Below are 72,089 nucleotides of genomic sequence, written 5' to 3'. Positions count from 1 at the left end.
TTTGTACCTCGTCAACACATTCCTGTAGCAAGTAAACAGGTAATATTTGCAGCATGGTGGGGTGGGGAACACTGCAGACTGCAGCTGTTGTGCAGGCAACTTTAGGAGCCGTGGAATGTTGTAAAGCAGAACAGCAGTCAGGGAAATGCATCACTCTTTCACCAAGCTTCTTACACTAGGTGTTGGTTACACTTTGAGGTGGAGAGCAAGCCAATAGAAGAGATGTTGCACGTGGTGTTTTAATGACAACTGGACAGGTGCAATAAGGTGTAAGCAGTGTTGTACTGTAACAAAGTATAAATACTTTGTTGCTGCGCTTAAGTACAACATATCTGTGCTTTACTTTGTTATTGATATGTCTTGCAACTGTAACTGCACTACGTTTCCTCTAACTGTCTTTGTGACTCGCTACCAAATAAAATCAAAAGAAGAAGAGTTGGTTATGGTCTGTATTTATATAGAGCTTTTCTAGTCTTGATGATCTGCTTTACACTACAGTTTTCACCCATTCACATGCTTCAACATGGGGTTAAGTGTCTTGCTCAAGGACACATATAGACTAGCAGAGCCAGGAATTGAACCCCCAACCTTCCAGTTGAAAGATAACTCACCCTGCCACTGGCTCAACCATTACTCATCACCTTTTTAATACTTTTAATTCTAAAAAATTAAATTTTTATCAGAAAATGAATGAGAAAAAAAAAGTGACTACAATTTCTACCAAAGTCATTTTCTGCTAAGATACTTGTACTTTTACTCAAGTATCCCTTTAAGGTACTGTAAACAAGACATGGTATAAATGTCTGCTTCATGTCACTGAAGATCCAAAAATGTGTTTAATATGACATAATACTAGACTAGGATGAATAATTCCCATATATATTATTGTTTTCATGTGGGGATACAAAAATTCAGTGCATGTTAATGATCAGTCGCTTTATTTCTGCACTTGTGTGTGATTATTACATTAAAATTGACAAAATATACTGAAAGGTTAGGTCCTATATGCTGACCGGATGACACTAGATACTTACAATTAAAATGTGCACATTTTGCAGCAACTTTTTTCTCAATTGCAAAACTGAATATTAAAATCATATAATATTTATTAATACTAACGGCCTAACTGCAGTACCGCCACGGTCCACTAGGGGTCGTGGCCCACACTTTGGGAATTGCTGGTTTAGATGAATGATTATATAAATCCTATCCTATCAAAGCAAACATAAGATAAGATAACTTTTTAACAATCTTAATAGTCGAATTCTTCTAAATTGTACATTCATAAATGTGACACTGCATGTTTATTATATATATATATTACCTTATTTAAAATGTACTGTATTTGCTGCTGTTGTGGGAGTAATAAAGGATTATCTTATCTTGTTTTATCTTATCTTAATGGTTTTAAAATGACTTAAACAATCGGATACAGGCACAAATGGGCCAAAACGACAATGAACGAAAGTCATCTAAACATAATATAAGTAATGTATTGTCAATTTGCAACCATGTGATTCACTTCATATCTGTGGTTTGTATACTTTTGTAAAGTTTTGCGCCCTCTGGCGCCACCTGGCGCACCGGAGGAGCCGAGAACGTGGTGCTGCCTTCATGTACTATCGGACATAGCAAATATTTGAGTAGAGCGTCCTCAACGGCCAAAGGGTAGTTGATGTATAAAGGTAGAACATTCTCAGTCTCCCTATATTAATTATCAGATAATTATTGAGAGACGTCGCTGCCTTTTTAATCGATTTCTGAGTTTATTTTCTGTAAAAACAAAAACAACATGCGTACACATAATGCATGTGTATTAATACCATACTGTTATAGTTATTCTTCATTGTGCTTTGCTTTTCATTATCAAACATATTCTTTATGTGTAACTTTAACAACTTTAAAGACTTTAGGAACAACATGATAACCTCGAGGGGGAAAAGGAAACTGGGGATTACGTGCAACACGTGAACTCGTCAGGAGATCCCATTTTTTGGGAGGGCTGATGTCACTTCAAAACTTACCTCACTCTCCTAAAGTCAACGCGGCGAGGACTCGCTCGCCTCTCATTTTCCCGTTAAGTCTTCGTTCTTGTTTTACGGACCGACAATAAGAATAAGAAACAACAACAGGAGGTGAATTTAAGTGAAGAGCAACACGAAGTTCTCCGCGAGAAGCAGCGCAGACGGATTTAAGAGCAGAACCCCGGCGGGACCTCAGACCCTTTCTCCCTCTTTGCGGGCAAAGGCGGCAGATTTTTTTCCCTTTAAAAAAAAAAACTATAATATAAATAAAAGACAAAATGAACCGGAGCTTTAATAAGTCGCAACCTCTGCGAAATGTAGATTGTAACGCAGTGGAAGTGAAAAGCAAGGTGAGTGTGGACCTTCGTATGTGTGTGTGTGTGTGTGTGTGTGTGGATTTGGGGAGAGAAAATATGAAAAGAGTTCACATTCACATGGTCGGAGCTGGAGCTGGAGCTGCTCAGACTCACTGTCTGCGTGTAACGGACACACGTTTTTATCTTTTCTCTGATAAAGTCGTTATCTGGTGCCTGGGACGGGACCTGAACGCACCACTCTGAGCATGTTTTCTGTAATTTGCACTGATTGTTTTCTTCTTGCTTCCGACAGAATGCAGATTGCACTGATTTGGCTCTTTTTTCCCCCCTCGGTCCAAAAACTGGCTTAGCATTATTTATGTACAATACAGTTTCTCTGGAATAGTTTTTAAAATGTGGTCAGAATCGTGCATTTGCATTCACTTTGTATTTTAGTTTCAGCCGACACATTGTTTTTAGGTCAATGTCGGTGTGTAGCAGCTGCATAAATCAAGCTAATAGCAAGTTGTTTTTTAGAATCATATTACCATATTTAATGTCTAATTTGTCAAGAGTTTAAATCTAAGACAAGTTGGGGTTTTTAATAGTTTCATTGTCTACTGTGTGTGTGTGTGTGTGTGCAATCCTGACAAACCCTGACAAACCCTGACCACAAAATAACACTGTACTATTCCCAGTCTCAGGGACTTTTCTGTAACCAGCATTTTTCTTCAGATTCAGTCAAACACAGTGACAACAACCCATTGTGTAGTTGTCATTTAAACACAGTACACAATGTTCACGTGTCTGCATGTACACAAATGTGTGTTTGCACATATATTGAATGAAAGTGCTCCTGACTCACAGGTGACATGTCATTATTGAGTGTCGCAAGAGGTGACTTCACAAGTTCTATGAGTTTTTTTTGGGCTGCCCCAGTTTCAGAGGAGTGGTGGGATGGTGACCTGGAGAGACCTTGGTTGGTGATTCCTGAAATGATTTGAATTTAAATGATCATCATTGTCTTTTAGGTGTTGAGACAGGGTCAGTTTTTATGTTTGTGGTCACTGTGACGTAGATCTGGTTTGTGGGTGAGAGCTGCGTGGTGAAAACGACCAGGTTGAGCAGCGTCCTCGCCTCATCACTGCTCAGCTGACTCACTGTCCCATCATAACATCACATGTTTCCATTTTTGGATCACACGTAATAACTTAAAACTGATAGTGATGTTATGTTGCTCTGTGTGCTTAGGTTTTGTTATGAGCAGACTATTGTGTGCTGAAGGCCGTGTCATACTCTACTTAAGTAAGAGAAAATAAGAAGTTTCACTTGACTAAGGGAGAAAATTCAGCCAAGGACATTTAAATAAGACAAACATCTGTGTCGCTCTTACAGTTTTTAGTCTCTTAGTGAAGGAAAACGTTCACACCCCACTTTAAATTGTGACTTTGTTCAGCTGCTGATGGTTTATTGAAATTCCAATGCAGCCAGAGAAAGCACTCAGAGATCATGGCAAACCTCAACTGAGGCAGCTAAGGATCACACAGTGTCAAGACACTCAAAGGTGATCTGGATCACCACTAAAATAACTTAAGTTCCTCCTTGGGTCATAACCTGGAATCTGAATGCATCCTCAACCTTTTTGGTGATCCTGCTCACAAACAAGCAGACAAAGACCAGTAAACATGGCGGAAGCAATAATACAAACATGCTAACACCAGATTACACAGCAGTTATTTCATTATTATGTATTAAAATCTTCATCATTCTTTCTAATTTTGGTTAAGAGATTTCCTCTTGGCAGCCATTTTTACTATTTAAACTGAACTAAACTGGAAACTGATTTGTTGTCGTCGTTCTCTTTGGTGTGCAGTAGCTTTCACAATCAGTCTTTCGTGGCCAATCAACACTCAAGCAACCAGATGTCAAGAGTTTGACATCATGTCCCAGTTAATAGCAGTAGTAATGTTAGGCATTCAAACCTGTTATTTCAGTCTAGTGTAGGGTTGTGTGTCTGGTTCTCACTGGTTCACATTTGGTTTTCTTCTTTGTGGAAACTGTTCCAGTGATAAGCTTATCGGGGGGGTAACACTGTAGGTGTGTGCCTGTCTGTCCTGGAGCCTCAGCCAGGAGCTGGTTTCACTCATGTTAAGCTCTTATCAGAGCTAGGGAGAGTGTGTGGGCCTGTTGGGGGTTGGGTGGGATTTTTTTTTCATCCTCTGACTCTTCTTTATACAGATTTTTACCAAACATTATTTATATTTTGTAACTTACTCTGTAGATCTTTTATACATCATGTTCCAAATTAAGCTTAATATGTAATTATTAGTCTTTAAATATGCCAGGAATCTGTGTTTATGTCTTTCAGGTGACTTGTCGCTGTTCTTTAGAGTATTAAACAGGGACAAAGCCAATACTGGTGAAATACAGAAGTCAGTTATCTTCCATTTTTCTCCACTGTGTCAGAGTTTAGTGTATCTCCCGACGTGTTTCGACCTGTTGACATCACTTTCCCCTGATAGGCCAGCAGGACAGGTGATGTCACAGTTGTAATAATGTATTCTTAGGTTCGCGTTTAGTTCTGAAGCTCGTGATTAATCGTTCCTTGTTGAGACTTGCTCGTACCCGAGGGCCATGTTCTGCTGGTGAAAACAGATTGTTCAGACCGAGCACTGTGCAGGAAAACATCCAGACTCCAGTAATGACGCAACACACTGATAATGCAGATGTGTATTAATGAGCTGATAAGTCAAACAAAGCATAATGAGGAAGAGCGCAATGTTAATGACACTTAATTCCGGTCTTGGTTTCCCTTTTTGAGGTGTTAAGTCAACCTGTTGAAAACAGACAAACCTGTTTGTCTGCTTCTTGTGTCGAAATGTTGGGTGCCACACTTTCAAAAAGCAAGTTTACACACAGTATGTGGCTCCACTGGCTACAGTAACTAAGCTTGGCATCCCCCTTGTTTCCCAGTATGCCCCCTCTTAAATTCATGTGTCATCTTCTAATTACAGCGCTGGTTAATGTATCCCCCGCTCTTCCACTCTCCTCCCAGAAAGTATACCGCGACTCTCCCCTGTGCTCCTCTGTCAGCAGTTTTCTGCTGCCTCCCTCTCTCTCCCTCCCCCCCAAACATCTCCTTTCCTCTCTTCTCCTCTGCCGTCAGCTTCCCTCCGCTGTGAGCTGATGATTACAGTCACAAGCAGCACCTTCTTAGTCGACAAATTACCACTGTGATTCCTACACGGCTGCTACAGCAATTGTGCGTTTGTGTGCTTTATTGAACTGTGCTTTTGTGCCTCGTTCGTATCGATCCTCCTCGACGCCTGTGCTTGACTATGACTCACAGACACACGGTGACCCTGGCGTGACCCTCAGCTCCGCTATCATTGGTGGTTTGCTGACCTCGTCGGGAAAGCTGTAGCACAATTGGTATAGTGTGTTGGGCTCTTGTGAGTAAATGAGAGGAAGTCAGATCAGGTTCAGATATCCTGCGACTGCTTACTCATCTACCTGTGCTCTTCTTTTGAAAGTTGTGTCCGACTAGTCAAAGTAACAAGTGATGCAAGTGACTTGCATTGATATAATCATGATGTGCACTCAGTTTACCTTCATAAAATACTGATGTACAGCTGATAACTTGATTAATCTCTAGTGACAACATTGACACAACTCTTGTGTACTTACCCTAAATATGAAATGAATGCTGCATACACACACTTGCAGAAAATGTCTTATTCTGACATAGGAGTGTTCACTTGTTATTTGATAAGTTCTAGTGAGTGCAGTGACCGCAGATAAACTGGGTTAAACAGCTACTTTTATCCTCTCAGCAGTTTGTTACTAAGTGAAACCAGATATAAGCAGTCAGTGCATATTGTTGCAACTGACTCATGTGCTGCATTAATATTATTGTGTGATCGTTTGTGCCAGACATTCTTGAAATCTCTGACCCTGATGTTTTTAAACTTTGTCACACAAATGTTGCTTACAAACGGCTTCCCTAGGGCCATTTTTATAAAAGGTCATGGCCAGAGTTGTGACGTAGCTCTGCGGATTTCCACCCTCTTCAGTTTACTTGTGCCAGTCAACTGTTTTAGATTAAAGCACGACGTTGTACGTGCCAGTTTCCTCTTCCTGTTTGACCGTTGTTGTCTCCACCACCGTCTCTCTTTTTTAAACGCGCCCGCTTGTCTTTTGATCTCTTTGTCTCCTCCAGTATGGGGCAGAGTTCCGCCGCTTCTCCGTCGATCGCATCAAGCCCGGCAAGTTTGAGGAGTTCTACAAACTTATTCTGCACATTCACCGTATTGCAAATATGGAGGTGATGATTGGCTACGCGGATGTCCACGGCGACCTGCTGCCGATTAACAACGATGACAACTTTTGCAAGGCTGTGTCGACGGCTCATCCCCTGCTCAGGATCTTCATACAGAGACAAGGTCAGTTATTTTGAGCTTTTCATCACTTCCTTTGTGAGTGTTTGGTCAGTGATGTGGGTCTCTCGGGGTGGGTCTAAACTAGTGGAGTATTCCACAGTACTAAAACTCATTAGTTTAATTAACATCGGATGGATACTTGTTTTCAAACATCCTGCAACTGACAAAGCCATAAAACAATCATCTATTGTATTAGCTGCATCATGGGCTGCAGTTATTTTGCTGACTCGAATCAAGTTTCCCCTCTGAATATTTCTTCTTCCAATTATCGGTCGGTCTTCCCACTCTGGGAACTTGAGGCTTTTTTTTGTTTACTTAATGTGAGGTTTTCTGTGTGTGTGTGTGTGTGTGTGTGTGTTGTGTTTCCTGCCCGCTTATTGGCTGAATCAGTCTCAGTCTGTGTCTTATCCAGCGGAAGGGCTCGCAGGCAGATGAACACAGATTTTTCCCGCATACGCACATGCACGCACATACACACAAGTCAGTGCCTCGGCAGCACCATAGAAATCAGGTCATTGAGCAAACCCTGTATCCCGGCATACCAGACATTACAGAGAGACAAAAGATCTGTATGAAAAGAGAGACTCCTTACTGAGCGCCCTCCACTTCTCTGCATGCGTTTGTATGCGCGTGCGTGCGAGCGTGTATTTGTTCAAAGACAACATCCAAGTATGCTGAATGGTAACCTAGTGCTACTGCCCTTCTGTCTCCCCGTCTCTCCCTCATTGATCCCGGCTCAACTCAACTCTGGAGTGGGTCTTGACTGTCTGCCAGCCTGCCAGCGAGCATACCAATGAATCTATCACCATTCACATCTATTCATACCCCCAATCCTTTATGGAATGTCCCTGGCTTGGTTGTGTAATGAACACGTACACTCCAGGGTATTGTTTAAAGCGTCTTCCAATGGTAAAGATACAAAAGCTTGTCAGGGTGCGGGAAATTATCTTGCTGCAGATTTCTAACGAGAAATAAGGTTTTAAGTGTTCGACTTGAATGAAACCATTGTATGTCGCACAATTTAGAATTTTTCTTCCACCTCGGCATATGCCTTTTTTTTTAAGAGATTGTCTTTGTTCCTTTATTTAAATTATTAACTACTCGTAGCAGCTTCACTTGAGGTGAAAAAACCTTGTACCTTTAATTACTTATTGTAGCTTTCTGTCTTCGAAAAGATAAACAACTTGCGTAAGCGACCAAGAGTGTGATATTTTATCAGTGTAATTAGTACTAAAACACCACTCTAATTAAACTGCTGCTTGAAATAATAAAAAAAGAAAAATCATGGCTTATGTAGGTCATTGTTTTATGCAAGGCAGCCCTGCTGCTGCTTTAAAACCCTACAGGAAACCTCTGTGTTTTAGCAGTTGTTAGCAGTTCTTCACTCATCTTTCTGTCCATATCCTGCTGGACATCATTAACACTCGCATAAAACGCCCCTGTTTGACGATGTAGTGTTTGCTCTCATTATGTCGTGTTCTCACTTTCTTCTGTGCTACCTTCCACTGTAAAAATCCTTTAAAACACCAGGGGTATTAAGGTGTAACGTGTTGAGTGACAGATTTGGTTCGGTCTTAAGATGAGGACTTATCTCGCGCTGTTGTGGTGTAAACACAGCGCTGATATGGTGATGTGGTTCAGGGGAATGTCCCGTGTTGTGTTGCGAGTGATGCTGCAGCAGTATGAGCATCTTGAGCCTCACTGCAGACTATTGTTAGCTGCGAGACAAAGAGGCGTGTGTGTGTGTGTGTGTGTGACAGTGGGGGCACCTCATGTCTCAGGAGATCTCACTCTCTCTCCCTACACAGTATGGTACATGTATGAGAAAGTGTCTGATAATGACTGTAACGGTCACTACCAGTCTATTGGCACAGGTCATCATCAGTGAGTGAGCAGACCACCCCCGATGAAAGAACAGGCTTCACACGCATATAAAGACACTATGACTCACCCCTCAGTCATAGCAAGGGTGTTCAGTGGTACGTTAACTGCCTTTCATATGGCTATGAGTGCAACAAGAAGACATTTAATTGGGCTGTTACCCTGACTGCTCAACTCAAGTTATTTTTCTTTCTGCCTCTTTCTTAAAGGCAAAAGATAACACTTTAATTTGGACACACAAGCTGTCACAATGTGTAAAACGTGACAGAACAAAATGTTCAGACCTTCGTGGGTACATCGTACAGATAAAGGCCTGTCTAATGGCTCCCAGTAGAGATGAGACAAAAAAGGACGACTGGAAGTAAGGCATCTCTAAAGCTGAGTATAAGTGGGATCAAGTTTTTGAGGAAGAGAGGGAAAAAATGGATTGACCAGCCCAGTGGTGTATCACAGGTTTGCTCTCACAGAGCAGAGTTTATCTCTGTTGGGCAGGCGGGCTAAAAGGCGACTTAGGTGTGTGTGTGTGTGTGTGTGTGTGTGAGCGCTTTTGCCTAGTTCAACTACACTAGGTATCATTGCACTTGTTTCTCTTTTATCTACCTGACACCCTCCTTCAGGCTTTACATAGCCTTTGTTGGTCAGATCGCTTGAGCATGTGCGGCAGTTGTGTGGTAATACAGTGATAATCCTACTGACAATACCTGAGGTTTACACCCTGTGGGCAAAGATGGCAGCCTCTTTAATGATGACCTGAACCTGTACTGGTTTATTCACCAGCTATACTCTATATAACAGCGTTTCTTACTCCTGGTCCTGGGGAGCCACTGTCCTGCATGGTTTAGACCAGGGGTGTCCAACTCATTTTCATTTAGGGCCACATCAGCATAATGGTAACCCTCAAAGGGCCAGTTGTAACTGTCATACAGAATAAAAAATAAAAAAAATAAAAATGTCACCAAATGTATGCAAATAATGCAAAATAAAGGTAACTACTCTGTAACATATTGCTAAATAACTTTCTGTATTTATTACTTATTCAATTTCACTCGTCGCATGATGCATATACAACGCTACACTGTAATCTAGTGGCGATGCTGTCACTTTGCGGGTAACACAATCGCCATGCATTGTGGGAAATGTAGTTTATGGTCAACGCACGCCTTAAAGCAGCATAGACCTATTTTAAACACAGATTTTTAAGACCAATAAATCACTTGCGGGCCACATAAAATGACGTGGCGGGCCACATCTGGCCCCCGCGCCTTGAGTTTGACACATGTGGTTTTGACGTTTTCCTGCTCAAACACACCTGATTCAACTGGTCAGCTTGTCGGTAAGCTCTGCTGAAGCCTGAACGACCAATTTATTTGAATCGTGTGTGGGGAAAAACCTAATACATGCAGGACAGTGAACAGGAGTGAGAAACCCTGCTCTATAAGCTCTCAGCATTGATGATTACACAGCACTCTTCAGTCAGCGTAAGGAGACTTAAAAGTATAACAACGATGGTATGTTGTTTTTATATGTAGCAGCAGGAAATCAGTTGATTTGCTGGGTTCGTTCTGTTTTTATTCTGTTGCTTCTATTGCTTTTATTGTATTTGAGGGCATGTTTATGCACAGCACGAGTCCCAAGACATATTTTCCTTTGGGAGAGAATATTGATTGATATTCAAAGTCAGAGCTACTCCAAAGTGAACAGAGGTCAGTATTGATGTTTTCATGGTACTGCAGCAAAAATGCTTATGTCTGATCCTGTAATAACTCTAATCTTATTTGTGTCCTGGTCATATTTGCAGATAGCTCCGCTACTACTGTCCTTGTGACAGCACTAGTGGAAAGTCTATTTATTTTTCAGGGCCAGCTTGAGTCCAACTTTGGTCCAAATGAAGATGTACATGCTGCAGTAATTCAAAATCCCAGTTGCATTATTATGTTAGTCAGACTTTGAGAAATTAGATTTTGTACATTGACCGTCAGACTTTCATGTTTACGTGTGTTTTTAAAGTCCTATTTTTGTCAGACTAAAACTAACTTTAGTTTTTTCCAATGTCATGTAAACGTAGTGACTCTGCTTTCTTCTCCTCTATGTTGTGTTTCCCAAGTGGCTCATTGGGTTCCTGTTTACTCGTATTTAAAAATTCCATACATACCGATTAGCTGATTTTGGTGCAAAACAAGTATGCAATGTTTTTCAAATCTCTCAGACTTTACACTTCCACCCGTTTCAAACCCAGTGACTTTTGCACATCAAGTTCCCACATTTAAAAACAACAGATCCAATCCTGATGGTCCATTCTGTGGTAATAACAATTTCTACTTCCAGGGGATTGTACCTTCAAAAAAACCTCAGTATAAGTATTTTATAGTTAATTTCTGCTAAATGGATCATTAAGAACCGGTTTAATGTTAAAATGTGTCTGTATTAGTAAGACCAAACCTATGATGGGACGTGTGAATTTGTAGTGGGAGAGGGGGAGGGGTCGTCTTTTCACAGAGGGAAGTTTTGTTACTTGAACATTTCTCATGCTTCCACACTTGCACACACACACACACACAGAGTTGGGTGGGGGAGGGGTGACTGAGCAAGTGATGGCAGGAGACTGACCTCATCAAAAGATGTGTGGAGAAAGAAGAGTTTGGGGCTAAAGCAGCGCTGAATGCTGAGGCATTGGACTCCTTGTCTGTTTGGTCTAATGCGTGGGTGTTTGTGAATGTAGGAGTTTGATCAGCTGATGCTGGATCTTAGATTGGTGTCAGTCTTAGACATTGTTGTGAGTACATTTGGTGACAGAATGTGCTCAGAGAACTGTATAGATTGACATTATCACAGGTTTATGGCAGGTTTATCTAGGAAAAGCCTTAACTGTTCAGTCCTGTGCAAAGCTATGCAAATCCCAATCAATGGTCCATGTACGTAGTAAAAACGTTAGAGAGAATGTAGCTTATCTTTTCCTGTGAATCCATTATTTTAATTGTAACTATGAATGGAGGTTGTTAAGATAGTAAAAGGCTTTTTGAGCTGGCAAACCTTGTCATATGATAACAAGCTTTGTAACTTCCCACACTACAGCAATGGTCTTAATGATAGTCTGTGTATAACGCTAAGGACATGTTATATTTAACGAAAGCATTACCTATAATTACATTAATGGCCAATTAATGAGTCCGCCTTATCCAAGTAAAACGCTGAACTGTTTTTGTTTGAACCTCAGTTTTGAGGGGGACGAGGCAGTTGTAGTCAGTGCCAGTGGCCTCCATACAGACTGAACTTTCAACAAAAAAGGAGAGACCCTTGTTTAGTGAAGGGTTAAAAGTTTAAGTAAATAGAGCAGATGAGGTGGGCCAAGGTCGAGTCTGTGCAGCTCAATATCCAGCATGCTGAGTGTCAGGGGCGTTTTAGCTCCGGCAGTCCCAATGCTCTCCACACCTGTGAAAACTAAAGGGCCAGTTATCAACAGCAGCCAAACTAAAGAGAGATGTGGCACTGCAGAATTTAAAGAAAAAAAAGAAGAATTGTAACTGCAGCTGAGCCAGTTAAAGCTAAAAAGTGCAGACGTCCAGACCGGTGCTGTTTCTCAACAACTTGGCCTGCACAGTTGCTTGGAGATCAAAGAACCGCTGGCGTTATTCCATGACTATGGCTGCTTTGACTGTCTGCACTGAACTCTCCACACTCGGTGCCTTAGCCTTAGCTTTTTTTCTTTTTGCATCAGTTGAATTGTAAATGTGTTGTAAACAGAACAGAGCTTGGCAGGCCGTGAATAAAGAAATGTCATTAACACTTGAAACTATTAACTGAGTTCAACAGTGAAATGAATGCAGCATGGTGGATTTGTTTCAGTGTATTAGTGATCACCTTTTTAAAGCTTGACATTTCTTCTCAGGATAAATGCACAAGATTGAAATAGTTTCTTAATTTCACTTTGCTGTTGCAGTTTGAATTCCATCACAAGCAAATAAACATGAAGAATAGCAGCATTTTCACAAGAGGGTGTATTTCTCTTCAGTGTTAAATGGGCCAGTTAGGTGTGTATAGCGATGTCAGAGGATATGGCAAAGGGTTGACCTTACCCAGACATGACCTGACCTAACCTTTCTATCTATGGAGTCACTCTGGCTCAGAGCAGGAGCTCTGCGCAGCCATCAGCCTCACTTAGTCCCCCACTTTATCCATTTTTCTTGCATGGAATCTGGTTCTTAATGGCTCAGTTTGTTGTTTATTGTCAAAAATAGAAACAGACAGACAGTTGTAAAGGAGATAAAATAGGGCCAAATGAAGAAATGCCACATGTGAAACAGAAACTCTACTGGCGTCACTATGGTCTAATTCCTAAAACAGTTACAGTCCAAATGTTGGAACAGAGAGGGCGTTTTTTAAAAATCTTTTTTTATTTTGTCTGGGTTTCTGGTTATACTAAGTTCACTTTCTGCATTTACCAAATTTTTCTTAAAATCTTATTTCCTCTCATAAGGGAAGTTGCTCGCAGACATGCAATTTCTTCAGTTCTCATGTTCCTCTGTGCTCTCGATGCTGCTCTCAATATTGCGGTCTTTCTCATAATTTTCAAATGCTGTGATATTTCATGATATTTGATAGCATAAACTCAAGTCACAGTTGCAATATATGTCAATAAAAAATTGTAATTGGATTTCTTTTTTCCGAAATTGCTCAACCCTAGTCCGTAAGTGGAAAAAGCTAGTATTAGCCAGCCAAACAATACATTCAGTAAACAGTAACAGTAAAAGTCATCGTCTGTAGCAGAACAGTGAAGTTAAGGTGCAGTTTTTTGTGATCTCTGCTTCAGTTTGCCTCTCCAGCTTGTTGTGAAGACTCTGGTCACGTGTTGCAAGATGATGGGTATGATATACGCAGTGAATCATTCCGTGCTGTCAAAATTCTAAATGATTTGTTGCGTTTGTTGCTGTGCTGTAAAAGCACTTGGGCCAATCCACTCTGATTTATTCCCTTCCCGGTCTCTGTGATGTTCTATTGGTCATTTGAACAAATCCTGTCAACACAGCTGGCAATTCACACCAATGCACTCAGGCTTTATGAGAAAAGAGGAGGTGTGTGTGTGTGTGTGTGTGTGAGAGAGAGAGAGTGCTTTAGTCCTCATGGCCTGTTCTCTGGATGGGATTGTGCTACAGATGTGCCAACATGTCAGCGCTCAGTCATGGTAGCTGTAGGTTAAAGCTGTGCCATTTGATCCACGTAAAAAAAGAAAAACAGCCTCTTGACTAATTAGCATTGGCTCTTTATCCCAGACAAATCACTCTAAGCTGATTTAGTCCTTGGACACCGGATTAAACCGGATTGTTTGATTGGTATAGATAAATCTGAATGTATCAATGCCAAGGTGCAGCTGTTGCTCGCTCGTGTTGCGGATGCTGCTTTGTAGATTCATGACAAAATCGTCCCAGCCACATGATGGGATCTGTTTTGATCACGTTACTATGAACTATGTTACTGCCTCACTGTAGCCTGTGTCTCTCTTCAGTCATTAGTAATGATTTGTGAGTGCCGTCTGTGGCTTCCACTACCTTTTGTGCTCCTTTGAGAGCAGCCTCAGGCTGTGCAACATGGACCTGGTTTAGTAAGAGGATTCACTACGGTACAACAGGACTACATGCTGCCTACTGCTCCTTGAAGGAGCCAGCAGCTGTGTATTTTTCTTTTAAAGCCCATGTCTGTTTTCCCCCCTCTCGTGTCCTTTTGTTTTCTTTGTTACATCTCCATTCTTCCGTGCGTTTACTTTTCCCCGCGAGCCGTGTTGAAAGTGCAGGATTCCTGTCAGCAAAATCCTGAAACCCTGTCCATTTTCTCATTTTGATCTGCCTTCAAGAATACTGGTTTCGGTGTAGCTGCATGGCTTTTTCACATTGGAGCTCATGCGTTGCTCACTTGTCGGGGGGAGGTGATAGAGAGAAAACCACGGCAGACAGTGAGGAGTCAGTCTGACGGTAAGAAAGACAGACAGGCATGGGAAGGGAAGAATGGTGAGAGGAGTGGGCAGGTTGAGTCCACCTCCATCCAGTGGTCTGGCTGTTTTCCTCCTCTTGCAATCTGAGTCAGCTGAAAATCAGGAACCGGGGAAGCCCGAACAAGCTGAGGTGCCACAAGCAAATGTCATGTACACCATGAGACAAAAAGCCTTTTATTGGAGCCCTCTTTTCTCAGCTTCAGACATAAACTTTGATGACACATCTCGAGGGCAGCAGCATGAGAAAATGCACCGCCTTTGAAAAATGCCTGATTTCCGACAAGTTCAGGGCCAGTTGGTGTAAGAAATCTGCCCCCGTTTCTACTTGGAGAAAAAGGGTCTCCGTGCCATAAAACCCTTTTTTTAAGGTGGTGTGTGTGGGCTTCTCAATAAAACCTGCGTGTGGCCTTTTCTCTGCGTGTCGTCAGACAATGCCAGCCACAGTTAAAGTGTGATGGAGATGCCAGGAGCAGGACAGAGGAGCAGCAGCCACGTCCGACGGGGAGCTTCCCTCCGACTGTGAAGACACGACAAAACCAGCTTGGATGATGCTGTAAATCATGTCAGCTGGCACAAAAGAAGGCTAACGTGAATGTGCACAATGTGCAGCCAGATACAGACACACACACAACGTCTGATCCACTGCATCCTTTTCATACTGCGTGTTTGGATGCAGGAATCTTCTATTTTAACCATAACACAGCATATTGTTAAAGAGGAAGCACAGAAAATTCCTTTTAGACTATGATTGTAGTGCATTTCAAATCACAACACAACAACACATACCGAGTTCCATCTCTTCTCGAGGCCTTGGAGGGGAGGTGCCCTTTGTTTTAATTAAACATGCGAGGGCGGTTGTGTTTGGTAAAACTTCATTGGTGTTTGTGTTTCCTAAGTCCCTGCTTTCATTTTGGTTTACGACCCCACTTTGAACTGACTCTCCGCTCCCCCGCAATGAAGTTTCCAGACATTGTGGGACAGGAGATTCTGGGAGAGTCTGTGTCAGGGCCACTCCTTCAATGTTTTGTCCCTTTTGATGAGTTTCCTACTACGGCTGCACAGTTAAGTCAACAAGATTGCGATATCTTCATCAAAAGATGACTGTATCTATTTTATTAAGATAAAATGTAATATACTTTAATTCTATAGCCCTTTACAACAACCCATAGGTGGACACAGGTGTACAGGCACACAGCATTAAAAACACTGTGTTAAAACAAATTCATTAAACATAAAATTATGAAAATACCAATTAAAAAAGTACAAAATAAAAAGTGAAATAAAGGAATTAAAAAAATATTGAATCATTATAAACCGTAAGACAGTTTAGATCCAAAAATCTTCTACCAATCGTGAATTCTATCACCATCACAATATCTGTTTAATGATCACAATCAGGTTTTAATTTTTACCATATGGCGGACCTCTTTTTCATACATCTACTATTTCTAAAAGTACACTTTGACAGTGTCCCCTTTGTGGTTTTCTGTGAGCAGAAAATGTCAAGTTCTGGGTTTGTAGAAAATCGATGAACAAAAACTGGTCAGTTATTTGACGTGCAAATTCCCCTGTCGTTGCTTTACAGTAAAAAAAATTTTTTTTTAAATGAACGTACACATCTGCTCTCAATTCAGAAACGCCTCAGCGTCTGGACAAAGTGTCTGTTGTGACTGCTCTCATTCTCAAAAATCCAGTGGCTTGGTTGAAGTTGACCTCACACTTGATCGAAATAAGCCCAGAGACGTAGTCCTCGGAAATTGTATGCTGGATGTGATGAATATAGCCAGTCCTTTGGGGACAAACAAACAACTTCCTAAAGTCACCACAGGAGCAGCACAGCCACTTCTCCGCAGTATGAACCTTCAAAGAGACAAACAAGATTAAAACATACTTCAAGGCCTCATTTCTCTTTGTTCATTTACAGACTCAAAGTGGATCAAGAATCCTATGACATGTGTGACCTAGAATTGTGTGTGTGTGTTTATTTTGGTCTTTGTTTATGCGTTTGTTTATGCTGTCATAAAAAATAAAAATACAGGGCTTGTTATGCTCCTGTTTTAACTTTGTTGGACAGCAGTCTGGATAAACACAGCTGCTTATCTACATAACAGAATTCCACGTTATTGTAGAACATTTCCAGAGCATTAGAGAAGATATTCCCATAGAAACTGAACTTAAAACAATAATGTTACAGAATGTTTTCTACTTTACTGTACTTTTTTAAACCCCAATGCCTTAAATACTTCTCCATAAACATCTGGTGTTATGTAGTCTAAATAGCTGATTTCTCTGTTTTAGTCTGGACAGATGATGAGAGCTTTGAAATTAGTTTACTCCCTCATTGGTTCAACATTTGTATTCAGTTTTTAAACAGAAATCCTTGCTCTTACTTTTCGCCATTGTCTTTTCTCATGAAGTCAATGAGAATGTAATACTGTGAATGTAGCATTAGCATGAAGTGTGTGTGTTTTTGCACACATTACACAAACAGAGGTGCTTATCGATGGATTTCTGTGTAAAGTCTCATTCGTCGTTTCCTTGAAGACGTTTCACCTCTCATCCAAGAGGCTACTTCACTTCGGATGTTGTTGTTACCCGTTTCCTGTTGTTTTTGAGCTTTATGCTGAGTTAATCTATGACTGTAGCTTTACACTGACAATGGAGATATTCAAAGCTGGTAATAATTTGATCATTTGACCAGAATGTTAGTAGATGTGTTTCCAAACTTTAAACTTTTCCTTTAAAAAATCAGTTTATTTTGTCAGTTGCTCAGAGTCAAAGACCAACAGAGAAAAGGCAGCGATGCCAGTTTTACTCTTTGTGGTCATGTGGTCACCCTTAAGGCAATCTGGCCTTCAGATTTGTCATGTCACAGTGGATATTTACTCTGTCCATCTCCGTGTAAATCTGCTCATGTTTTCCTTCAGCCTGCGCTGAGACAATACTGAAAATGGTCGAATAAGAGAATGCAGTGGAAAATTCCCAGGCCCAGTTTAGAACCGAGCCACGAGCAAAGTGAGGGAAGAGGGTGTATATTTGGGGTTAGAGGGAGCAGGGAGTATAGACGCTGGGTGGGTGTTGGTGGGGTTTTTTGAGGGAGGAGTTGCTGGTTTGTGCAGAGATGGATCGCTGTGAGACTGCTCACTGCAGTTCCTGTTTAATTACAGCTGTAGCGAAGGACAAGGCCAGGCATGCTAGCCCGTGCATCTGAGAACACACTAATTCACATTATGCTAATGTTATGAACACAGGTTTTTGTCCCACTGAGGAAGTCCTAGTTTACCTCACTTCATCCAGGCCTTAGAGGTTTGCTTAGAAAGAGTCACTGATGTGCACATCAGATCAGAATCCTCAATTTCACTCAATCATTTAGTAGATATTACTTTTTAAATACTCCATATCATTTCCAAATAATATTAATTTGAACTACACAGTGATGAGACATCTGCTTCTTCTGGCCTAAGAAACATCATGAGCAAGTTGAGCCATAAGACCTAGCTCGCACAACATCAACCTTGCCTCTGCAAAGGGTTATTTTTGGAGACCATAATTACAAAGGAGGGACTGACTTTGCTTCTCGAAAGCTCATCTGCAGCAAACGCACACTCACCACTGGCCCGGCTCGGCTCTCTTTGGGTCTGCTGCAGTCACGCTCATAATCACTGCTCATAATTCACCTTAAACTAAGTTCATAAAAGTCTCATCTCCTCTTTCTAATCAAAGTAAATCACAGAACTCCCCACTTTGCTTTGAAATGACGGGAGTCTCTCGTGCACTGTGCTGCTGCTGCTGCTGCCGGTGCACATGGCGGTCTCATGTGCTGCAAATCTGTACATTGCAAACATGCACAAACACAAACACACACCATCTGCCTCCTGAAACCAGGCAAATGTGTTTGGCCCCCATGTGAAGTCGTTTATTTTTCCCATTTGAAGTTTACTCTCCCTGAGGCGTGTACCATCCACAGCTAAAACCACTTAACTTAAAAGACTGAGGAAACATACAGACTGTGTTCAAGTGTACTCTTCAGTGTTTGCATGTATGGATAATGTAAGGAACAGGGTTTTCTTTCTCTCTCTGTTTTTATTTGGTGCAAGACATAAGTGATTTGTTCACAGTGAACAGACGATCATTCTTTCAACATTACAAAAAGGAATATTTATGTTGTCTATGACTCAACGAGTTTAGTATATGTTGGAGTCGTTTATACGTGCTGTTTTTTTTTTGCTGAGAGGGAGTCGACTGTTTCTGTAGTGTTGTTTACTTTTTTGATTTCCCCCTGTGGCTTAGCCACACTGACAAAATCTGAGGCCACTTTGGTGTTTGTTTTTTCTTTTAGGGGAAAAAAAAGAGAGACTGCATTTTAGAGTTATTTCTATGTTTTCTGACAGCAGCTGGCATTGAAAATCACAGAATTCAGCTGATGCTTTTTAAAACTCTAGATTATGGTGATGAAGTGGATTATACAACTGTGTGTGTGTGTGTCTGTGTGTGTCTGTGTGCGCGTGCTCTACAAATTAAAAGAACAATTACAGCTAGCTCCAAGTACAGCCGTATGTAGGTCACGAGTCTAAAACAATGAGACAAGCGGTCATGCCCCACACCAGTCTGGCAATTCTTCAGCCATAACATGATCTTCAGTGCTTTGATTGGCTATAAATGAAGCCAGAGGGTTTTTTTATGATTGGCCATCACATTATGTTATATTATTCAACATTAAAGTAAATGATAGAGGGTCGTCTTGTCCATGGTGAAATTGATTACTCTGGGAACTTCTAATTTGGCCATTGGTTATTTGTTTTAATGCTGTACTATATACTCTGTCTTTAATAATCAGTCCAATGACTCAACAACACAAGCTCCATTTTGTTTCGTACTTTTGATTAATATGTGCAGACTTTGTGATCGGCCAACTGTTGATGTTTAAGGAAATTGGGAAAGATGAAGCCTTGTGTGCCGTAAATGAAGTGAGATGATTGTCAAGTGAGTAATTCTGACTTTATTGTGCAAACAACCCCCCCTACATCGTGATGATGAATGCAGATGCACGGACATCAAACCTTAATAAAGTTTGAGAAATTGCATTTTTACTCAAAGCTCTCCTAAAATAGAGGCTCACCAGCTCCTGAGCTGACTCACACGTGTCTGGCAGGAATGGACAGACATTGTGAGAAGACGCAGCCCCTTCTCCCACACACACACCGTCCCCTCCTCCTCCCCCCGAGTTGTTGCTCGATTTAGGCCAACTCAGCAGTAGAGGATGGGAGAGGAAGGAAAACAATGGAGGAGGGGAGGAATGAGCCCTGACTCTTGTGCTGATATGAACTGTGTCCCAGAGACCCTCTGTAACAATGGTCACTGACAGCTCACGGGGGAGAGAGAGATACAGAAACCTGATGAGGTAAACTACAAATGGAGGCAGTGGAGCAAAGCAGGAGCAGGAAGAACCATGGATATGTGTCACCACACACAGGAAGTGTTTTGTTATGCTGTGTGGTTGTGTAAGACAGGGTGTTGGTGTGTTCAGGTGCAGGGGAGGATGGTAACGAGGCCTGCCCTGACTTGCAAAAGACTTGCCCTATCACAAACTGGGAATGGGGGGGCCCTCACCTGGAGGCCGAAAGCGGCATTTTCAGTGACCCTTGTTCTTGACTGAGAAGAGGTCAATGAGAGTTTTTCGTGGACTTAAAACGATTAAGAATGGTAGCATTATTCTTCTATCTGTAAGTGGACCAATTTGACTACAGCCTTTTTACATTAATATTAGTATTACCTAAGAGTTTTTAACGTGGGTGAACCTGTTCAATTGAGTTTTTCCTGCCCTGTGGTGCTTTTTCTATGAATTGTGATGTCACTAACACACCAGAAATGAAAGGAGTAGGTGGAAGCTCATTGACATTGTTACGGTGGTGACTCTTGTATGTTTTATTTTGGTCCCTCAGTCAGTTAATTGTTCAACTGATCTAATCTGAAAAAATTATTAGGTGCTGTCCCAAGTTGTAAACAGTAAAGTTCTCTTTAACGGCTTTAGCAACGGCTAGAAAGTGGATCATAGCATTGCACTGGAAATTATGCAGGACTTTGTCGCTGCCAGAAATTAGGCAGACAAAGTAGAAAATTAGCACGTTCACCCGTTTTTTGAGTTCCAACTAAATGCTAAAGCTTATAAAAATCTGGATGCATTTCAGAGTCATTTGACCTGGGAGTGAATGCCGATTTAACACAATCCCACTAAAAAAAACACACAAAAAAACATTGAAACCTGTGTTTAAATGTGTTAGCACATTTTTGTGTTTCTTACTTTATGAAATGCCTAAAGTGCTGTTTTAGGGTCAGGAGTATGGGCTTGTAGTTATGATGTTTGAGGTATGAGGGGCTAGGGAATGCATTATGTCACCAAGTGTCCTCTTGTATGTATGTGTGTGTGTGTGACTGTCTGCTTGGATAAGGATGAATAAAAAGTGATCTCATCTGCCTTTGAAGATAACGTTTTTTCTGGCCTCTTATAAGTCAAGTAGTAGCGTGAAGGATTATTTTTCTTGCTCGTGGTGTGAATGAGCTGAACGTCTCCAGAGGCAGCTTCATAACAAAGGATCACTTTTCCTGTGGGTTGATGTCAGACCCTCTCAGCAAGACATATTCTATGAAAAAGGACAGTCTCGCCCTTTCCTCATTCTCTTGCTGTCTGTTGTTCAGGCCACTTGTTTACTACTAAACAAATTGAAACTGGCTCTCAGGAAGGGTTATGAGTTGCTCATATTGTAGCTTGTTTACGTAAGGAAATGTGGCTATTTTTAGTTCTGTGTCTCATTTTCTACATGGGTTTTTTTGGAGTTTAGGGATGCAAGGATGAAGTTAAGAAAAGTCAAGATGTGTTGCATAATATAATGTATAATACTGGCATTATAATGTATAATACTGGAAGTATTTAACACTGATTTAATGAACACAGTAATGTTTCATGTCACAACTACTGTGTCCTCTTTTACACATGAGTTTATTATTTTTAGCTCTCCCTGCTTGTTTGAGCTGTTTTTAATACAAGTCATCTGTCCTGTTTGCGTATATTTAAGCAACCTGAATAAATTCAACACAACTCCAACCTTGGATTGGTGTATTAATTTTTTGCAAGGCAATAAAATAAGCAACATGCTCTGGAGCTCATTAAACAAGATTTTGTGGTTGAAGAGTCTTGTTGTGGTGGTTCTGTAGGAGAAGAGGATTCATGTAAAGGTTATTTAGGGAAATGTCTGTATTTTTCACACTCCTTATCACTAGCATTGACTCACACTAACAGAAGGCCAGGACAGGTGGTGGGACTCTTGTCCAAGTCTGCTGCTGTGACCTGTGTCGCCACTGCAGTGACGGAACGTATTTCCTCTTAACTTCTCTTTGCCAAAATGTCTGAAAATGTATTCTTTGTCATATGGCTGAGGGACATGTGTGTGTGTGTTTTGGAATGTTGAGTCACTCTCAGGCTTCATTGTTTGGTTTGAAATTAACAACCCGACTCTTCTCTTCAGGAAAGATTAAATTGTGACATTTTATTTATATCTTTGCATTGGTACGAAGCAGAGACGAGCTTGTGTACCTGTGGGCCAGATGGAGTGGAGCACCTTAGTGGAACTTAAATCAACAGCACGTGTTTGCCCAGTTGGATTCAAGCATATGACCGACAAAGAGGCAGCTGCATTAAAACCAGAAGCAGTAGTTTGGGGAGGGGGAAGAAGGCAAAATTGTAAACCCCCACCACCACTTTTTTTTCTTGAAGGAGGGGAGGGTACCTGATGGAGTGTAGATTTTTCCTTTTGAGGAATGCAAGACCTGTCTCCTCCATCGCTCTTCTCTTCCTCCTTCTTTGATGTTTCACCCTCCTCCGTCTATGTCAGCGCACACACAAACGCAGGTTAATCTCCTTACGTATGCACATGCTCAGTCCTACTCCCTTCTTTAAATACCATTCTCCTGTTCTTAACCTCTGTTACACTAATGATTTGGCCTCACATTTGTGTTGATGCTCATGTTGTGTGAGGTCCCATGTGAGTTAGGCAAATAGTGTTTACAATTAGGCTTAATTTACAGACAATAAGTCTATGTAAAAGTGCCTTATGCCTGTGTGTGTGTGTGTGTGTGTGTGTGTGTGTGTGTGTGTGTGTGTGTGTGTGTGTGTGTGTGTGTGTGTGTTGTGGGGGTGGTGATACCTGTAGCGAATCTTAAACCTGCGACTCTCTCTCTCCACCACACAGACCAAGTCAGAATAGAGCAGCAGACGAGGCAGCTCCATTTAACTTGTCCCAGATGTGCAGTAGTTCAGCCCCTGCAGAGTGCTGCAGTAACTAGTAGTGAAATGAGTGGAGGCAGTGTGCGTGCTAAGTGAAACCCTTGTATGCTACAGCTTTGTTGTATTGTCTTTAAAAATGGTTTCAATTGACTCGTTTTGTGCCTTTATTGTCTTTTGACTTCTGTGTCACTGTGGCCAAATGGAGGCGTTTTACATACTCGGGTGTCTGGCTGCCTGTTTTTGGGCAGATTTTGTTACTGCAGTAGCATCAGAACTGTGCAAGATGCAGCCACAAATCTTCACAGGTTTGGAAAGGATACTTCCTCCCTTAAGTACTAACTATAGTTCATATAAAAGTGATCGTAGCTGTGATGTTGACACATGTTGCACTGTCTCTGAAAACTGTAAATGTTAAAAACAGCCAGTAGTAACAACCACTGTGTACAATACCTTCTTAAAAGTACTGGAAATGTGATTAACTCATGAACCTCAATGTATAAGTATAAAGTAGCTTTACAAATGTATATACAAAAGTATTTAGTTCCTTTTAAGCATTTTAAGACCTTATGATCTCTTTTTTCTGTGCACCTAAAATAACAGAGCATGCACAAGATCATTAGTCTATTCCAGTAAGTTCCGACCCAGGCTTCCAGAGATGCCTTTCGATTTTTAAACACGTACGTTTATCGAGCTTCTCCAAATTTCCACCCGGGCCCTGCCTCAACCATCCCTGCAAGAATTTGAAATATGTTTGCATGTTTAAAAAAAGTCCATCTTTGTTCTGTCTGGATTCTTTATTTTTTTCCATGTTAGTACTAGCTGGATGTCTTGGCAGCAGTCTGTCCCCGAGCACACAGATAGACTTCCCAGGCGTCTCCAACACGGAAGAGAGGAGACGTGCAAGAATACTAACTTACTAATTGTTTTGGTTTATCTTGTACATTTCTCCATGTATGTCCCACTGGAAGGGGCTCCATGCATTCTGTTTGGTGAAAATTTGACATTTGACACAACTAAACAGAAGTGCATTTTTTTTGTATTATGCTAGAGTTTCATTTTATTGGAAGGATATGTAGACATTTGCTGTTCAGTTTTATTTTGTTGGATTGTGTTTGGATTTGCTGTATGAAACCACTGGAGAGTCGTGGAGAACAACTATTTCTGAACCCACGCTCGAGGAGATAGCAAAGCTCTCTGCATTTCATTTAATCATGTCCTTTCTAATGCAAACGGGTCAAAAAATGCAAATGCGCAAAGGGGAATAATGTGTCAGTGTGTGTGTATATTTATAGTGCATACATCACGCTGCCTCATTCTGTCCTGCATGGCTCTGTTCTGTCATGTGCTGTTTCACCCCGTTCTACTTGACACCATATTCCTGGTGGTTTTGAAAGTGAGGGGCTTCCAGCTGTGGGTGCGTGTGTATGTGTGTGTATGTGTGTGTCTGTGGGGGCCCAGGAATGAAGCCCACTGCCACAGCATCCAGTGACCTAATGCAAAAGGCAGCAGGGTTCATCACTATTCACTGTGTGTGTGTGTGCCTCGTCTCTTTCTCTCCCCAGTCTATGGTCTCTCCTGTCACTTAGCGCTTTGTCACGCTTGGCCGAGGATCATGATGGAAGCTTGGGGGGGGGGGGGGGACTGGAGCAGGATAGACACAACACCAAGCCTGAGGTTCTTGAGTTTGAGCACAGTCATGAACTGATGTTTTTTAACATCGTTCATGTTGAAAAGAACTTCCACTACAGTAAATTTAAAGCGCTAGGAAGATGGATTTTTATCAGCTTTAGTAACTGTGTACTTTTATACAGTTTATGGTGAAGGAAGTCCACCATTTTGGGGAAAGTTGTACTTTATTTGCCGAACAGAGCTTTCTATTAGATATGTGAAACTTCTGCAGTAAAATATCTAAAAACTAGACCAATGTAATGCGTGTTATACAGTTTGTTGAATGGTGTACTTTCTATCCCCCCACCCCCACGTATTTGTCACTAATGGATTACGACGACTCACTGCCATTTCCTGCAGATTATGTCGTGGAAGCTTTCCCCATACAGCACATGGAAACACAACATGACAATTCCCATATTTTTTAACATTTTTGTTATTCTGTTATTGTTCTGATTGAGAGACCCCTAGTGGCAGAAATTGCCCAGGCTACTGTTCATTTTAATTGGTCACAAAACACTCAGGTTTTCCTAATAAGATATTCAGAAACTTTTAAAATCACAAATCAAGATGCTAATTCTAGCATTTAGCGTTTAAATACAGGGTTCACCACAGCAGTCACTGCCTCTGTGAAGCCGGTTGAAAGGATTTTGTGTTTGCCCGGCCGAGCCGCTGGTGCTCGGGGTCACATCACCGAGTAAAAATATCATCACCAGTCGGGTCACACCCTCAAGGGGCCACCTCTGAAGCCATTAGCAGGGTGTTGACGTTGTCACCTCCACACCAAGTCTCACACGATTGCAATAAAAAGTATTTTCACTTAAACATTAATAAACTTGTGATCAAGTAAATGGCCTTTAAAAAGAAAAGTACAAATAGATTGCACCTGTTGTGAAGATTTAGTAAGGAAAATATAGAAATATAAATGTTACATTAAAAAGGAAGGGCACGATTGATTTGCTTTATATGAGTAAACGCAACTCACGACAAATAATATAATAATTGTGCACATTTAATAATATAAACATTTTAGCAGGCACTTTAAATAGCTACTGTAGTTATGCTATGCTGTAGTTACATCTGTGACCACTAATAAAGTAAATTATTGAAGATTTTCCTTCATTTACATCCCTCACAAATCGTTCATAAATGAATGTCGTTCAGCTTTTTAGTGCTGTTTCTCTTCATGATATTTCCACTGCCAACACAGTGAGTCCACTTTGTCCCGTGTGAAATATCACACTTGAAGTCGGCCCCAAAACACATTTCCAAACATCATTAGTCTGAAGGTCTGTGTTGTTATCGTGGTGTCGCTCACCAGTCATATCAGTCGTGTTGTGGTTGTAATGTGGCATTTTTTTCTTCTGTAAAACACGTGCGCTAACAGTCTGTAACAGTCCTCTCTTTCACACGCGCACAAAGACCCAGTTGATAAATACTATTTGCGTATTGCATCACACGTGAAATGAAGCGTAGACAAGATTTGGAATACTTTGTCTGAACGGATGTTTGTTTCTGTTTTGGTTAGCTTCCGTCGTCGTCTTTTGACTCTTGTGTTTACAGTCGTGTCTAATCGGTAGTGAGTGTAAGAAGACCTGCCAGGAACAAGTGTGTGTGAGCCTTAATGGCTGATCATAAAACCCTTTGGATCCCTGTCTTTTTATGGGAGATGGAAAGTAGTAGGACTTTAAAGGGCCCTTCTTTTCACAGCGTTGGTTTTAACTAGAGGTGGGCTGCAGTGGAACAAAGACTTTTTTTTCACACTTTTGCCCACACTTTGTAAGCTTGAAAACAGATTGGGACAACCAAGAGCTACCAGGGCCAACAAAGATACCAGTTTTATCCTCTTGAATGGACTAGTATCACACACAAAAAGGCTGCATAATACATTTCCTGCCTAATTCAAATATGACTGTCAGGTCTACTTTGCGTTATTCTGGTGATGGATCACATTACTTAAATAGTATGCCTGCAAATGTAATGCTCGCGTTTTGAATGACTCCAACCTAAACACACAAAGTAAGAAAGAGACTCCCACACACTGATGAAGAGTCCACAAGCCATGTTTTCACCTCTGACCCTCCTGCAGCCATGTTAGCCGGTGGTTAGCTGGTCCTCCTGAAGGAAACCTCTTCCCTTTATGTCGCCAATACCAGAAATAATTTAGATTCACTAGACTGGAATACATGGCAGTTTTGAAATCTCACCATCACTTTCTGACCTTCCTTCTTTATGCACAAAGCTGTGTTGGAGCGCTCGTTACCCTCGCTGATAGTCTTAACCACAGATGTTTAATGTTCTTTAAGTGAATGAATGTTTTTCCATCTCTGTCAGCATTTAGCATCATTATTAGCTGGATTTTTATCCCCCCTGACCTTAAGTTGAGAACAAACTGAAGTTGAGGATAAATGCAAACAGCTGGTGGGTGCATGCACAGTATGCATGCACCCACTATGCTCCTGGATTGTGTATCATCCAAACTGTTTTTGTTATATATTCTGTACAAGGATCAGTAAATTACAAGTCATGGTTAAATATCATTGTGGAAATACTGAGCAACACGTCATTGAAGCATGTTTTTCTAATAGGATTTGGGGTTCTGTGAGGTGCTGTTGAGCCGGCAGATGCCTGGCATTGACTCGCCACGGTTTGATCAACGGGTTCACGTTGGCTTACCCATCATGCTTCAGTCTAGCCGGGATTAGGGTTGTCAGGAGTTGTTAAGATGACCTTTGTGTGATCAGCCGGAACATGCTCACTTAGCCCAGCTCGGTCTGCACCACAGTGTGTGTAAGTTAAAGAAGTTCTGCCACTGTTCTTATTAAGCTTTATTGAAGTAATTAATCACTTTTTATATTGGAAATAGTAATCCTAAAAAAAAAAAAAAAACTAATTATATTGCATTTTGCTCGGATTTGTTCGTCACATGCGATTACAAAACTGTGTGCAATTTAACCACTGAAATTGTCTTGGTAACAGAGAACATAATGTGTGTAACTCTGTAATGGAAAACCCCTTTTTTTCAGTCTGATGAATGCTTTGGTCCAGATTATAAAATATGCCAGCCCTGCAGACAGACATAGACAGGCAGGGTTTTGCTACTGTAGTCTGGTTCTATGCCTCAACAATTTCATTTATTTGGCAATCACAACAACTGCAATTCCATGATGCTCCAGTGGTTTTACTTACTCTGGGAATACACGGTAGCTCCAGTTCTGGAAACTGATTCTCACATTTGGATGAAGTGAATTCTTAGCAATTTTGACTGAATCCCAGTCAAAACTCAACCATCAATATGTTACAAAAGCTGTTGTTGAGTATTTGTTGATTAAATGTTATACACTACTGTTCAAAGGTTTGGGGTCACCTATACAATGTTTTTGTGTTTTCCATTAAAAGTCTCACTTTTATTCATCAAAAGAGTTGCAAAATTAATAGAAAATATAGTCAAGACATTGACAAGATTAGAAATAATTATTTTGCCCTTCAAACTTTGCTTTCATCAAAGAACCAGCAAAACTGTTTTCAGCTGTGCTAAGACCATTGGACAAGGGTTTTCAAGGGTTTTCTAAACATCCAATAGTCTTCTAACGCCATTAGCAAACACAATGTACCATTAGAACACTGGTAATGGGCCTCTATACACCTATGCACATATTCCATTAAAAACCAGACATTTGCAGCTGGAATAGTCGTTTACCACATTAACAATGTATAGAGTGTATTTTTTGATTCATTTAATGTTATATTCAATGTACTTTTAATGTACTTTTCCTTGAATAATAAGGGCATTTCTAAGTGACCCCAAACTTTTGAACAATAGTATATGTGTGGTATGAAAAAATAAAAGTCTATATGTGTTGTGTTTTCAGCTTTCTTGAAACATAATGAGTGTCATTTTGCACTGGACCTGCTCCACCTGCAGCTGTTGTCATTGTTTAAAAGCTCCATCAAAATATACTTGGCTCACACTTGTATTCAAGCAGTGTAATTATGTAGATAAGCGAGGTCTTAAAATGACTTATCAGTGAGGTAAACCTCTGTCCTTATACGACATTAGCTATATGACGACGAATGTTATCTCTTGGTTACTTTTCCTTTTATAGTTTTAGAAAGATGGACACAGGGAAGGGAGACCTATGCATTTGTCATTGTTAATTACATTTCTGCAAACCAGAAATTAAAAAAAAAAATTAAATGCTGCTTCATTGAAAGAAAGTAACTAAAGCTCAGATTTCCTTCAGTCTTCACCAATTATTCTGTAGGATATATCAAACTCACGCCATGTCCTTGGATATGTAGTGTTATTTAAATAAATTGCACTAAAATGGGCTTCTTATGGGATTTAGCGAAACAGCTGTGTGACAGTACACGGAGGAAGTGTAATTATGGTTGTACACATAGGATTTGAAAGATCATCTGTCCCACTAAAAGCGCTGGTGATGTGGTGGAGTGTGCGGTGTGCCGTTGGGTTTCAGACTGAGGTGAGGGTGTGGAGAGAAGAGGGCGTTACACCATAGACCTGTAATGAGACTTTGCTGCAATCCCCTCCAATATGGTTCCCATCAGAGAAACTTGCACTTGTGGCTGAAATTCCAGTGCTGAAGCGAATGCCTTGTCTGGATTCAATCAAATCAGCATCTGCCGTAACATGCGCAGAAAACTGTGAGGGCAGTGCCGGAAAAGATCGGTGATACTCGGATGTCTTCAGGTGTTAGCTGTAGGCTGGCCGGATTTGCATGATTTGAGTCGAAGAGGTTTCACCTCTCATCCAAATGGCTTCTTGTGTTTCTGCTAACCCCACCCAAAAAGCGTCATTTTAGTACATACCGAAAAACACCACGTCCCCCAAAAACCTCAATACCATTTCCACTTGTTCTCCACAGCTGTAATTAAACAGGCTCCTGCTTGGTCAACATTTTGCTCAGAAACAAGCGAGAGGAAGCTGGCGAAGGAGGACGACATATTAAAGAATCAGCACTGCAGAGCGAGCTGCATGGCAGACATCTGAGTTCAGAGGGCCAGCTGGCTCTGCTCAGAGACTCCATATTTGATTCAGTGTGCTCCAAGAGGCTTCTTCAGTTGAGAAGAAGCCTCTTGGATGAGCGGTGAAACATCTTCTACTTAAGCAGATCCAGCTGCCAACAGCGAACCCCTGAAGATGACTATGACCCGAATGACTTAGAATCTTCCCAGACATAATAGTTGGAATGAAAAATGAAAAACTGATTTTTAATTAAGAGGCATTTATTTTCCAGGCCATTCTTTTTTTTTATCAGCATAATAAGTGCTGTTGGCAGGGCACCTTGGCTTCTGTCCTTATTTCAGGCTGTGCTGACATTAATGCACTATTTCAGTGTTTTTCTGTTATTTTGTCACAGCTCGTTCCCCATGTGCGCCATTGTCTGCGTTACCGCTAACCCCACCCAAAAAGCGGCGTCTTTTTCACCATGCACGCCAAGACATTAACCACATACCAAAAACACCATGTCCCCGAAAACCTCAATACAAATTCCACTTCCTCTCCAAAGCTGTAATTAAATGGGCTCCTTCTCGGTCAACATTTTCTTCAGACCGAGTGAGACGATGGCGGTGGTGGAGAAAGACGTATTAATGAATCAGAACTGCATAGCACGCTGCATGGCAAACATCCGCACCCCTCCAAGGTCGGAGGGACGACTGACCATCTGGCTCTGCTCAAAGACTCCATATTTGTTTAAGTGTGCTCTGAAGATGGGATCAAAAGTGACATTATGCTCATCTATGGACACTCATGATCATTTTATAAAGCAGGTGTCCGCACAGTAGGGCAAAAATGACTCATCGTTGTTGCCATGGCAGTGCAGGAGCTGATGCTCCCGCCTGGGGACCCTCACTTCCTGTCACATTAGGCTTTGCTGTGTCCAGATTTCCTGTCTGCCTGACGAGGAAAGATTAGAGCACTATGGAGTTGTTTTTTTAATCAAGCAGCGCACACATTTGACCAAATTTCTTTTATTGTTCAGTGTGACACCTTAGAAGATTCCTTTCATTCCTTTCTGTTTAGCCTCCACCCACCTTTCTTCATTTGATCCAAGCGAATGTGCGAGTTTGTTTTGCAGCTGGAATGTTGTTCTGAGGAAGTTGCTGTTTCATTATGGAGGATGATCTCGTCTTGTGTGAAGGTTTTCATTGTTTCACTCTAAATCTCTGGTTAGAAACGTCATGCTTATACTGAGATTGGTGCACTGATCTTCCCTTGCATCTCATTCTTTCCACACTGTTTTGTCTTTGTCTTCCTTTGAGTTCACGTTCTGGTTAAGCCACTGGAGAAACACTTTTAATTGTAGTAGGATCGAAGGAGCGATCTGTATTTTTCTACAGTTCAAAGTCTGTATGTTCTGAGTGAGGATAGTACATGTATGTGCCTGTGTGTCTCAAGGCATAAATACACATAGAATCTATAGCTGCAGCTTAGTGGAAGAAGGGTGGGTCACCTCTGTTAGCAAAGGCAGGGAAAGTGTGCACACAGCATTTTAGCTAAACATACACACACACACAGCTTCTCAGCAGTAGTGGTATGTGAATATAATTGACATGTTCACGTCATTTTTCATCCTAAGGTTTGACTTGTCATTCTTCCTCATCAGGACAAATCATTTATGTTGTCAGTTTGCTGCTACTCTCAGACTTTTTTATCTCCGAGTTATGAAAGCAAATTCCACACTGATTTCCACCTGTGTTGCTCACTTACAGCAATGACGCCCGAATACTCACTCTTTTCTCTTTTTCTGTCTTTTATTTTTGTTTTGCAGAAGAGGTCGACTACGCTAACTTTGGCACCAACACAATAACTCGCCGGAGGAAGGCGGTGGTCGCACTGCGCAACAACGACATCAACCGCAAGCGGCCACACATCCGCATCGGCATGCCCCAGGACTTCCGGCCCGTGTCTTCAATCATCGATGTGGACATCCTGCCCGAGTCTCACCGTCGTGTCCGACTGTATCGCCACGGCTCGGACAAACCACTGGGTTTTTACATCCGAGACGGAACCAGCGTGCGGGTGACACCACACGGGCTGGAGAAAGTCCCCGGCATCTTCATATCCCGGCTGGTGCCTGGAGGGTTGGCGGAAAGCACTGGTCTGCTGGCGGTTAATGACGAGGTGCTGGAGGTGAATGGCATTGAAGTGACTGGAAAGTCCTTGGATCAGGTGACGGATATGATGATCGCCAACAGCCACAACCTGATCGTGACGGTCAAGCCTGTGAACCAGCGCAACAATGTGGTCCGAAGCAGCAGGATATCGGGCAGCTCAGGCCAATCGTCTGATAGCGGCGGATCGACTGGTTATCCGAGTCTGTCAGTGGCCTCAGTGGGAGTGACGTCTTCGGGAGCACATGGCTACCAAGATGACCTGGAGAGCGACGAGGATGCCGACATCGTCATTGAGAGCAGCATCAAGCGGCCGTCTCAGAGATCGATTGCTTCCCTGGCGTCCACCACGTCTCGCACACAACAGCAGACGCCAACAACAGTGACGGGCCTCGCGGCACCTCCCAGCCCTCCCACTCGCCCTTCGTCGGTAGTCTCCACTGCCTCCTTTCGCTCTCAGCCGAGCCTCAACGGAGGATCCCACCACATTCACCACCACCACCAACAACAACACAGCAGCCTCAGCTACCAGCTCCACAGAGACCTGAACCTCCAGCACAGCATGCACCAACAGTCCCAGCACAGTCTCCACCACGTACAGCCCCCGCATCACAGTAGCAACCCAGCCCTCCGTCACAGCAATGGCAGCCTGCACAAAATCCTCAGCTCCCTGAAAACGGACCCACGGCACAGTCTCGCGCTGCCCAGGGGAGGGGTGGAGGAGGATGGCACCGTCATCACACTATAATACTCAGACCCACACACTCAGAGACTCCGACATCCCATACTGCTCAGAGACTTTAACTGGAACACCAGGCTGGATACACATGAGCACAAGTGGGTTTTTTTTCAGATATTAATTCAGTAACTTGTATTTGTTTTGTTTTTATAAGATCATTGATAAAAGGAAGTTTCAGGCCAGGAATCAAGGAACATGTATATATTCTGTCTTTTTAAGATTGTTTTGTCTTACATTGAAAAAAATGTGTACGTATGTATGTAATAAGCATCAGAACAAATAACAGTTTTTAGGCGAGTCCACTGTATCCTAGAGTTCTGAATGTGCCCACAGCACGGCGTCTCCTCTTTGTGACCACTTTTACAAAAACCTTTTCCTTCTTATTACTGGGACCAACTTTGGGTTGCTTATGGATGTTTTTAAAGAGTAAATTTATATTTCTTATATTCTGATAAATGCTGTGTAGAGTATGAATTTGTGTTCTTTTAATAGGTCTTTTATGCATTGATGATTTTTGATCAAATTCTTGTATCTGTTCCAATAAATTATTCTCTCTGACACTTTTGCAAACTAGTAATGTTTTGTCTGGTGTCATTTAAAAGCCAGTGATCCCGTATTTGCACAGCTATGTCTGGTTTAATGGTTCGGATCTCACGATAAATCTTCGTAATTTTAACTGTTTAAGTAGCCAAAACTATGCAAAATTGTAATGATGTAGATAATAGAACTCATTCTAGAGGACTGTGTGTAGTTGGTTTCAATATTTTTTACAGAAGATTGTTAGTAATGTATCAGGGACTGTGAATGACTCTTTAAATTGAGTGATTAGAAACACATTGGGAGAAGAAAGTTTGTGTGACTTTAATTCGTCATAAATTAACTCTCAATTCAAATCCCCACTTTCATAACTTGGTCACAGTGTGAGTGTGCGCAAATTTGCTGAAATGTAATTGGTTTCTAGTTGTTATGGCAAAGAAGCATGCAGTGGGTGCAGCTTCATTTGAAATGGATTTGCACAACTCGCCAAAACTGGGTTTGAGGGGTGAAAACTATCTGGGACGGCACATACTTTAGGATTCAACACCCTCGGAACCACTTTCACTTTTTAGTCTTAACTGCTGACAGTCAGCAGAATTAATAATCACAGCAGAGCATGACATCTCACTAATTCACCAACAGAGGCATCTGGAAACTGGGAATCAACAACTATAAAACATCTTAATCTGTTTGTCGTCTTCATCTTTAATAGGAGCGCAGTCGCCTCGTGATTTAACGGTTGTGACTTGAATACGCTGTTACCGTTCTTAACACACTATGTTTAAGCAACAGTGTAGTTATTCAAAGGTGATGAACAGATGAGACTAATTTAGTGCGCTGTTGGTATTGCTTATTGTTACTTTAACCTCACTCTCAACATGCAAATCGGTAGCTTGATGCATGTGGAAGTGGGTAAGACACAAAGGTCAAGTTTCAAACTCGCACAGTGATTTGCTCCAGATGTCACAAAGTGAAGACAAAATGTCTGAAAGTTTTTAGTTTCTGAGTTTTTTCAGACCCAATCTGTCTTTAACACCCTCCGACTGTTTGATACAGACAATCCGTCTGCCCTGCACGTGCACAAGGAATGCAGCTTTGTCTCGGGTCAGACGCCCACCAAGCAGCAGCAAACCCCTTTCACCTCCCTGCTAATGAATGTTGGTGTGCTGTGTTTACTAGGCATGCAACGCCACATCCCAAACATCCAGCTGGTTCTGGCTCTGGTTTGGGCTTTGATTGTAGTTTGTACACTGGGAGACCCCCAAACCCTGAGAGTCACACAGTTTGTCTTTACTCTCAGTGATTTAGCAGCGACTATCAATCACATGGATTAGAGAGGATGCTGAATCCTGGAATCCATCTCTACATCCCATTCTGTTGGATAGTTTGTGTATTCAAGGGTATAATAGTTATTTTTGTTTGCATTGTTCAAATGTTATGCTTCTGTATCGGGCCTTCATGTAGTGACTCTGGCTGCCATCTGCTGGTCAAGATTAAAAGGACACGCTGTGCAGCACAGGAAATCAACAACAGGTTTCTGAAATATTCACATTTGCATATTTTGATAAATGACAGGACACTCACATCTGTGGGGATTTTGGGAAAGCATAAAATTACTTAAAAAAGAAAAAACTTATCCCAAACTTTTTTGCCTGTATTTGCAAATCAACTCAAGACATGGTTTTATTGTTATATCTATTATATATCGATTATGTGTTTGTGATTATTTTTATTTTATTTCATTTTTTTCTGAAATAGCAGCACTAGACTTCTTCTCATAATAAATGCAGGCAGGCTGGAGTGTAGGTACAGGTATGTATCCGTATGATTTTGTATTATCATTAAACCTGTGGTGGGTTAAATATGTAAAAATATGTTTTCAACACTACATTATGCACTGTATTTGGGAAAGAAAGAAGTACATAATACAATAATATGGTTTGTTGGATATTCAAATAAATAAATAATACTTATTAATGTTATTATTATTATTATTGGTGGTGGTGGTGGTGGTGGTGGTAGTAGTAGTATACTCGGTAAGTAAATAACCAAAATTGAGTTTAAAATAGAGAACTATTGCTTTATTGTGCGTGTGCGTGTGTGTGTGTGTTTGCCGCACTGCTTTGACCTATACGAGCCACCGTCGGCCGCACAGCCCACACGTGATCTGTGGGGTCAGTTGATCGAGCAAAACACGGCAGTAGCTCAGGCAGAGAGGAGGAGACATGGAGCATCAGCAGGTTGATAGAGTGGGCCTCCTGTCTCCGCTGGAGGAGTCCAGTGCTGAGATCAGCCGAGACAGCGGCATCGTCTCCCAAAGTGCGAGCAGTTTGTCCATGGTGAGCGAAATCCTCAGCAGCGGCACCGTGTCGCAGAGCCCCAGCTTCGGGGCGAACGCAGCTAACGTAGTTATCCCCCGAAGCCTGAGCCTCGACGAGGCAGCAGAGCCCGGGACTGCAAGCCAACAAGACCCGGAGGAGCAGGACGACGAGCTCCTGCGACACACGGCGCTCAGCTACTCGTCCTACATCAGGGCAACAGCCGGAGAAGAGGTTTGTACTGCGGACTTTTCCAACTGCCGAAGCGCTGTACGCACTAATTAGCTACGTTAACGTTAGCCTTTTGTGACAATAAACATATTATAAAGGGTTCAAGTTGTAAGTCATAATTTGATAAATGGTTATTAACGTGCTAATTGTTTATTGATGAGCTGTAATCTAAATGTGGGTTGCCAGCTTATGAAAAATCCTCCTCTAGCGCAGAAGTTTGTTTGGCTGTCCTCTTGATGGAGAGGTTTTTTTGGGGATATTTGGCTCAATATCAACACAACAATATCAATTTAAACACATTTTCAAAAAGGATAAGAAGCACAAACAATGTGTCAGTGTCACTGTCATAGTGTCATTGATAGAGTTATGTGAAGCTATGGTAAGAGAGGCAGTACATGAGATTTTGAGATTGATTTTCTTAATTTTGATCTGGATTTCAACCAGACTATACACTAACACTGGCCTATATGTGGTAACATTACACAATATGTTTCAAAGCAGGGTTGTTTACATAGAATTAAAATCCCAAACTTTTTAAACTTAATTTAAGATTGCTGACTGACCAGCTCACTGTCACGTATGAGTTGACATTAACTGGATATGCATGACACCAGGCAGTGTATTGGGAGACCGAGTGTGTTTTCTGGCTCTGTAGGAAGACAAAGGCCCCTGTGTTTTGGCCTTGTGGTCCTTGCTGAAACAATTTAAGTGCATTTATTTTTTCATGTCCAGATTAAATTGTTGTGGGGAACTGATTTTGAAGTAATACAAGTCCCAAGATGGCTCATTGCAATCGCTGTGTAGTGTGTTGTTTTATTCCTACTTAGTTCACATGTGTATTTTTTTCTTCCAATGATTTCTCTCTTAGATCATGTGCCTGGAGAAGAGCCTGGAAGAAATGCTGACGAGAGTAGATGAATTTGTTGGAATGCTGGATATGGTAAGATACTGTAGGTCAGGCTGTGAAACAATATACTTATGAGAATAATTATTACGAGTGTACCCTATCTCATGCTTATTTGTCCCGTGCATACTTTGGTGTTTTTCCCCAGATCCGTAACGATACCTCCCAGATAGTGAACGAAAACCTACCTCAAATCCAGCAGAAGTCTGATGAAATGAGACAAATATACAGGAGAATTGATAAGTTAGAGGTGGGTCGTCGTTTTCTTTTTGCAAAGGCTTAAGGTGTTCATGCTGCTCTGTACAATATCTTTTCTAATTCATACTGAATGGGTTGTGAAAGTAATGTAACATGAGACGCAGGATGCGAGTGAAAGAAATTGGAAGTTGTGGGCAGTGTTTTATTTCAAGTCTCTTACAAGAATGGAAAGTGATTGCTTTCTTTTCTTCTTATATGATGATTTGGTTTTGAAATGTTTTCACGCACACTGAGAGAAATCATTGGTTATTGGTGGGCAGGTTATTCATCCCTATACTGCTGTCAGACTGTACAACACCTACAACTCATAATGTAGGACTGTGACTACCTTTACACTATCCTGTGCAATAGTTATAATATTTAATATTATAGTTATAGTATTTATATTCTTTACTGAGTCATTGACAATACACTATATTTATTTATGCATCTACCTGCAACGTGCAATATTCTCTAGTCTTTATTCATAATGTCCATAATTTTTCTTGTACATAATGCCTATAGTCCTTTTTTCTATTTGACCTTTCTTTAACCCTTGTTTGTTTGTCTTAACTGTTTTTTTTTGCTGCTGTAACAAGTGAATTTCCCAGATGAGGGATAAATAGTTTATCTTATCTTATGAACTTCTGAAAAACTACAACTACATAGTGATATTTGTCATCCTCACATTTCTTGTGTTAAAGGCCGAGACAGTGTTTATAACTACTTTTATGTTCTGTTTACTGTACATTTTTAATTGAAAGCTTAAAACATAGTTTGACACTGACTATTGGCACTATAAACAAATATCTGTATGCTCTTATTCATAACCTTTTGTTCTACATTTGTTTTAGATTTTTTTTTTTGTTAATTCCTGATGAAAAAAATTATTTTGCTGGACGGGACAAGGGCCTCTGTACATGGAGTTTGCATGTTCTCCCCATGTGTGTATGGGTTTTCTCTGAGTTCTCCGGTTTCTTCCCACAGTCCCAGAAAATGCATATTTGGAGATTAGACAAATGAACACTTGAAATTGACGAAGGTGTGAGTGCGATGGTTAACATGGTCTATGTCCAGGGTGTTTCACCCTCAGCTGAGATTAGCACCAGGAGGATAAATCGGTAGAAGATGGATGGATTTTGATTGTATCAGCTTTTTGACATGATATTCTGATGTGCCTACAGTCTTTCGTAAAGATGGTGGGCGCTAATGTCAACGCCATGGAGGAGCAAGTCATGCAGGCAGAGGGAGAACTCGGAACACTACCGAGTGCTTTCAAAAAGATCCTGCGCATCCCAGGCTTCTTGCATGTAAGAGCTCCTTCATGTACTTTTGAATTCTTAGTGTCACACTCACTGACAGTTTGCTTTAATATTATCTATGAATTTACTTCTACTTGTGTGAGATAAACTGTCTTTCCTACCACTGAGCTGAACATGCTTGAGACCCCCTAATGAGTTATTAACACATTTATAATAATTCTAAGCACAGTAGATGCTAATCAAACTACTCCACGGTCAAGCGAGATAAAATTGTGTGTGTTTATTGACAGAAACCAGCCAGCCCGAGGAGATCAACACCACATCAGCGTCAAGATATCCCCAGTGTGTTCCAGACGGATGATTACTTCACATCACAGCCAGAGCAATGACACACCTCGACACTGGACACAAAACTTGGTTCTTACCACAGAGGCCTGTGTGGGTGAAAGTATAGAGACAACTTTTACTGCCATCCGTTGCGAGAGGATCTGTTGATGCAGGGGCCTCCACAAAGCAATAGTAGCCTATCTGAACAAGTCACTGGAAGCGAGAGAGCGTGAAGACACTGCACTTTTGAGTGTTGTTTCCCTGGCAGCAGCAAGCACTGAACTGAGCAAAAATAGTTTGAAACGTGCCTCAATGGGTCTTATACCCTGTCGGTCCTTATTTCACTAATTGTGAAGAGAGCAATGTGTGTTGTTAAATGTGACAAGGCAAGAGGACAGAGTCATCCCACTGTAAAGAAGGTACAATAGGACATGTTGTAAAGATTTTAAGATATAATACATGAAGGATGAACCCAGCCTTTTTATAAATTACATTCCTATTACCAGTATTTGTAAAAAAAAAAAAAAAAATTGACATGCTCTGATGAATCAAGCCCTATTTTTAGCATCTTATCGCTTCCCCCCCCCAAGCAATATTTACTTTCACCAGTATTTGTCTTCCACTTTAAAATATTCACCCTATTGCTAGCCTGATACTCCTGATCTTTGATGACGGCCGTCCTGGTAATATAAAGTTACTTTTTTTTTTTAAAATGGCACCTTTCCTCAAAAAAGAAAAAGCACACGATTGATGCTGTATGTTAGATTAGCAAGCCAGACTATCTGATTACTCAAGGTTTGGGCTAGTGTCTCAGTTGAGATGGAGTGAGTTTTATACCAAAAACTGGAGGAAAGCTGGATCTCATCCTTCAAAGAAAACCACACCTTATGAGATGTGATATAGCCCTTTCACTTTCAACAAATCGGTAATGGTCAGAGCAGTGATGTATGATTTGATTCATGATTTGCCAAAACTTTGAAATAAATGTTTCATTTTAACCTTGTGTTTGTTTTTATTTTAATAATGTAAGACTTATTTGGGAGACTTTGTGCATTCCTTTGACAGTGTTTATTGTTCAAATAATTTATAGAGATTAAGCCCTGAATTTAGATTTGCAGGCAACCTCACAGTCCCTGCAGACAAAATAGAAGTCCCTGATGTTCAAAGAAGACTGTCAGCATGCGATACGTGACGTTGAATTTGTTGTTATCAGTACCAGACACTTTCTGAAATAATGTTGTGCAATGTGGTTCCCACGTGTCCTACGGGCTTTGGGGCATTAGCTCCTGTCAGGCTAAACTCAGGGCAGCACATTCTTGAACGTATTGTGTAGCCTCATTGGTCAGTTTGCAGGTGGCGTCATGTATTCGTCTTAATTTGGAGGAAGCGGGAACTCGCTGTTCTTCCTTTAACGGGACCGACTACCATTACCTCGACGCTGGTTATCCCACAGATTGTAAAAGTAAGTTAACGAAATGAAGTTCTCTTTTTGAGTACAGCGCTGTCAAAGATAACATATCTCCTTGACACAGTAACTCGGTTATATTCAGGCAAATCGGTCCCAAAGGGAAACCAGCTTGTATGCTAACGGAAAAGTGAAATGGCATAAAGGTAGTGTGTTGGTGAACTTGTTGTGGCGATGGTGTGTTTACAGATGTCCAGATTAGCACAGTTGCCACTTACTGGCCGACCTGGAGCTCCCGTTTACATCAAAATAAGTTGGCATAAATCGGGTTAAGTACAGTAAACAGTGTTGATAACATGTTGCTTGAGTGGCGTGTAGCGATGGATTCAATCCAGATAAATTCACACATGGATTCGTAGACTCTTAAATGCGTCCATTTTGTGGATTTTATGACTAAATTACCGTTAGCATTTCTCTCACACTTCGCCTGAGACAATTACCCACAATCCATAGCGCGTGCGGGACAAACCAATCGGCAGCCTACACTGTGACAACAACGTTATACGAGTAGAGAAACGTCACACGATGTTGACGTTACAAGACAACATTTTCATATTATTACAGGGTAATCGAGAATGTATTAATGTGCTATACATTTTAACAAGCAGCCTTTTGTATTTCTTATTGCCTAACGGTGACGTTTTAAAAATCTTAATCCATTCTCCAAGTCAACAGAAAGGAAATGATTAGGCCACGTGATTTTGTGTCGTCAAGGTAAATAGATATTTAATATTTATAATACCCCCCCCCCCATTCTCTCTCTGAAAACAATGTATTTATTTAGAAGTAATTTTTTTCACGCTTTGAATATTGTTTGCACTGTTTTAAACTGAATCAGTTCTGGAAATTTTGGAGCTTGTATTTTTATGAAGCGCTTTTTGTGTTTGTCTCCATGTCCTGCGTTATTTATTAATCTGATGGCCCTTTTCTGCATTATATGTGTATGTTGGTTGAATTATTGCTTTTGTACATGTTTCCCCACACCTATGTATGCAGTAACTCAAATATTGTGCAAGTAATGAACAATATAATCTATATAGTGCTTTCTGATTGAGAATATGCCTTGTTTTCCCCAGGATAGCAATAATAACTCAGTATGGAGCATAAAGTGTTGTCCCATTACTGTTTATGACATTTTGAGCTTGTGAAGCCTTTCACACAGATGTAGATTTAACCAGCATTTTTTTTGGTTTTTGATCACCTCAATGATTATTTCACTAAGCGTTGCAGCTGTAAACTACAGAAAGCAACCAATGAGTACTCCTCTTGACTAGGAGGGCTCAGTTTCTCCACCATGTTATTATACTGAACCAAGATCCGTATCATAACAAATCAAATGATTTCTTGGACTTTTTGCTAACATCCATAGAAAGTCATCAAAATCCATCCAAGTTAGGGTGGATCAGAAACTGAAATTCATTCGTATTGAATTGACCTGTTTGCTTTTTTGTCTGTGTGAATAATGCCTTTGAATTGGAGAAGCTTGACAAGACCAATGCACATTGTTATTGAGTTGTAATGTAATCCAGCCCTGCAGCTGCTGTACGTATTAATGATTAATTGTCAGAATGCTAAATGGAGAGATCTGAATGTTGGGTATTCAAGCGATTTACTCAATAATATAAGAATAGCATAGAACCTATTAGGTGGATAATTGTAGACATTATTTAGGTGCTTCTTTGTCACTATGCTCTTCTGTTTGTTTGTGGATTCCACTGTGTAAGAGTTGCTTGCCTTTCTGCCTGCGAGCCAATAACAAGACTTGACTTTGTTCTTTCAGGTCTAAGCTTCTCCCATGGCTTGTGAGAAAGAAATATGGCAGAGCATTGGAGAGGAATTTGTCAAAGTGTATTACAGCCAGTTTGACAACACTGACCGGAAGGGCCTCTGTGAACTTTATGTATGTTTGTTTCCATTTAATTATTGTCTGTTTTTGTTACATTTGAAGTGTGCTACAAACATCAGCACCAAATTCCATCCAGCTTAACATTCACTGAAGTTGCTGGTGTTTTCTCATAATTCAGGTGTGTGCATCTACCTGTGTTTTTTATTAGTCTCCTGATGCTTGTTTGACATGGGAAGGAACACCTTTTAGAGGGAAAGAAGCGATTGGAGGCAAACTAGCAGTAAGTAAAAAAAAAAAAAGTTTTAATTGTACACATTTGTTCACACATGCAACACGTCTTTTTTTTTTATCACTTTCTTTAACTAAACAAAATTCCTTTTTTTGTTTCTCCAATCCACAGAGTCTGCCTTTTCAGTTTATAAAACACATTATCACCGAACAAGACTTCCAACCCACAATAGATAGTTGTGTCCTAATTATGGTGTTTGGACAGTTAAAGGTAAGCTTTATTTGTGTACATGTGTTAAATTGATCAGCTGAAGAGGAGGATGAATTAATCATTTGTTTATCTGGTATTCCAATTTAAAATGTGAACATATCTAATAATCCAGAGAACACGATAGCAGAACCAGCGATGATACGGCATGTGTTTTGTCTGCCACAGTGATACTCGGAGCGGATTCACCGCTTTCTAGTTGGCAACAACACGAGAGCCAAAACCACTTTGTGGTTCTGCTAATGTAGGTTTTATGTATTGTGCACAAAGTCTTGCAGTCTCCACAACTCTGCTTTCTTAGCAAGGACTAAGTGTGGACATTTGGATTCATTCATTTTTTTTCAAATCCACTTCAGATTAAAACACATCCACGTCCATACATAGACCCTTAATGCTGCTCTGTTAATTAGAATTTCCTCTATGGAGGATTAAACAAACTACATCTTATCTCTGACTCAATACACCTGGCATTAAAACGTGTTTCTTGTTCTGCATTTACATTGTATGTGTTATTACCTTGTTACTTACAGTTATTAGACTGACAGGAGGACAACCATAAGATATCAGTGTAAATATCAATAGAAATACTGTGGAATACAAGTGTTGTTAAATGTATTATGATGACAATGCATCTGTAACAGAGCAGAGTAGAGTGTTATTGCTTATAAATTGTGTTTTAATGAATAATAGTAAGTACCAAAAATTTTATAATTTCAAATAAATTGTCAGCACTGAATTATTTTTTTTTGTTTCATGAGTGGTGTCATACTCCATCTTCTTCCTCTCAGTGACAGTGTTTTATTGTGAATATTGCTTGTAATCTAAAATGATTTTGAATAGTTTAAAATGCATTTCTGCTTCCTCCCCCCCCCCCCCCCCATCATGTGCTCACAAACAGGCAGATGATGATCCACCAATGGCCTTCCATCAAGTGTTTATGCTGAAGTGTGTGAACAACGGATGGGCCTGCACAAACGACGTATTCCGATTGGGGGTGCATAATATTGCAGTGTAACATCAGTATGTGACCCTGAAACTATGCCAAGATCAAAACATAAGCAACGGTCCTCCATGCTCACTATGTGTCAGTAGATTCATGTCTAATAAAAACATTTATTAGTATTGTTGATGTTTCCCCTTCATTTCTCTCTTTCTCTCTCTCTTCTTCTCTTTCCCTGTAGTTTTTATTCTATTATTTTTCTGGATTTTTTTGTGACTAACCTTTCTTATTAGTATTTATTTTTCATACCATACATAATATGGAACAAGCACATACAGTGATAGTTACTGAAAATGAGAATGGAAAGGAGAAGAAGAAAAAAAATGTATTTATTTGTATGCAATGTGACAAGGAAGCACTAGAGACGCTGCTCTGCTCTATGTGCGACAGTTTAAATGGTCCGACCAGTAGCAAAGCTTCATGTACACACGAGCCGAGGGGAAAGCAGCAGCTCTTTGAATGACACCGACGGTGAAAAGACCTCAGCAAGTGGATGTGATGAATGTTAGTCGTCAGACTGATGACCTTCAACAAACGGTAAAACTGCTTCAATATAAATGGACGCTTAAACCGATTCAAATGGGACAACGTAAAATTAGATATACGGACAAACATGTTAGCATGTCTCGTCTTGAAGGGCTAACACCGGGAATGTTGTGGATAATTAAAGTTACAAAAGACCTGCTCATTTTTTTAAGTCCGTGTTTGACGTGAAAGTCAAATTAGTTTTTGCTCATGTCAGCAGACTGCGACGGTGTGCCGTACTACGTAAGGTGCGCTAAAAATTAATTTAAGTGTTAAAAGACTGTTGACGGAAAGAGCCGTGATTGTTTTTTACGACGTAAAGACATTAGAATAAAACCTATGTCGAATATAAAATGTTAAATGTCCTTTGTTGTGGTTGTTACTTGATACTAAGGCGCATGCGCAGTGGTCCATTTGGTTATTAAAGGTGCAGTGCGAAAAAGGAATTAAAACTGTAAAGTATTAAATACGAAATAAGCAATTAAAAACAAACACAAAAATTCACCTATGAAACCTTTGAAATGCTAAGCATATAGGAATGTTGATATATTCTTTTGATTACTACTTCTGTTGTAGTGTTCGTTGTTTTGCAGTTTTCATGGCATATCAGATCGTATTTGACCTAGACTAATATTAATATACAGTTTATATATGTGTCATTACTTGTGGTCATTTTGGGGGAAAAAGAAAACCTGCATGTGGGTTTAAAACATGTATGTTTATGTGGTTACTGGACTCTGACTTTTATAGAATGGCTTCAAAGATGAAAATCCGGACTGCCAAAGAGGTGTAGAGACAGAGGATGAACCTTTGCTCCAAGAAAACCCCAGACGGTTTGTCGTCTTCCCCATCCAGTACCATGAAATCTGGAAGATGTACAAGCAGGCACAAGCCTCCTTCTGGACAGTAGAGGAGGTGGGTATTTGGTTAATTTGGATTTCCACTAACGACTTTAAGGAGAGAATGAAAACCACAGCCTGTCATTATTGGAAAAACCAGGGGAGTCTTTTAGTGACAAACCACTTCTCTCCTCATGTTGTGTCTTTTCAGGTTGATCTGTCCAAAGACCTGGCACATTGGGATGGTTTGAAACCTGAAGAGAAACACTTTATTTCGCACATTCTCGCCTTCTTTGCTGCAAGTGATGGAATCGTCAATGAGAACCTGGTAAGTCGAGTCACTCAGCTGTAACAAATGTTCTGGATAATGTATGCATCTTAAGAGAGCAGACCAACCACTTGTACATGGCACATACTGTAAATGTGCCAAAGTTAAGTCAAATAAAGTCAGAATTATTATATACATGTAAGTATATGATATTATATTTGTGTTTTATCCCACAGGTGCAGAGGTTCAGCCAGGAGGTGCAGGTCCCAGAAGCACGCTCTTTCTACAGCTTCCAGATCCTAATAGAGACTGTTCATTCAGAGATGTACAGCATGCTCATCAACACTTATATTAGAGACTCGAAGGAGAGGTCAGTTGTTCATAAGTTAAGTCATTTCATGAGGTGGCTCGGTGTTTCTGAGTCACTACATTTTCATTAAAAATGTAGCAACAAAAGTTCTGATTTGGTTAACAGTCCCACTTTTTATGAAACTTGTATGAATATTATTTACACTCTGGTACATCGTAAACATCATGCATCTCTTTGGTTAATAAAAAGCAAATGCATAACCATAAACGAATAAACTGTAAGACGTGCACCTGTTCATCACAGGATATGTTTACAAGACTTTGGTAATTTTCCGTTGCATTCCCAGCTGCAGCACCTTTGATGTACTAACAGACATTCATGAGCAGCTACTTACATTGGCAGTTAAAAACACATGAATTTGAAATACTATATCTGTTCTACAACGTTAATTTTAACCTCTAACTTCAGAGGTTCTGCAGTATTTTATATTTAACATGTTTGTTCATCAGGTTAAAAAGTGTAAAAAGCTGTCATTGGCAACTGTATTCAAGTAGGTTTTGAATTAAATAACTGTTTTTAATCCATTTTACATGTCTTAGGGACTATTTGTTTAACGCCATTCAGACCATGCCTTGTGTGAAACGAAAAGCAGACTGGGCCTTACAGTGGATCAATGACAGCAAATCCACATTTGGTAAGTAAGGCACGACATTAACATCATTGTATCAGGCATATAATATAATGTGCATGCTATTATGGGGGTTTAGTTGTCTTTTTTGACTCAGACACTTTTTGTCCTCAGCTGAGCGAATTGTGGCGTTTGCTGCTGTTGAGGGAATCTTCTTCTCCGGTTCATTCGCTGCCATCTATTGGCTCAAGAAGAGAGGCCTCATGCCCGGACTCACCTATTCCAATGAGCTGATTAGCAGGGATGAGGTGAGAGGAATCCACAAACCATCGTTGTTGTGTTAAAAATGTGGTCACAGTTTGGAAATGGAAACAGATGAACTTCTATGTTTCTTATATTGAGTATCCTGACATGCGTGTTGATGTGTCTTGCAGGGACTGCACTGTAACTTTGCTTGCCTGCTGTACAGCTACCTTGTGAAAAAGCCCTCTAACGACAGAGTGAAGGACATCATCACCAAAGCTGTTAGCATTGAGCAGGTCAGCTGATTGTACTTGGAGTGTATAAAACCACACTGTGAATTGTATTATACAGTTCAGTATCTATGCCTGTCTTTGCCACCCACTTAATCTTTGTGCAGAAGTTCATTCACTTGATCATTTATGATGATAAAAGTACACAACCTTGATAGGATAATGTACAGTATATTTAAATAAATAATTATATCCTGTTTTGCAGGAGTTTTTGACTGAGGCCATACCAGTGGATCTCATTGGAATCAACAGCAATCTGATGAAACAATACATTGAATTTGTGGCTGACCGGCTTCTCGTAGACTTGGGACTGGCTAAGGTAATTATGTTTCGGTTTTCATGAACCAAGAAGATTGTTTTGAGTCATTATTTAACTGTCATTTCCCTGTCTCTTTCAAGGTTTACAAAGTGGAGAATCCATTCGACTTCATGGAGTCCATTTCACTGGAAGGGAAAACCAACTTCTTTGAGAAAAGAGTAGCTGAGTACCAGAGGTTTGGAGTCATGTCATCAAGCATGGCAGACTGTGAATTCACACTGGATGCCGACTTCTGAAGCTGGGACTGTCCTCTGTTACATACCTGATACCTCTGACTTCTTATTTATTTATTTGTTTTATGCATAAACTGGCACACAACGGCTGCAACTAACTGTTCTTTTCACTGTCCATTAATCTGTTGATTAATCTGTTAGTCATTTGGTCCCTAAAATGCAAAAAGTGTGGTAAAACATTGATTGGTGTCTTCAAAACTTCAAATGAAAACGTCCAAAATGTATTTAATTTCTTTCTCACAAACCAAACATATTCAGTTTAATGTCATAGAGGAGCAAATAATCCAGAACCAATCATTTAAGGTGATATTAGATGCGTTTTTATGTTATTAAATAGAAATAGAACAGTTGAACATTTATTTAGTATAATTAATAATCAGTGAATTGTTGCAGCCCAAGCTGACAGTACATAATAATACAATACAGGAGCCCAGATTTATTCAAATGAATTGACAATATGTTCTTATTGACAATAATTTTATGTTGGAAGAGGGTAAATATGTAGATTATATTTTATCAGGTCTGCAAGTCTGTGCTGGTTTCTGTGGTGAAATGTTTTAACGGTATTTGTCATTTTTAATGAACAATAAATATGTTATGTTTTACAAAAAAAAGTATTTGTTGTCTTTTATGTCATTTTTAATATTATTATTGTACAGTTAATTTTAGTTGTACTGGGTTCTTCAACATCCAGATTAGATTAGCCACTCCTCCGTTAGCATACGGCTGCAGGAAATGATAGCTAACAGTTAGCTAGCGTTTTCGCAATTAGGAATGATGGCTGGGGTCTGGCAAGGTGTCGCGCTAGAAAAAGCCGAAATACTCTCCGGTCGTCTGAAGGAGCTCCTGACTTCGGGACAGGATTATGTTCAGGCTCAGTTCGGGGTGGATTTGGGTTTGAAACCCGAGCTTTACCCGACGTGGGTTATCCTGTCCTCGGCCGCGGCGGGTCTACTGCTGCTGCTAGCTCTGTCCTGGGCCGCCGTCTGTGGCGGCGTTAATGTGGGGAAAAAGCGAGGATGCCCGATGACCCAGGGCAGCGGTGAGCCCGTCAAGGCCACTTTAGCGAAAACTGCGAAACCAGAAGAACAGAAGAAGAGGAACAGAAAGAAAACGGCCGAAAAGGCTCCGCAGGTGGCGGTGACGAGCTGTCGAATTACGGTTGGTCCAAATGAAAACAAGTACTCCTGTTCCACTTCTCTGTCTCACATTGTTAGACTAGGTCATACAATAATACCACTGACATTTTAGCACAAAGAACCTCCAGGTTGAACGTTAGGTAGCTGGCTAACTTATCTGACACTAAAAACTCATACAGGGAATGACGTTTACATATTAGTTATACATTCTGTGAACAATTAAATGACCTATACAAACAAAAACAATAATAGAAACAAATTTCTTGATTTGACAGGGATGCTAACTAGCTAATGCCCTGTCCACTATTGCTAGTTTTATTATGCTAGCTATGCTAGTGTTATAGTATTCTACAGTAGGCCTTCAGTGTAGTATTATATAGCATAAATACATTGTATGAAATATAATATTGATTAGAATTGTATTGTAAAGTATAGTATGAGATAAACGCATTACTCCAACAGATTTAATACTGTTCTCCATCGTTTAGTACGCTTGTATGATAACACTGTATAGTATAGTACGGTGTAGTAGGTATTTCTTACAGTATACTCTAGTATAGTATTGTTGGCCTGCATTTAGTCAGGAGCAAAGGTCTTGTTTCATAGTGGTCCACTTCCTCCTAATTTAACACGTTTGATTAATAAATTGAAGTGTGCTTTCCTGCAAACAGAGATAGTGTAAGCATTCATTTTTATGTGAACAGCTAGCATTATTACTGTATTATCATGATCATGTTGTTTTCTGTTATCTGACTTATCTTTCTCCCCCAGAAGAATCAGTCTAATGGACAGCCAGTGACTATAGTTCAAGAGGAAGCGAAAGTGACTGGGATGGTTCCCAAGGTGTCTCCACACGTCAAGACTGAGAAGGTGCATTTGACAAAATTAAAGGTTCGAAAGAGTAGCATGTTTTACCTCCTTCCTATCTTCTGCAATATCATAAGAATGTTAATATGACATGATTGTCATTAAGTATATATATTTTTTTGACCGCAGTTAATTTCTTATTTTTTGTGTTCCATAGGTCCATGAGGTACAGGCTCCTGTGCAGGTGAAAAAGAACAAGAAGAAAACCAAGGTAGATGTGAAACCAGTCAAGCTGGTGCCCACAAGTGAAGCAAAGGAACCTGATGATGGTGAGATTCAATTGTTGTTGGGGACATTTCACAACTTCTCATTTTTAAACTGACTTCTTAGTCATTATGTGTTTTCTGTAGTTACTTCCTTCACCTCAGGTTTTGTTAAGCCTTGTGTTTTTCTTGTTGTAATCAACTCCATATTTAACAATCAACCAAAGTGCATTTCACGACACAGCCAAAAAGTATGGATTTGTCATACCTTACACAAGCAAAGACACCTAACCATTTGTTGTTTTTGTGTCTACCAGGTGCATGGGAGACCAAAGTTAGTAACCGAGAGAAGAGGCAGCAGCGCAGGAAGGACAAGGGCCCTGAGGACTCTGGTAGCTCAGGAGGTGTGGAGGCCCCCAAAGACCACGTGATAGCAGCTGCAGCAGCCACAGCACCCGTCAACACCAAGAAGAAGAGAGGAAACCAGGGTATTTGTCTAGAAAATCACTAACTGTGTTTAGTTACAATTAGAGAGCGAGGGTTATATTCAAGAGGCAATGCTCAAGAGGCAAAAAAGTCTTGGTCCTGTCATAGAATGTAATGGGGTTTAATTTAAAGTCCTGAAACACCCTATTTATTTACTTCTTTTAGACAAACTATACAGTCCAGTGCTCTCTCAATTAAGATTTTGCTCAAGCATAATTATTTTCCACACTTTATTTCAGAGTCACTACCATCAAAAACTACAGGAAAGGTGGATGGAGCCAGTGGGGCTGCGAAAGGTACTTTTTCCTAATTTTCCTGATTGGAAATAAGTCTAAGAAATAAGCTATTTTTAAAGCAGTAATATGTGTCCGTTGCTGGCTGAAGTGCAGTCTTTTCTTCCTCAGCATCCAAAAGGAGAGAGGAGCCTTCAGTTAATGGTGTAGGATGGACTGACGTTTCTGCTAAACATTCGGGTCAGATGGCATCTATGGACAAAGCCAAGTGGAGGAACATGGCCACAGCTCCACAGTTCAAGGGCCCAGCTGAGACTCAGTGCTGGTCTCAGGAGACACAAGGTACCACATGGGTAAACCTTTGAACAACATAGTAACAGCTGAAAGTTCTGCAACACAGCATTTCATTCTTCTGACTTAACTTCAATTCATCAGTTATTTCAGCACCTTAAATTTTTAAATAACAACAATAAACAAGAAAAAATAAAATTATAATAGGATTCTTCCTGCGTGAACTTAAAATCATGTTCCATTGAGCCACCTACTGGAATAAAGTGGTATTGCTGAAATTTCACCCATTCTTTTTTAACAGGGATAACCTCATATACTGTATAAATTCATTCATTCATTCATTCATTCATTCATTCATTCATTCATTGACCAGTAAAACAGCCAAACAGACAGGGATTTAAAGCTGATTCAAACAATTTTTGAAGTGTAATTCGTCAGTGTGATGTTTCATTCACATTGTTCCCTATTTCTGTTTCCACAGCATGGAATGAAATGGATGGTCGGGTAAACACTGACCGTGTGTCCTTCTCCATGCAGAGACTTAACACCTCAGGTTATTATTGTTATTGTAATTAAGATATATAATCACATTAGTATTTTATATTCTGTTCACATTTGGAGGTGGTTTCATATTTTTACCTTCCGTCTTTCTCTCTCAGACCCCTCTTCAATTGAGCTGCAGTGGAAGAGCAACCTAGATGCTGATGATGAATGGTCTCCCTATAGTAAGTGTTATTACCCTCCTCAACACATTTCCTAGCTCTTACTGACATCTTATTAATCATAGAATTCCAACAATAATATAATTGTGAAATGCTTCAGATGGATCAGCAGCAGCGGACCCGACCTCTGACTGGAATGCCCCAGCAGAGCACTGGGGAAACTATGAAGAGCCTCCTGTGTTGGTGACACATGCCCCTCCTCTGAAGGAGCAGCCTGTCCACAACAAGGTCTTTATCTTCGTGGCCTCCATGTCACTTTATACCTGTATAATCCTACTTTCGTGAATCAGAGCCTTCAAAGCTTGATGACATGTAAAGTAATTTTAGATTCTCAGTGTTAATCCCCAAAGCGTCCCCTCTTCTTTGCTTGATTAATCTGTACTTCCGCTTAGTGGAGCTTATTTTTCAGCTGAAACAATTTGAAATTCTGTTTTTGTTATAACAGGTATCAGAGGATGAGAAGGACGCAGAGGATCCCTCTGGAGGTGCAGCCAAATCCAAGAAAAAGAGGAGAAAGAAGAAGAAAACTGAAGAGGAAGCTGCATCCGAGGTTCAGGCAAGAAAACAGAACATACATTTGTGAGAAAAATGTCCTGTACTGTGGACACTTACCCCCGTTTGGCTGTCATTTGTTTGGTTATGCTGTAGGTGGTGAGCACAGCACCAGTGTTTACAGCGGCCAAACCTCAAGAGCCTCCTGTAAAGGGTTCCAAAAAGCAGAATCCCAGCATATCCTCCTCTCAACGTAGGTTCTTAAATGTGTTTTCAGTCACAGAATGAGACACAAGGAAGTCGTGTTAAATACTGTATCGTAACTACTCGTAACTTTTGTCTCTGTGCAGAGGTGTCTGGGAAGTCTGTGGAGCCTCCAAAACCTTCCCAGAAGAAAAAGATCAGAAGAGAAACATGAAGTCACACCACAGGTCCAAACTAAGCATATGCAAACAATTGTTAAATATGTCACATGCAATAATTACTTGGTACAGAGTTTATTTCTCAGCTACATTAACAATTTATCAGTTACAAAAAAAATAATCAAGCAGTGGATAACATCACCTGCTTGGCTCGATATAGAGATGAAAATTGGTCCTGTGGACTTAAGTAATTTGCACTACTTGCTACACTGCAGTCAGAGTGGAGTGTGGGCGAAAGGTGGACTTTCAGTGGAGGTACATGTTTATGATTTTTTTGATCATTCATCATTATTATTAAACCCCAAAAACATGAATTACTGTCTTAATTAATATTGTTTGTAGGAATAATTCGTTTTAAATGGAACCATACATTCTTAATCTGTGTTCACACCAAATGCGAAGCAAATTTTTGTGCAGGATTATTTTCCGCCACTTCCATCCCAATTCCGGCACTGATTGACTTTCACAATTTCCACTTGATGAAGTGAAACACCAGTGCCTTTTGCGCTTGGTATTTTCTCAATGCACAGAATTTAGCTTTGCAATTAGTTTGAATGCACCAATACTGTAATGTAATGTTGCACTTTGTTAAGTTTGTCATGCTGCTGCCCGTCTATCAATGACTGAAATGTGTGAGCACAAGGCGTATGTCAGTGTTTGTCTCAAATCAGTCTTAAATGTTTGGTTTGGAATTTTCTAAGGGTTAATTGTTATACAACACTCACATGCTGTATATAAATTGATAGTTAAGAGGTCACTGTAATCATCCCTTCTCTTCATTCTGGCCATGAACAGTACATGAACTTTAGCCAAAGCTGACATAAGGCTTCAGCTAAGTGACTTCCCTGCAGAGCTGTGGCACAGCAATAGTTCCTTGTTGTTGCCAAGACAAAATACAGGTAATAAAATGTGGTCAGGCTATTTTTGGACTGCTGAAGCTGACATGTTGGATTGTTGCGCGGCCAGTATGAAGAGGAGTCATTTTCACAGTGATCCCTAACATATTTACTCTACAGATTAAGTAAGACTTGAAAACACAATTCCAAGCTTGAGCTTGTGATAAACTTTAGTGTAAATCCATCCGTTGAGTGTATCTCATTGACTGTGAGTTTTTCAAAGCTTCTTTATGAAGAATGGCAGCTGTGGATGTGTTAAATTTAAAGTCGTTTACACTTGGGGGAGGTTGTATAGTGTAATTTGTCCAAGGTTTTGCCAAAATATGGTTAAATGCACCTCTTATTGAAGAGGGATATCAGCACATTGACTTTCTATGTAGCCATATTTTTGTTTTGAAGCAAACTCATAGCTGAAAAGTCACTAATTAGTCAAGTTGTGTATCCCACCAGAACTGTTTTGCTAAAGTCGATGCTAAAATGTGGGTGTTAACTGATATTGGACTGACGTTTCTGCTCGTAAGTAAATGGCTCTGTGTCTGATATCAACCACCAGGAGGCAGTGCAATGTAAATTGAAGGAGTAATGGGGATTATCCCATAAAGCAGTAGCACTATTGAGTGTTGTCCCTTTTACTTTTATCATTCTGAGCTTGTCTGTCTTCAGCCGACTACATTGTGTGTGTTTTTAAAGGACATTTTCCTCCTGGTTCTGTGCTTGAAAAAGCCATGCCATATGTACAGATAGTAAGGGCTTTTTCTAGTTCTGTGTCTGCACTGTGCAAAAGGCCGCATTGATTTCCTTTTGATGTCAATGAATTGTTTTTTACTACCTTTTTGTCGAATGTGAAATTGGCAACTTTTTGTGGCTTGATCTTCGAAGGGGGGGGGGGATTGTTTCTTGATGTAAATTGACAACAATACAACAACATACAGTAGATGGGTGATATGGAACAGCTTTAATTCCACATCAAACTTGGATTTGAACAACTTACACATTTATAAAAGGAATTTAATTCCATTGCCTTAATATGTTGATGTATAGCATTGGCATCTTTTTTTTTTTAATATATATATAGTTTCAATCTAATTGCAAGTTTTGATGTCAGAAATAAATTCCTCTTGCATGACTTTGATAATGGTACATGAAATTAAATGAATGATCTCTTGCTTTAACTGTTAGTACTTTGTCCTGGAGTAGCCTACCACTCAGTGTATACAGTATATTGTAATAGCTTTTTCAATAGTCAAATTGCAGGAATTCAAATTAGATGTTAACAGGAGTCTGTTGTTGGTAGGTGAAAAAGCCGCAGCTCGTGCTGGTTATAACTGTAGACCTGATAGTACAAGTCCATATTTTGCTGTGGCTTCAGGCATCTTTTTTTTTTGGTTAATTTTTTTTTACTGATGATTAAGGTGATCAAATTAATGTATTTATATACTTGTGTCTAGAAAAGTTTTTTGCTTTTTTTGTGAATGATTTTGTTTATTATAGAGAAACAGATATTTCTATGTTTGTTTGGTAAAGATAATAAAATAAATCAGAAATGCTTGATTTCACTTTGTTGTGGGATTGTGTTTTTTTTTTTGCTGGTTCTCAAGGAAATAATTATATTTAAAAATGGGTTGGGAACCTTTTTTAAGTATGAAAATTTAAAAGAAAGGTTTTCCTGGGGGATTTGAAATGTAGCTTATCCAGTGGTGCCATTTCACTTCAGATTGTTAGATGATTGTATACTTGTTATTGCCATAAAACAAGAAGGTCACCAGTTCGACAGAGAGGGCCTTTCTGTGTGGAGTTCTCATGTGTATATGTGTGGGCTATCGCTGGGTAATCCAACTTCCTCCCACAGCTCAAAAACATGCAGATTAAGTTTTTGGTTAAGTTTAAAGTTAAGATTACTGGCTCTGCTAGTCTACATGCCAATGTGCACTTGGGCAAGACACTCAAAGCAGCTTTGAGTGGTCATCAAGACCAGTGCTGTATGTGTGGCCCTGCAATGAACTGGTGACCTGTCTAGGGTGTACCCCACCTTTCACCCTATGTCATTTAGAATTGGCTCCAGCCCCCCCACAAACCTCATGTTAAGGATACAGTGTTAGAAAATGGATGGATAGACATTCATGTTATTATGTCAGCTGACTGACACTAAAATCTTAAATTAGAGTCTTCTTTTATAAAACCCCTCTACCAATACACTGATGTCTGCTGGCATGTTGTTTTCATGTTGTGCTGTTAAACGTATGTTTAATCTGTAACCACTACTGCATGATGATTTGCTCCACTTTATGCTAAAGTGCAAATCTGTGTCAGCAGTCAGCAGCCTGTGTGAAGCCCCAGCTCCACTGACCCTCCTGGAGCCAAACCATTACCCCGCCCGGTCAATGTGGTGGTACAGTCGTGTGGCATGCTTATAGTGACTGACCTCCTTTGCCTCATCTCTCTCTCTCTCTCCATCCCTCATCTCTGTGTTTATTTCGGATTTACCAGCTTTTAATCTCCCACAATCTCTGGCTCGCTCTCCATTCACCCTTACTTAGAAGGGATGCCACATTTTGTTTTCATTTTTTTCCCCCCCATTCTTCATTGCTATCCGATTACTGCGCACATTATTTTGTTCTTACTGGTGTGAAAGAATAATGAAGGTCACTCTGTAATGGAAGGCACTTTGTTTAATCGAAGCCACGCTATTAACATCACTTGCTAATGCAGTTTCTTTCAGTACCTGAAACCCACGTTATCCCACACAGTCATGTGTCATTCAACCAAACCCTGGTTGTGGGATTTGTTATTCTCCAGGAGATATGAGAAAAAAGGATTATAAGGCTTTGTTACCTCCGGTCATTATGTCAGAGCCTCTTGTTTGTTTGCCCAAATACTGTCTGTTTGATAATCACAGCAGTCAGTGTGATGTATGGAAAAAAAAGTGTTGAATAACAAACAAGAGATTGAATAACAGCATGTAAAGGGGTAGCATGTTTGGTTATTAAGTCATGGCTGTGGAGGAAAATCTCCTAATGTGGTGATGATGTGGTCCACCCACCACAGCTTAGAGCTGCGCTCGAAGCCCATCTGTCAGGTTTGTACAAACACAGAGAGTGAGAGTGTTTCTTTCACCTAACAGTGCTTGTCCCCCCCTCCAAAGAAAACACACAACAACATAGTTTCTAGTTAAATGATGCCTGTTTGTTAAGTGTCTTGTTTTGGCTTGTGACAGGTGGAGGTGGATGTTATTGTTGTTTAACAAAAACAACGTCAGAGCAAACAGCTGACAGCCAGAGTAATGAGAAATGTATAATGGATAATTGATTTTCCTAACACTGGTGTTGAGATAATGAAACTGTCACGTAACATAAGCGTCAGTACTAGAGCACAGCGGTGGCCGTGCACGACTAGAGCAGCTCATCTTCTATTGACTTTTTAGGCAGAAAACACAAGGGAATGCAGAATATGATTCTACAGTTTGATGGACAAAACAATTATAACACCTGGGTAGTGGACAATCAGCAGTAGTCAATTAAAATCCAAAGAGGTTATACTTACTAAGTATAACCTCAGCACCTGCAGTGCGACTGTTTGCACACTGGTTGTCTGTTTTTTGTGACACTTCTTGACGTGAAAACATTTTAGACACGTTAGGTAAGACATTAACCTTGCATGACATCCACTGTTGTATTTGTGAAGCTTTTATTTTATTTGTGAAAAATTCTAAAGGGGAGATTTCACCGTTTTTGTTTTATACTCAGACCTCATTAGAACAGGTCCTGATCCAAAACCACTGTACCTAGACTTCTCAAATCTGGACTAGATTAATCTACAGACCCTGAAGATTCATAAAAACACACTCTCGGATTTGTGAAATCTTTATTCTATTTGTGAAAACTAAAACTACTATTTGTGAGACTAAATGACCTCTGCAGTTGGGCACAGAGACACAAGTTTGTACTTGCTGTCACAAGAATGAACACATTGGTAAATTGTGTCACTGGCAGTGTTTTGGTAATAACTCAAAATTCCTTGGGAAAGTTACACACTGGAGCTTTAAAAGGATGATACCAATACCAATATCACATTACTACTGATATATATATCTACAGTCATTTAAGACCATTTATGTGAACTGTGAAGCTGTTAACAACCCATTTGTGCTGAGTCATTTCAAATACACAATTCTCCAACTGTGCAACAAATATTGTTGTCCCAAAAAAAAGAAATAAACATCCCAAACATGACTCAGCTAATGTTATTTACTCTTTCTTTTTTTTTACAGTCTGTGCATTAAGTATGTGATATACAGGCTTTTTGGATTGTATTTTTGGATTGTATGATTTTGAGTATTTTCAGTATCAGATTCAAACTGATCCTTCTACTAAGTTTAATCTGACCCTGAACAGATTTACTTTGTCAGTCATGAAGAAAACTTCACATTTAAAGAGTCAGTGAACATAATAGTAAAGAAAGAAGCGTCATTTCATGTGTTGTTGTGTGACTAATAAACATGTTTTTTTTTACCTCCATCACCATCCTCCTGCCCTCGATGGCTGGTCAAAATCCCTCTCGGTGGTCACGTGACTCTGGGATGAGCCAGATTAACGGCTGGCACTGTGTTCGCTTTGAGTCCACTCACACAAACAGAGGCGTTCTGACATCGGTTAGAACACAGCACTCTGGATGTGGGGCTCCTAACACGGAAGGAAGGACGCCAGCTGTATTCCGTCTGAAGAATCGTGATTTATCGACAGTATTGATGAAATAGCGTGGGAAGTCTTTTGCAGGGTAAAATATGATTTCGCCGTGGGACCGGTGGTACTCGACGAGCTGCTGCCTTTGCTGCCATGTACGGACGGGCACCATTATTCTGGGAGTGTGGTACATGGTGAGTAACATTTATCACTCCGTGTCAGTCCCAAATATCCTCTAATATGTGACTAAAAATGTGAATAAACGCAATGTCAAGTACCACTGAGTTTTTACACCCTAAAGCTAAGTTAGCTTGCTGCTACTGCTGTTTTCGTTTGTTTTTCAAGCTAATTTTGAATTTGCCATTTTGAGCAATATCCTCATATTAAGCAACCAAATGCTCCCTTTATTATTATTTTTCGTACATGTTTTTAATTCATGTAATAATTATAATTCAGTCTAAATGTGAAACTTAATGAGTTTCTTTTAAGTAATGTGTGTTGTGATGATGAAATAATGATGATAACTTTATTGATACACTTTATTGATACAACACTTATTCACATTTATGTTAACGAAATATAAATCCTGTAACTTTATAATACTCACAATGTGTGGCCATGGTATTAATTTTCCTAGAAAATAATACTATTAATAGTATTAGTACACATATTTAAATTTTTCAAAAGAAAGTCACTGTACAGAACAGTCGTAGAGCTAGAGGAAAGACTAAGTGGTCAAAGGAGTGTACAACATTAAGACAACAATGATATAAAAAATAATCATTAATCTGATCATAACTGACACACATTAATCAGACACTTAAAAGAACATGTCTTCATAAAACATAGGCAGGGTGTTCTACAAAACGAGGTCCTGTCCTCAAAGAGCCTGGTTCTCCTTCAGTCTTGGTTAGTTGGTTAGTAAGCCTTTAGATGAGGACCTGAAGTTAGGATCAGCCTCACATGGTGAGAGGAGACTGGCGATGTAGACCTTAACCTTAGAGATTGCACATAACACTTTTTTTATGTCATCAAATAAATAAATCCATCTACCGATGGATGGAGCTGTTAACATCACATGTGTACGATTTCAAGCTATATCAGAGACATAATTCCCTAACTGTGTAATAAATATTCTTCTCCCATTATGAAAAGAAATAAACATCCCACATCAGCTCGCCTCTACCTAACATGCTTTAAAATGATCATTAAAATCCTAACATCATTTCTAAAATGAACTGGGAGCCAATTAAGAAAATAGTATAACCTCAGCAGCCTCTATGAGTGTTACATTTGTACTGTTTATAAATAGAGATTTTGCTGCTGTTTATACCCGTGGGATAATCTAAAGTTTTAAAAATAGTTCACTGATCTTTGTTAATCCCTTAACCTTTCATCAGCATTAGTCCTCCCTGTCTTTTTTGACCCTTCTTTATGAAGTATGTGTTGTATCACTCAAAAAGCTGCCAACCTCTGCAAATAGGTTAAACACTAATAAATAGTAGGGCAGAACGATTTTTAATGAATGTCTAGTTGCGATTATTTTGACAGGAATTGCGATACGATTCGCGATATCAGAGGGAATGGTAACCTCATTATTCTCATTTGAAAAACATATGTAAAATGATTACTGTCTGATATTTGTGCAGATGTGTGAGAAACAAAGATGTTCTCTTCAGTCGGCTCTAACAAATACTGTGTCTTGCAGTAGGCTGTATTGCGATTTTCATAATGTTTTGATGAATTGTTCAGCCCTAATCAATAGACATAACATGGTGCATCATTGCAGTTGTTAAAGTCCTGAAATTTTGATACAATGGAGCATTACTTTGTTTCAGTTCTGGCTGTAATTGTTATATGAATTCTTATCAAATGACTACAAAGCGTTTCCAAAAGGACAACAAGCTAAGTGCTTGATTAACCTCAGTTAATATTGATTTTTTCCCCCCACACAGCTCATCAATGCAGTGGTTCTAGTCATCTTGTTGTCCGCTCTCAATGACCCAGTTCAGTACCGTTACCACCTCACCAGCTCTGAGCTGGGGACTGACATTGATGTCATGGACGATGCCAGTGAGTACAGCTGATCCCGTCATTGTTACATGTCCACACCTTGTGTAAATTATCCACCGGTAAACAGTCTGTCGTCTTACATGTTTGATGACTTAAGAAACTAGAGCTGCCAATCAAAGGTCAGTCGATTGAATAAGTGGCAGGAGATTACTCTGAATCCATTTTAGATGATCTATTTATAGATTTGGTTTGACTTTGCAAGCAAAAGGGTTCTTGCTGCAGCGTCTCGACTGTGAAGATCTCTGCGTAATGTCGCTGTAAAGGGATTATTTTTGGGAGGTGGAGTGTTAGTGAAACACAAGACATGTCCTTGGGCTCTTGGAAAGTGTGATGGCCGTTTTAAGATTTTTAAAAGAAGTTACAGATCGTCAACTAGAACGTTATAAGTTGTAGATTAAAATTAGTATTTTTTTACATGTTTCTATACAATGTTTGCTTCATTTCTGAATGATCATGATTTCAAAGTGATCTCTTTGTAAAGTCACATAACTCAGAGATCGAGGGTGAAATGAGTGGAAAGATGTACAGTTACATTATGTATTGATAAAACCCACTGATGATGTTTTTGGCTGAGAGACCTCATTAAAATCAGCAGCATCCATTTCCATGGAGCTCTCGTGTTCACTCTTATGTAAAATCACCTCTCCTTTCTGCCCACCGCTTCCTTTCCCCGACACAGCTGAGTTGGCACCAGAGAGAGCAAATCAGAGTCCATGTGTATTTCTAGTGTTTCTCCCTCCAGCAGCTATCATCATCATCATCACAGTCGCCTCTGGAATGCCACTGACTGTGTCACTGGCTATTCTGGTGATTAAGAACGACTGCTCTAATTCTCCATTGGATTAAAACGGCCATCTTGACTGATTCTCCTTCAGTTGGCGTCGTCGCTTGTGCAAAAGATTGTGAAACAGTGGGACAGGATGGAGACAAGCTGCTGTCCTAGTTTTGTAGTTGGCAGTTTTTAAAAGTGCAAATGTCACTGGGATAATATATACGGAGAAACCCTGAAATTAAAACTCAGATGTGTGGGGAAGTGTTATTTAAGTGCATTTCTGCATGCAAGGGTTAGTTATATATAGTATGTGTCATCATGTGTCTGTGTCTCAGGTGAGTGCTAAGGGATTAAGATTGAAGCGTGTCATTATTTTCTGAGTCTTAACACAGTATTAGCGCTGTAATAATAGCTGTTGCTGAGTGAAAGGGGAAACCCATGTTCAGAAACTGCCAAATATTCTGATTTTATAGCAGGCATGTCTGATTTGGGATCATTTTCGACAAACCGTACAAGAGAGCTACAAATATCCTTTCCCCAGTGCTGCAAACTTCTCATTAGTCATCTTTCACAGCTGTAATGTGACTGTGAAATTTGTCAGATTCAGCACTGCTTGCCAAACAATTACCCAAGTGTTGGACATGTTTTGTCCAAATCAGATTGGATGTTAAAAATAGTGAGCTTACTGAGTTTTTTGTTTTGTACAAATCTCTGAGTGGATTTTCAAGGTTCCCGTGAAATTAATGACTTTTTGACAAGGTTGCGTTTATTTGTGCTTTCTCTCTCTGCAGATATCTGCATAGCTACTGCAATATCCTTACTCATGATTCTTATATGTGGCATGGCAACGTACGGCGCTTACAAGGTAAATAAATAAAACAGCAGAAATGAGAACTGAAACTGTTGCCCTGACATTGCCAATAACAGATTTATGAACTTGAGTTTTTTCTCTCTCTCCTCTGAAGCAACATGCTGCTTGGATCATTCCATTCTTCTGCTACCAAATCTTCGACTTTGCCCTTAACACACTGGTGGCCATTAGCGTCTTGGTTTATCCCAACACAGTGCAGGACTACCTCCAGCAGCTGGTGAGCACAATTTGATAGTACATCAAAAACACCTGTACACACAAATGTATGCATCAATCATGTAGGGTTGAAACAACTCCATTAATTGATTACTAAAGTCATCATCAACTATTTTGATAATTGGTATGAGTTTTATTTGCTCCATATAATGATGAAATCATTAAAATTGTATTAATTTGGTAACATTTTCTGACATTTAATGGACCAAATGATTACTCGATTAATCAAGAGAATAATCAACAGAGTAATTTATTATGAAAATAGTGATTATTTGCAGCTCAACAATCATGATACATACAAAGACAACTTTTCAGTCAATAAAAGCATAAGAAGAACACAAGACAAAAAAAAGACAAAATGTTGTTAAAATATTCTACATATTTTAAATCTAGACATGAGGTAAGTGTTATAAAACAGGTGATTCATTAGCAGTAGAAGAAGTATGAGCACAGATTGTAGTTGGAACAAATTTATTTTCTATTTTAGACTCTTTGTTTAGGATTTAAAGGTCATGTTTTTTTCAGTAGGATTTAAAAAGTCTGCTCTCTGTCTCATTTAAATCTGTTTAAATGTATCTTTCCCTCTCTTCCTGTAGCCGGGGACATTCCCTTACAAAGAGGACATCATGTCCACCAACAACATGTGCCTAGTGTTTGCAGTCCTCCTCTTCATCGGCTGCATCCTCTCCTTCAAGGTAAGCAGACGCAGAACGGTCTGTGCATCACTGCATGTAGTCCTGTTCTGCAGAGCGTTGGCCTCTTAATGGCTCTGCAGCGCTGACGGCTGTGGTGTTATGTCTTTAGGTCGCCTGTGCAAATTGATTCAAAACTTTAAAAAACCCACACAAGCCTGTAATAATAGTGCAAGCCTGTAATAATAGTGCTTTATCAGGTCATCCCCAAATATGATTATACCATATCCAGTACCTGTTATTAAAGTCCTTGAAAGTATTCACTACATAATGAAATCTGGGACACAGGGATATGACATTCAAGGTGATATTTTATATCCGTCAACAGCCGTATGACTGATGTCTAAACCTGCAGATATAAAGATAAAATTATAGATTTTAATATCCAACACATTACCACAACGTACAAACACTCAATTTTACCACCTAGAACTGATTATTTTTATAGATTTGCTCATCATATTCCAATGTGATTAAAGCAATTAATTTTCACACTGTGACATCTCGTAGCATTATGAGCCATATGGCATGTGTAATGAATCTGCCAGTGTGAACATTTCCATTATCAATGTTTTTCATGACATTATCACACAGCCAGAGAGCACTGGGTCAGGGACAATAGGAAACCCAGTCCTGTCAAGCTAATTCCCCTTTAATGCATGGATGGCTCTGCAGGCGCAGCCATGCTCAGGGGCTCCGGGACGAGATAAGATAGGAAGTTGCAGTCATCTGTACAATCAAATCAAGTTGTTTCCCCTCTAAGCTCGGACTGGAAAATGTTCTTGGCAGATATCCAAAGCTAGAGCTGGGGCGTTATGATAGGAAGCAGCAACTGGAAGGCACACTGATGGACTCATAGAGAGGAGAGTTATACATGTCATGACTCAGACAGCTGTGTTTCACAGAGTGTGTGGGCTAATTCAACTGCAGATTGCTCCAAAATTCAATATTAAAGATTTAATATAGGAATGTTCTCACTCAATGCATAATCTTGCCATTTGCCAAGCAAAAATCAATAGAACCTAATACTTATCGACGGGCTGCACATATAATATATATATATTGGCAACTTATCCTTTTTGTGATGATAGTTGAGTCAGTTCCTTAGGAAAGGACCAGATGGGACACATCAGCTCTCAGCACAGAGGCTGCACTTGCTGAATTTCTTTCTAAAGCCAACATCCTCCACTTACTGGCCCTTAGCATAAAGGACCGATTCAGATGTACAGGAAGAAATAGAGCTGGGGAAGGAGAAGAGAAAGACTGCAGATTCACATTAGAAGCACTCGAAGGAAGCCTGGGTGAATACAAAGTGAGACGGCGTCACATACTGTAGGATGTAAAAGAAACAAAAAAGTGCTAAGTTTAATTGATTCTTCAATGCTGTTAGGTGGTAATTGTGCGTACACATACTGTGGTGTGTAGTCTTAAAGCTGACCTTAGTTAAGAGTAGATATCGTAGGTGAAAACACCACTCACGGCTATGCAGGTCAGCAGATGGTGAATTGATTTGCGAGCAGTTCGCTGAGCTTCCTGGTTTGTTGGTCGCTCTTAAAGCTGGCAGAGGCACCGACTCAGCAGGCTAATCACACATCCACACAATGACCTTCCTGTTTCTTTGCCAAGTCAGACAAACCTTAACCTCAGTGCAGGCAAAGCCCTGCACAGGAAAGAGATGCCAGTTGTTAAAATGTGGAAAATCTGCACCTAAAACTGTGTTATTTCTGTATTTTACAGTTAATATTGAATTTTCGTGAGCCGTGACCTTTTCTTGTCCGCTTCTTTTCAATGACGAGAAAGACATGCAACAATCTTCATGAAGTGTTCATGTGATGCATCTCAGCTGTCATCGTCCTCTAACCTTGATAAATAGATTAGATCATAGTGCGCAGTGGCAGCAATAATGTAAAGTGGAGAGGATGCATCCAAAGGTCATTATGTGTGCTCTGTTTTCAGGCTTACCTGATTGGATGCGTGTGGAACTGCTACAGATACGTGAGCGGCAGAGGCACCACTGAAGTCCTCGTCTATGTCACCACCAACGACACCACGGTGAGTCCCCTCAAGGACATAGTGAAGTCCTCCCATCATCAGATCTTGATATTAAATTACTTTTAGACTGTATTGATTTGATTATATTGATTTTTATGGCTTACACGCTTCTAGTTCATAAGGTCTGAAAAGTCGTCATCATCATTGTGTGTCTCACCTTTACTTGAATTCAGTGTAGCAAACGCTGACACTGACACTTTGAATGACTGACACCACATTTACTTCTATATGTTATTGCTGTCTACTGAAATAATACCTCTGAGCGTATAAGAACTGTAATATGCAGCATTTTATATAGGTGTATTTGTGCTTAGAGCAGCAGTTTAAGCGTACAAAATACAGATGTTTTAATTTTAAAACTAGGAGGGAAATAGTTTTAAATGTTGATGGGAAATTAAACTTCTACAAATTAAAGGAGGAGGAAGTACCACTTTTAACCAGTAGCTCTATCACATCTATTTTAAGTTAACCAATAGATGTGATTAAAAAATAACAGTTTTACCCAACGACAACTTTTCCATTGCCTTGAGTCTCAGCTTAATGTGATGTTGCACATACAGACTGACGGAAAATATATACGGATGATGTTTATTATATTAAATGTGAATTTATTCTTGCCCAAGTAGAAATGAGACAAGCTTGTATTTAACCTGGTTAAATGAAATCATTTAAATGATTAATTCAGGTAGGTAAAGGTAGTAATGTTTGTGCAGGATTTGCTTCATGTTTATTTTATTAGGAAATTGCATAAAGATTAAAATCCCTTTTTCAAGATGAATAAAAGCAAGATATAAGATTTAAATCCCACACGTGCTTTTGGTAGTTGCATTGATCGATGATTATTTGATTACTTAAATAAATTAGTGTTTTTAAATTAAGCTTTCCAGCTTCTTTAATGTGAATGTGTTTCTTTCCTCCATATAACAAAGAAATCTAAAACTGATACATTTAAGTTTGTGGACAAATTAAGACATTTGTTAACATTATCATTTTGAGATTTGGGAACACTGAACAACATGTTCCATTCTACTTTAAATCGTATTGTAATGTATCTTTATATCTTAGACACTAGTAGAAAAGTGTGTGTGTCTGAGAACATATGTTGTCACAGATTGTGTCAGTCATGTGACATTGATATTGTAGATCCATCCAGAACCAGAAGTGCGATTGGCTGTCCGGTTAGACACGGGTGTGTCGTCCATCCCTCAGTGTCAACGCTGAGCCTCTGAGAAGCTTTAGCATAGTCTCGGTTTCCATTTGTCTGTACTGTATATAATCCTCAACACTCAAGCATAAGACATTGATCTGTCTCACACCCTCTGTCGTCCTTGTGTTGTCACGGCCGTGGATCGACGCTGACATTTTACCACCTTATGAAACAGACTCAGCGTCGAGGTAGCCGCTAATCTAGCAGCCTCTGCTAGCACGTTGTGTTCCATATGACGCGATGCGAACAAATGCTGGACATGTGCCAGTATGTTGTTGACAACTTCAGTCATGGAGAGAACTACTTTTTTAAAGAGAAAGGAAGAACAATACATGCATACACAATACAACAGAGCCCTTATACTGATTTAAAATGTCAATAAAAGGATTTTAAGTCGAGAGGTCAACCAATGTGAGTTTTCCTATGACTGATGCTGATTTTTAAAAACCAGAGCAGCATTTTTTTCCCCTCTATTTGATGAAAAATAACTTGTATAAATTATTACAAATAATAATTATTATTACAAATAATATAATCAAAATAATAATACTTTTATTTGAAAACAGGGACAGTGCACATTAATAACATTGCTGTAAATGTGCCAGAATTAGCCAAAAGGCTATTTTTCAACTGTAGTCCCTAGACAGATGTTAAAGTCACCCTAAAAACAGAACAGTATATTAAATATAAGATTAAAATGACAAAGTTACTGGCCAAGGCAATCTGCAAAACATGCACAGCAGTTAACGTGACAAAAAATAACATATATAACATCAATCGGAAAACATCATCCCCAAAACATGCAGCACGAAAAACCCATGACGCAAGACACATCACATCACAGCATGCAGAGCAAAAGCACAAACACAAATGCATGCATACACAACAAAAGCAAAACCACATGAGACATGCATGCCAACACATGAAGGCAGACGGACAACAGCAAGATAGCAAGATGGCTACAGGTTCAGCACAGACGGACCGAGGACAGGAAGGTGTAATCAATTCTTAACAGTTGCTTAATTTCAGTCACCAGTTCCACATTTTGTGTCTGCACTTCAGCGCAATTATATTCAGTATCTTCCATAAAAATAGGTCATCCAAAAAAAAAACCTTGTCAAATAATCTTTTTTAATGATAAACAGATGTTTTAGTGACTGATCAACATTTATTAGGTTGCTGAGAACAAATACTCACTCATATATAATAATTCATACATAAAAACATTTAAAAATAGCAAATAGCCTGATTAATCTGCCCAACTGGTTAATCGGTCTGACTCTATATCAATTGAATTGAAATCTGAATACACCAAGCTGTTTGAGTTTTCATGAGCGAAATAAAAGCAATGGAATAGGATCTAAATCCAACAAATATCTGTGTCACATGGTTTTCATGCAGCTTTGATATTACCTCGGCGTTCCCTCTCTACACATGTGGTGGTGAATGAATAAAAGGCTCCATCTATTTTTACAATTATAGACCTGGCGGTGTGTCTAAAAGGCTTTTTACAGCCCCGGACATCAAGCAGCCGGCTGCTTATCTGCTCTGCTTTTATATAAATGCCATTAAAATGCACAAGGGTCATTTCTCTCTCATACACACACGATTTCTCCTCCTCCCACTCTCTCCCTGCATCTCTGTGCATCCCCTTCTCCTGTGGACACGTTACGTAATAGTCTCCTTGTCCACTTCTTTTCAAATCCAGCCTGTGAGGTGTTCTCCGGGCCTCCCTGGCTGTTTCACACTTCCATACCCTCCGAGAATTTTCTTTCTCTCACTTTCTCGCTTTCACAGAATCTGCTTCTGCAACACCATTTATAGAGAAAGCCTGGCTCTCTCTCAGTGTGTGTTTGTGTGTGTGTGTTCATACCAAGTGGTGTTTTCTAAGGGGGATGGAGTAGAAAGAGTTCAGAAGAATCAGGCGGAACCATGCAACAGTGGCTAAACCTAAGAATGGAATCCCTTCTTAATGAAACCTATTTACCGTCTTAAATGCACAAAACTAAATTATAATGAATAATTATAGCCATTTACTGTAATTATAATAAGCTGATTTTTGTTGTTCTTTGTTATTGTGAAAAAAACATCTCTCATTATCTTTGAATAATTACAAATTTGCCCATAAAAATGTATGAAATAATATGTCGTACTATCTTTAAGTACAGTGATCACTTGTGACTTTTAGCTTGTTATATTTCTACATTTTCAATGACAATATTTTTTACCTATACATCAGTGTCTGTAGCATTCATTTGCACAGTTTAATCGGGCTCAGACCATAGTCAGACTAAGACAGGCAATGGGACAACTTGCGTTGAGATGGACGGTGAGATTGATGGTGCTGTGGTTCTGTACGTTTCATACCTGCTGTACATTTTAATGTGAGACACATTTCTTGTGGTTGCTGTGTTTTCTAAAGTAAGACGCCGCTGTTGTTTGATTTTCGGCAACAGTACTGCAGTTTATAAGATATCTAAAGTCCGACTCCAGTCTAACTAAGTGTATACATACAGGAGTAATCGGACTATGAATCACATTATCCAGGTATGTTAGTCCGACTAAGACTAGTTCTATTTTAGTCAGAAAAAATAATTATTGTCTTAGTCCGACTAAAATCAGTCTTTTAGCATGCATGTAAACACACTGAGTAGAGTCCTTAATTAACTGGTGTCATCAGTTTGAAACTGACGACGTGTTTGAGCTGTGAGTTTCCACTGAGCCTCCATTTGTTTTAAATCTCAGGTTCTGCTGCCACCTTACGAGGAAGCCATCGCCATTCCACCCAAGGAGCCTCCTCCCCAGTACATGGAGGCATGAGTGACGTTCTCACTGCCAGAACCTTTACTCCTACACCTCCACCTTCTGCCACACCACTCTCCAACAGTAGGACCTTGGTATGGACAACAATGTCTTAGATGCTGATTTCAGCTTGGATTCCTGCCAATTTGTAGATTTGTGACACTGAGCCAGTTTGTCCATCAACTCCCTTTCGCCCTTTCGCCTCCGCCTTCCTCCGCCTGCTTGTTATGACATGTCCTTCCCCCCCCTCTTGTCTCCTCTGTCCTCCTCAAAGGACTGCCACTTTAATGGCCTCTCCCTGACCATTACAAACCCTCCTCCTCGACAGCTGCCGAGTCCTGGCAGCGTCTTGACTCTGTCCCAACTTAACCTGCACTTTTCTCTGACTGAAATGTGCGTCCACCACCTGTCCGGCCACCAACTGTTAACCCCCGATACTGTGAAAATCCTCTATGGTCTTTGTATAGAAACAAACTACCTGAAGAGAAGCCACAGAGAGAGAGAGAAGAAAAAGTGACATATGAACATGAGCAGTTATGCAAGAGCACTTTTTTTCCAGAAAAAATTTCCTTCATTGAATGTAATGTTGGGGTATTTTTGTATGACTTTTTTTGTATAACAGTGAAAAACCGAGAGAAAAAGAAGTGATTTGTGAGACGCTGTTGTGTTGTGATAAAATATCTGCTCACTACTGACTGATGTAGATCGTATCGGACAAACAATCTTTGACCAATAACTAATACGTCTTCCTTTTGTATCCATGTCACACACACTCTCTGTCTGTAAGCGAGAAAAAAAATGTTTATTTCAATCACAGTCTGTTCCAGTTTGCCTTCCTAGCCCTGAAGACTGGCGTTAACCAAAACTTAACCACAAACATAACTAAATTAAATCCCATCCGAGATGACAATACACACAAAAAGGGTTTAAAGGTGTGTAAACATGTTTCTATGTGGAGCCGCTAATGCAACAGCACTAACTGTGTCTTTAATGGTTTGGTTTTTGTACATAAAGTGAGGTCTATATATATATATATGTGCTGGACTGAGGACATGTCCCTGTCATGGCACGACAGAGAGACTGTGTGTGTGTGTTTGTGTGGATCTGCGTGGCATTATGATGTAACTTCAAGGTCCTTTATATATAGTAACATGTTTTTATTTGCACATGCAGTGATATCATGTTGAGTTATCTCCTGTGTTGGTGACCTTTATGGAAACTGATGATGGACGGACGTCTGACACATTGATTGAGCGTTGCACAGTAGCACAGAATCGATACGTGGAGCTCATTCAACGGTGCAAACGCTTTTCCTGTGATCGTTTAGCCAATTAGTTGATCATTATTAGAACTCGTAATGGAACAAATAACAAAGCTACTCTTTCCACTGTTTCCCAAGTAGTATTTGTCATCAACAGAAGAAAGAAATATACGGTAACATTGAGTTGCTATGCAATAGAAAACTGGAAATACATGTATTATTAAGTAGTATTCTATTTGATACTAATACTGTAGTTGGTGGTGTAGCTCAGTGTTGCCCTTTTGATCATTGTCCTCAAGTGATTTATGACCACTGCCTCTGCAAATCCAACACAGCTGGAAATGAAACAGCACTTTAAAGTCACTCCAAACTATTGTGCTTCTCTCACTAAATGTGGTTCAGCTGCCACACGTCTGGATGATACAAGCTGACAGATACAAGTGACAGATTGTCACGTGATTGAAAGGATTCACATGTGATTTCTGGAGAGAAGACCTTGTATGTGGACAAGTGGACGGTTGATGCCTCATTTTGTTTTTTGAATCACTCCAGACACAACATCTAATCCTCTTGTTGGATCTGCATGAGCTCATGTCTTCAATTTCTGAGAAATAAAATGTCAAATTTACCCTTGTGCCGCTGCTTTTGTTCATAGTTGTTTTGTTAGTGGTTTTATTGTCATTTTGAAAGAAACAGATACTCTTTTATCTATTTTCTACCGATTTATCCTCCACATAGACGACATAATATATTATGACATTTTATTTTTTTTAAATGGTCAGATTTTGGACAAAATAGTCTAGTATGACATTGAGGTCGACGACATAGTATAGTATGACGTTGTGGTCACATTTTGGACTAAAAAATAAAAAATGTCAGATTTTGAACGACATAGTATAGTATGACGTTTTTGTCAAGTTTTAAAGCAAAAACATTTTTCAAAAAAAATTGTCCGATTTTGGACGAAATAGTGTAGTATGACATTGAGGTCGACGACGTATGACGTTGTGTTCACATTTTGGGCTATAAATTTATTTTATTTTTTTAAATTATCCGATTTTGGACGACATAGTATAGTATGACATTTTAGTCAAATTTTGTACCAAAATTTTTGTTTCAAAAAAATGGCCAGACTGAGGACGAAATAGTGTAGTATGACATTTAGGTCAATGATATAGTATAGTATGACGTTGTGGTCACATTTTCGACTATACATTTTTTTCAAAAGAATTATGGATTTTGAGATTTTGGACGACATAGTATAGTATGACTTTTTGTCAAATTTTGGAACAACATTTTTGGACGAAATAGTCTAGTACGACATTGAGGTCGACGACATAGTATAGTATGACGTTGTGGTCACATTTTTGGCTAAATTTTTCAAATTTAAAATTTAGGACCAAAATTGTGTAGTATGACATTGTAGTCGACGACATAGTATAGTATGACGTTTTGGTCACATTTTGGAATTTAAAAAAAAAAGTCTAAAAAATTATCTGATTTTGGACGACATAGTATATATCTATGACGTTTTTGTCAAATTTTGGACCAAATTTTCTTTTTTCAAAAAAACAGTCAGATTTTGGATGAAATAGTGTTCTATGACATTTGGGTTGATGACATAGTTTAGTATGACGTTTTTGTCACATTTCGGAATAAAAAATTTTTTTCAAAAAAATTATCCGATTTTGGACGACATAGTATAGTATGACGATTTGTCAAATTTTGGACCAAATTTTCTTTTTTCAAAAAAACAGTCAGATTTTGGATGAAATAGTGTTCTATGACATTTGGGTTGATGACATAGTATAGTATGACGTTTTGGTCACATTTTGAAATAAAAAAAAGTTTTCTAAAACATTATTCCACTTTGGACGACATAGTATAGTATGACGTTTTTGTCAAATTTTAAAGCAAAATTGTTTTTTCAAAAAACGGTCAGATTTTGGATGAAATACTGTTCTATGACATTTGGGTTGATGACATAGTATAGTATGACGTTTTTGTCACATTTCGGAAGAAACATTTTTTTTCTAAAAAATGATCCGATTTTGGACGACATAGTATAGTATGACGATTTGTCAAATTTTGGACCAAATTTTCTTTTATCAAAAAAACAGTCAGATTTTGGATGAAATAGTGTTCTATGACATTTGGGTTGATGACATAGTATAGTATGACGTTTTGGTCACATTTTGTACGAAAATAATTTTTTCAAAAAATTGTCCGATTTTGGACAACATAGTATAGTATGACGTTTTTGTCAAATTTTGGACCAAAAGTATTTTTTCAAAAAATTGTCCGATTTTAGACGAAATAGTGTTCTATGACATTTGGGTAGATGACAGTATAGTATGACGTTTTTGTCACATTTCGGAATAAATTTTTTTTTCTAAAAAATTATCCGATTTTGGACGACATAGTATAGTATGACGTTTTTGTCAAATTTTAAAGCAAAATTGTTTTTTCAAAAAAACAGTCAGATTTTGGATGAAATACTGTTCTATGACATTTGGGTTGATGACATAGTATAGTATGACGTTTTTGTCACATTTTGGACAAAAATAATTTTTTCAAAAAAATTGTCAGATTTTGGACGACATAGTATAGTATGACGTTTTTGTCAAATTTTGGACCAAACTCTTTTTTTCAAAATAATGGTCAGATTTTGGACGAATAGTGTAATTTGACATTGTCGTTGACGCCATAGTATAGTATGACGTTTTGGTCACATTTTGGAATAAAAAAGAAAATTCTAAAAAATTATCAGATTTTGGACGACATAGTATAGTATGACGTTTTTGTCAAATTTTGGACCAAAAGTATTTTTTCAAAAATTGTCAGATTTTGGACGAAATAGTGTTCTATGACATTTGGGTTGATGACATAGTATAGTATGACGTTTTTGTCACATTTCGGAATAAAAAAAAAAATTCTAAAAAATTATCCGATTTTGGACGACATAGTATAGTATGATGATTTGTCAA

The 72,089-nt window shown here is 39.7% G+C and overlaps 5 protein-coding genes across 6 annotated transcripts; all 5 read left to right on the top strand.

Annotated features, from left to right (window-relative positions):
- The first annotated feature begins 2,062 nt into the window (after positions 1–2,062).
- On the top strand, positions 2,063–32,782 carry pard6gb (par-6 family cell polarity regulator gamma b). Its single transcript, XM_083900091.1, has 3 exons — positions 2,063–2,374; positions 6,540–6,762; positions 31,367–32,782. The coding sequence occupies exons 1-3, from the start codon at positions 2,303–2,305 to the stop codon at positions 32,455–32,457; spliced, it is 1,386 nt and encodes a 461-aa protein (XP_083756217.1). The 5' UTR covers positions 2,063–2,302; the 3' UTR covers positions 32,458–32,782.
- Positions 32,783–35,210: 2,428 nt separating this feature from the next.
- bloc1s4 (biogenesis of lysosomal organelles complex-1, subunit 4, cappuccino) lies at positions 35,211–39,140 on the top strand (the record flags this gene model as incomplete). The annotated part of the gene is made up of 5 exons (XM_083900126.1): positions 35,211–35,537; positions 36,403–36,474; positions 36,587–36,688; positions 37,860–37,985; positions 38,228–39,140. The coding sequence occupies 5 exons, from the start codon at positions 35,211–35,213 to the stop codon at positions 38,324–38,326; spliced, it is 726 nt and encodes a 241-aa protein (XP_083756252.1). The 3' UTR covers positions 38,327–39,140.
- A 4,335-nt stretch (positions 39,141–43,475) lies between these two features.
- On the top strand, positions 43,476–47,146 carry rrm2b (ribonucleotide reductase M2 b). Its single transcript, XM_083899425.1, has 9 exons — positions 43,476–43,608; positions 44,347–44,511; positions 44,647–44,763; positions 44,940–45,073; positions 45,613–45,707; positions 45,816–45,949; positions 46,076–46,180; positions 46,380–46,493; positions 46,574–47,146. Exons 1-9 carry the CDS (start codon positions 43,531–43,533, stop codon positions 46,727–46,729), a joined length of 1,098 nt encoding a protein of 365 aa, XP_083755551.1. The 5' UTR covers positions 43,476–43,530; the 3' UTR covers positions 46,730–47,146.
- A 354-nt stretch (positions 47,147–47,500) lies between these two features.
- mtdha (metadherin a) lies at positions 47,501–53,841 on the top strand (the record flags this gene model as incomplete). Of its 2 annotated transcripts, none has more annotated exons than XM_083899945.1 (12): positions 47,501–47,887; positions 48,640–48,756; positions 48,890–49,001; positions 49,253–49,423; positions 49,661–49,717; positions 49,826–49,996; positions 50,427–50,498; positions 50,605–50,670; positions 50,768–50,895; positions 51,113–51,217; positions 51,316–51,412; positions 51,510–53,841. In XM_083899945.1, 12 exons carry the CDS (start codon positions 47,501–47,503, stop codon positions 51,575–51,577), a joined length of 1,551 nt encoding a protein of 516 aa, XP_083756071.1. In that variant the 3' UTR covers positions 51,578–53,841. The 2 variants fall into 2 exon arrangements, with proteins under 2 accessions (XP_083756071.1, XP_083756070.1); XM_083899944.1 differs by having other exon boundaries at positions 48,637–48,756.
- A 3,416-nt stretch (positions 53,842–57,257) lies between these two features.
- On the top strand, positions 57,258–67,895 carry laptm4b (lysosomal protein transmembrane 4 beta; the record flags this gene model as incomplete). Its single annotated transcript, XM_083899277.1, has 7 exons — positions 57,258–57,350; positions 59,112–59,229; positions 60,793–60,866; positions 60,967–61,089; positions 61,685–61,783; positions 63,737–63,832; positions 67,785–67,895. 7 exons carry the CDS (start codon positions 57,258–57,260, stop codon positions 67,857–67,859), a joined length of 678 nt encoding a protein of 225 aa, XP_083755403.1. The 3' UTR covers positions 67,860–67,895.
- Positions 67,896–72,089: the final 4,194 nt, after the last annotated feature.

The sequence above is a fragment of the Microchirus variegatus genome (assembly GCF_963457635.1).
Source record: "Microchirus variegatus genome assembly, chromosome: 13".
Lineage (NCBI taxonomy): Eukaryota > Metazoa > Chordata > Actinopteri > Pleuronectiformes > Soleidae > Microchirus > Microchirus variegatus.
This window is presented reverse-complemented; position numbering and strand designations above follow the sequence as displayed.

Excerpts from the sequence above, each read along its gene's own strand:
- pard6gb (XM_083900091.1), top strand. The coding sequence starts at position 2,303 with ATGAACCGGAGCTTTAATAAGTCGCAACCTCTGCGAAATGTAGATTGT. Across the intron at positions 2,375-6,539 it reads CAGTGGAAGTGAAAAGCAAG|TATGGGGCAGAGTTCCGCCG; the intron begins GTGAGTGTGGAC and ends TGTCTCCTCCAG. Across the intron at positions 6,763-31,366 it reads GATCTTCATACAGAGACAAG|AAGAGGTCGACTACGCTAAC; the intron begins GTCAGTTATTTT and ends TTTGTTTTGCAG.
- rrm2b (XM_083899425.1), top strand. The coding sequence starts at position 43,531 with ATGACACCGACGGTGAAAAGACCTCAGCAAGTGGATGTGATGAATGTT. Across the intron at positions 46,181-46,379 it reads AAGCTGTTAGCATTGAGCAG|GAGTTTTTGACTGAGGCCAT; the intron begins GTCAGCTGATTG and ends CCTGTTTTGCAG. Across the intron at positions 46,494-46,573 it reads TAGACTTGGGACTGGCTAAG|GTTTACAAAGTGGAGAATCC; the intron begins GTAATTATGTTT and ends GTCTCTTTCAAG.